The sequence below is a fragment of the Bidens hawaiensis genome, unplaced genomic scaffold (genome assembly GCF_021521415.1).
Source record: "Bidens hawaiensis isolate Kalapana, Puna unplaced genomic scaffold, B.hawaiensis_p1.1 tig00028290_1, whole genome shotgun sequence".
In the NCBI taxonomy this organism is placed as follows: Eukaryota; Viridiplantae; Streptophyta; class Magnoliopsida; order Asterales; family Asteraceae; genus Bidens; species Bidens hawaiensis.
The window spans coordinates 133,195-205,283 of NW_027505116.1; the positions used below are offsets into that span (position 1 = coordinate 133,195).

At 35.2% G+C, this 72,089-nt stretch overlaps 2 protein-coding genes across 2 annotated transcripts in view; one reads left to right on the forward strand and one right to left on the reverse strand.

The window, feature by feature from the left end:
* Window positions 1–41,493: 41,493 nt before the first annotated feature.
* LOC143610829 (uncharacterized protein At1g03900) lies at window positions 41,494–50,206 on the reverse strand. Its single transcript, XM_077085199.1, has 8 exons — window positions 50,084–50,206; window positions 47,714–47,745; window positions 45,032–45,132; window positions 44,730–44,802; window positions 44,520–44,551; window positions 43,357–43,447; window positions 43,160–43,271; window positions 41,494–41,883 (listed from the first exon to the last, which is right to left on the reverse strand). Exons 1-8 carry the CDS (start codon window positions 50,192–50,194, stop codon window positions 41,590–41,592), a joined length of 846 nt encoding a protein of 281 aa, XP_076941314.1. The 5' UTR covers window positions 50,195–50,206; the 3' UTR covers window positions 41,494–41,589.
* Window positions 50,207–65,924: 15,718 nt separating this feature from the next.
* The window catches only part of LOC143610828 (protein trichome birefringence-like 39), a 17,759-nt gene continuing 11,594 nt past the window's right edge, over window positions 65,925–72,089 (forward strand). Inside the window, exons 1-2 of the mRNA XM_077085198.1 lie at window positions 65,925–66,294; window positions 66,450–66,624. Coding sequence (XP_076941313.1) covers window positions 66,032–66,294; window positions 66,450–66,624 — 438 coding nt within the window. The 5' untranslated portion in view covers window positions 65,925–66,031. The remainder of the gene's footprint in view (window positions 66,295–66,449; window positions 66,625–72,089) is intronic.

The following is a 72,089-nucleotide window of genomic DNA, read 5'->3' on the forward strand; positions in this document are numbered from 1 at the left end:
TGTTTTGTCGATCATCTTTAAGTACTCGTCGTTGATGTCGGTCGTGTTTCTGCAGGCGAGCACGTGTATAGCCGAGGTAACCTTTTGGATTGCGGTGAATCCTAGCGTCCCTCGACAGTCCGGTTTTTGCTTAAAGTAATCAAACTCGCGCTCGAAATCTTTGATAATGCGCAAAAATAAACGTTTTGACATCCGAAATCGACGCCTAAAAGTCTTTAGGTTCTTGTATCTTGGCGACTAATCGAAGTAATATTCCATCAAATGAGAGTTCGCGGACAAACGCTCTCGTTCAATATATGTTCATTTCGCAACCGGGCGTGGAGGAGAACGAAGATAACTCAAATAATTTATCATGGGCAAAACCGCACTCGTAATCGTCTCTTCCTCCGCGTCGTTATCGGCTTGTTGGTTGGGGCAAAAAAATGGTTGTATATAGTAGTGGGAGAATCCATATGTTTGATTTTGTAGAGAGTTAGATATGTGTAGAGTTTGAGAAGTTTAGGTTTTCATTGGAGAGTGGATGAATTATATAGGAAAAAAATGTTTTTTTAAAGAGCCATTGGCTTTAACGATCAAAAGGGGAATGTTTCAAAATTCGTGCCATTGCAATGTTTCCTACAAAACGCCGATTCAAAAATTCCAACACAAAACGCCGGGGGGTGGGAGGGGGGTCTTCCCCTGCGTGTGAAGCCAAAACGCCCCATAACGTTGCAAGCACGGATAGTCTAACTTAGAGTTTTTTGATATGAGAAAATGAAATAGACAAGTGAATAGAATGGACGAAGTAACGGGACAAACGAATGAAATAGATCATTACTATTCCATTTTCTTGTTTGGTTACCATGTGAGAATGAAATGAATAATTATTTTATATATTTTGATAGGCAAAAAAAGACAATGGAATAAAATAAAATTGGTGGTGAGTGACCCTTATTGTTATGGGTGGAATATTGGCGGGTGGTGGTGGGAATTGGCCGCGGTGGTTGGCGGTGAAGGGTGACTGATGGGTGGCAATGGCCAATGATGGTGGTTGGCAGTGACAGGTGGTGTGGCCGATGGCAATGGTGGTGGTTGGAGTTAGTGGCGGTGGCGGGGACGGGGACGAGGTGAGGGCGTTGGTGGGTATTGGCTGTGGTGGTTGGGTGGCGGTGGTGGGGTGGAAGCGAAATGGTGTAGTCGTTGGTGGTGGTGGAGGTGATGTAAGGCGATAGTGAGGATATAATGAAAGGGGGGGTTGATGGGATGAATTTAGGTAGTGTTTGGTATGCATGAATGACAAGGGGAATGGAATGACTCGTTAAAAGGGAATGGAAAAAATGGGGTGTTTGGTTGGTTGATAGAATGAAATCAACGATTATGCAAGAAATCTCATTCAATCAACACCATTCCTACATATCGTGTTTTTTTTCCTATTCCATTTATCTTGCACCATACTCCCTCACCACCACATGACAACCACCACCACCACTTGACCAACAGTGCCACCATCTACCCGCCACATTGTCACACCCTCAAAATCCACTAACGGAGTTTTACCGTCAGAGGGTGTGAACTAACAGGATCGGAATCATTAGTTATAACCAAACCATAAAACAAAATTTCAAAACCATGAAAACGTTTACGAGTAACTAAATGCGGAAGCGTAAAAACCTTTAACCAAAAGTTGCGTCACGCAGGACAACTTAAAACCAATGATAACTGTTAAAAGTAAGTTTGCATAACAAAAGCGTTTTCAAGCAATGCATGTTCCTAAACCGCGCGCCCGCCTCGGCTACCTGAGAATAACATACTAAAAGTGTCAACACAAGGTTGGTGAGTTCACAAGTTTATATAAAAAAAAATGTTTAGCGTTTGCGTTCAGCGTTTTGCGTTAAGCGTTTTGCGTTACAGCGTTTTGCGTTACAGCGTTTTGCGTTACAGATAGTGTTATGTCAATTATATATCTGTAGGTAGCTAGCCTATAAAACAAGTATCACTAAGTGTTCTACACCGAAGCTGACTGTTTATCAATTTGCCTTGCCACCAGGTCGTCCAGACCATGGTATGTGTTTAGCCAAGATTACACCCGCTCGACATCCAGTCGAGTTTAGCGTTGGGTGGGGTTTGTCAAACCCAGTAGTACTACTCAACAGTGACTCGCTATTATCCAAATATTAACCGGTTCGATGTTATGAAGGACTTTAGTTTATGCGTTTGCCACTTAGTCTTTACAAGTGATATATAATCTATATTAACAAAATCTTAAATGCGTTCGGAGTATGTTATCTCCCCCAAGAGAAAAGCGTTTAAAAAGTTTAAAAGGGGAAAGTGAAACTCACTGTTTGCGAAGAAATTCCCAAATTAAATCACCAAGATGCGCGTCACAGAAAAACTCTCTCTAGCGTTCTAAAACAACAAAGAGATTTTTCTAAGTGTCGGAATATTATCGAGTCTCTAGGCCCGGCACATAATACCTATGCACATAACATGTGTCGTGTTTCGTTTGTGAATCGTGTGTGACTTTAACAAGTGTATTTGTGACATATTACATGTGTAAGCAATCATATACGTGTCATGTATTCATAAAGTACATCACTAGCTATTACTCCCCGTAAGGGCATTTTGGTCAAATCATGAAAATTAACTAGCCATTATTCCCCATAAGGGCAATTTGGTCAAATTATGACAATCAATTAGCAATTATTCCCCGCAAGGGTAATTTGGTCAAAACATAACAATTATATAGCAAGTATCATGTTTCATGCGTTTTCACAAAACTCAGCAGCTAGTTTCACCGAGACAGAAATTCTACTTGAAAGATTGTACTATTCCACCGATCATAGCATCTCAATTAATTTACCAAAAATCATCACAGAAGCGTATATGTCTTAGGTTTCCAGAACATATTTTATTATATTTTCATTCCACATAGTTTTCTCACAATCATCAAATCATTACAGCAAACTCATAACAGTCAAATTCATGCGCAACAGAATGTTATTTGCAATTCCCGTTAAACGAAAAATCCAATAAATGCAAGACCACTTGGGTTAGGTTCCTAACTCAATGAGTCAACTTCCAGAAGTGGAACCAACCCAATTGGTCTCGTAGTTCATGAGATATAACATTTACAAAACAACCTAACAGCAGGTCTAACAGCTCAGCTTTGCACAACGTTTTTGTAAAATCATAAAAGTTCACTTCTACACGTCAAAAAATTGCAAATTTATAATTCTTTAGAAACTAGACTCAACCTAGTTTACTGTAGTATCAATAATCTCAACCAATTTTCACATTTACACTTCGTTACACTCACTTAAACATCAAATACACATTCTGTCCAGAAACTGTTTGCATCCAAACTCAACATATTAACTATCTATGAACTATCATGCATTCATATAACACTCTAGACTCCATAAACACCATCCATGCACATCAATTACACCTTTACATACATGATTAGGGTTTTTGTTTGAACTCAAATCAAAGACACAACAATTAACGTGTAACAATATCAATACTAGTTATCATATCATTATCAAATCAACAACAATCATAGTAACACAACACCATATCAAAATCGGCAGCTAGGGTTTGTGATTAACCCAACAAACATCAAAATCAAGTATAAAGGATGCATAGGATAATCGATTATACCTTCCTAGCACCTAATTCTTCAATCAAAAGCTTGAAATCCTAGTTGTATGTGTGTGTATAGGTGACGGCAGCCAAGGGTGATGGAGGGTGGGTTTCCGATCGGGGTAGGAGGAAAAGAAAAGAAAAAGTGTGTTAGGGTTTGTTAATTGTTATTATTTATAGAATACTATGTTACACTTTGGGCCCTCCACTTCTAAGTATTACTTTTCCTAGCTTAAACTAACTTGTTTACATCTTGAGTTTACGTTTATAACCATGTTATCACATAACACATAAGTCTAACACATAGTTATCACATAATTACTGTTCTGACGTTTTTCGTTTATTCACCAATCATTTGCGTCAACTCGTTTGCGTTTCGGTGCAATTCCCGAAAGACTACACATGTAGTAAGTGTTAAGCGTCATTTAAACCCTAGTTTAAATGTAATGAGGTGTGCGTTATAGATTCAGTGATCTTTATGTTTGAATTGACGGGGTTGAGTTAACGGAGTTAACCTGAAATTGACGATTGTCACACACATCTACCACCACCACCTGATTCCCACCACTGCTGCGGCCCTCACCACCACTTTCTCCGGCACCATCTACTCCTCCATTTGATACATGACCTCCAATTGTTTCTCGATCTCTAACACCGGTTCCAATGCCAGTATCTTCGGTACCTCTGACTATGACGTTGATGACTACTGCTATGTCGGATCTGTATCTTGGAGATGTTTTACAGACGGTGTTAGCACGTATATCGAGTTCTTGACCTACTACTCCTTCTACACCAGTTAGTCCGACAGTGTTGCCAAGACCTGAGCAATCTTTCATAGCCTTTAATCATCCTCAGGGTCCTATGCAACCAATTCATCCGAAATTTTATGGTATGTCTCCTCAGGCTCAGATGTTTCATTTGCTGAATCTGCTACATCTACAGCAAACTTAAATGCAAGCAGATCGAGCTTCTCAAGAGCATGTGTAGCGGAATATGTTCAAACATATTCAATTTATTTAGAAAGAGAATAGGGAATTGAAGGCCCTGGTTGCTGCTCAGGGGGAGAGATTGGATTAGCAAGACGAGATTATTCTTCAACTTACGTGCAAAGAAGACGAACTGAAGAAGTTGAGGAATGATGATGAAGATCCGGATATGGGTGGTGTAGGTGACCAGCAACCGGGCAGTAGTAACATACTGTTGGCGGGTAATCAAGCTGGGTCGACTGTTAGTGGAAGTGGTGAGGGAAATAACATGCAGATCATTCCCTACAAGGACTACATGAGAGCAAAGCCAATTGATGTGATTCCGGCTAACATGATTTTGTTCGTGGGGTTGAACGGGATCATTTATAGTATGGTTAATGCGGATGAGATCGAAGAGGGTGAATTTGTTGATCATTTACTAACTAAAGAACAAATTTCCCTGCTTCTGGATCTAAACGAGGACGAGGTGGAGGAATTAGGAAAGACAGTGGATGTGGATATCCAGTTTTAGGAAAGTAATAATCCAGGCATTCCGCGTGGGAATGTTCCTGAGTATGAGGAAGTAGAGTTGGAAGATGTGACTACTGAGGAGTATCCCGATATGTACACGTCGACAAATTCAGATTCGGGTATTCCGTTTTTCACAACAGAACATTTTGAAGCAACAGAACAGCGTCTACGTGAAGAAAGGGATAGGTGGAATAAAGAGGCTGAGACGAGTCATCTGTCAGCAAAAGACAAGAAAAGAAAACGTGCTTTGGATGGTATGTTTGGACACAACGTCAAGCGCATGAACAAGATGATCGAGACCTTTCGATACAACGAATAGGAGGAAGTCTGACAATCGAAGGTTCAAGCATCAGCATACCAGATGAAGAAGTACAAGAGTTCGAAAGACACGAAAGGTGACTTGGTCGCGTGGCATTACGATTCAGATCTTAAGGTATATATCGTCAAGTGGGAGCACGGTATTTATTATTTTAAGCGTATTCACGACGTGCTGACGATGCCTCGATGGGATGTGAGAACCTTAGCCAACCGACCGTTTGTTAATCGGGGAAAGGATCAATGGGCTTCTTGGTTCTATGACCATCTCTTGCATGAAACCAGATTCGGTTTCAAGTTCTTCAACCCGCAGGTGCCGACACACAAGTATATCGACGAGATCGATACTCGCACTGGCTGAAGAAAGATGATCTTACAGGTCAAGCTGCCGAAGACAATGAAGAGGGCACCGATGAAGATCTTCCCTCAGAGTATTTTCACCATGTTCAACCGATGGTATTATGATAATCGAACGGGTGAAGCGGTTATCGTATTGGGTACCGGGTCAAACACGAGGTTCATACATGTTATTGATCCGATGTGGCTCGTTAACTTATCGGAGTCTGATAACGATGCATTATTTCACAATCAGATCTGATTCGCTAACGTAAGTGACTACGATCTTGCTATGCAATTTCAACGTGTTGTTCGCATGTGTTATGCATTCAAGATTCACAGTTGCAATGACTGGAAGACAAAGATGTTCTAGAAGTGAAGTATAAAGAGCTCGACATAAGGGGGAGTTTGTTGATACACGATTTGAGCGTCTCGGTCTTTTTTTATATTATTATTATTATTATTATTATTATATATTTTATTAATGTAAGGGTATTTTGGTAAATAACCCATTCGCTCCATTGTAAGACCATTCATTACCCCGCAATGAATGAGTCACATTCGTCATAATGTAAGCCACATTCGTTAACCAAGATTAACGAATGTGACACACGAATGTGGGGGCCTTTCGTTTAGTAAATGTATAACGAATGACTCTGTTCATTCGTTAAGGTTAATGTAACGAATGACACATTCATTGAGTATTAACTTAACGAATGTGGTCATCTTCTTATATATACCCTGTTATGTATTCATTAATGTAATGAAGTTTTCGAGATTTGTCTATGTACTGTTACTCTGCCAAATTTCTCTCAGATTACACACACAAATACACTCGTTCTAATCGTAATCATAACATGAACTTCACGTTGTCATCAACGATCTAGATCAGCAGCCCGTAGACCACCTAAAAAAGAATATTTATTATTTGAGCCATATCCTGACATAAGAAGGCCGACAGGAGCAATACTTGAAATAGCAATCCATAAAAAAACACCAATACTGAGATCGGCTAGAACAAGGTGATAACCAAAAGGAATTACTAAATAACTTAATAAAATTGATATGACTGCTATAGATACAGGCTTCCTTAGAATACATTTGTAAATTCTGATTAATATGCTTTTGTCTCGTTTGATATAGGCAAAGATAGAAGTCTTATTCCCACTAACTTCTAACCCCTGGGAAATATACCGGTTAGTGAACTAATAGATCCCTATGCTATAAAATTCGCTAACGGTAAACGTATAAGTGCTAACCAAATATTCCAAAACTGCCCGTTATCATAAAGGACCAACCGATTCTTATTGATCTTCTCCTCGTGGAGTTGAGAAGTTTTGATATAATTTTCAGTATGGACTGGTTAGTTAAATTCAAGGCGGAAATCGTTTGTAATAATAAGATAGTTAAAATTCCTCGTTCGGATAATGAAGTGATTATGGTACAAGGAGAGAAATTAATGCAAGAACACTCTTGCCTAATAGCCGTTCAAGCCCAACACTTTGGCCCAAGGCCCAACGACTTGGTCCAAGGCCCAACACTTGGCCCAAGGCCCAACAACTTGGCCCAAGGCCTAATTACTTTACCTCAGCCCCTAAAACCTTTCAACTAACCAAATCCACCGGTTAAGCCTAAAACGAACTTATCGATTAATAACGAGTAAAACGTGTAGATTTTAGCATGCGAAGATGCATTTAATTACATAGGATAACCTTTGAAATAAATTATTAAATTTTTACCAGACTTTAATAAATGTCTTAGGTTTATAAAAATATTTTTATTATATTTTTCTATCTGACACAAAAATTATAAAAATTCCTCCAACACTGCAAGGTACGTGCAGCTATTTCAGTGCGCAACACAGCAAGTGTTTACGCCAAGGATGTATGACCTTTCTGGCAAATGTAACTGTAAATAACTCTTAAAAAAACATATAGAAGAGATCCCCGTAGTGCGGGAAAACCCTGATGTCTTTCTGTAAGGCCCCGAACCCCGGGAGCCCCACAGTTGGTATTCATACAAAATACTTATTAAAATAATTAAAACTTGAAAACGGTTTCTTCCATTAAAATAAACATCTCAGAGTGTAAATTCAGCGGAAAACATAAATAGTGAAGTAAGCTCCCTAAAACCCGGGAATTTTGCCCAAAACCAATTTTTTTAAATATAATTCGTAAAACCATTTAAAATAAAATTATTCAGATTACATTCTTCCATCCACGTATGCCCGTCACCGTCCAAGTAGCTTCGTGTACGTGTAAGCGATAAGGCATCCTCTTCCTAACCTAAAACTCACACTAACATGCACACAAAGTCAGCTTGAGCTGAGTGAGTTCAAGTTTTAAGTAAGTAATACCAGTAGTAACAATTATGTTAGTCATACCAAAAGTTTAAAAATAAAAGAGTGCATCCATTAAATCATCATTACCGAAAACTAAACATTCTCGTACATACATATACAAAATGTATATATAAACATCCTTTCAAGTACATCCCTATATATATAACAATATATGTATATATTAACATCCACGTATAACATCAGGGTCGAGCAAACGTACAACCCAAACACGTAACATCAACGCATGCAAACACAAAGTAGGCATACGCAACATCAGTAGTCGAAACGACTACAACATCGCCAAATATAGGCCAAGCAATAATGTATACACACACACACATATATATATATATAACATCCCAAGGCCTAACATATACTAGAAAGCCAATATAAAATCGTTTAAAACATTTCATCTAGTAAGAAAACACTTAGGTGTGCATGCTAGCCCAAAATTTAAAAAAAGTTAAAAAGGGCATCATGAACTCACCTGAAATCAATCGAACACCTGCAACGAGCTAGGAAATCCCTAAGTGCACAATCACAAGCAAGGGCCTGTAAATTATACACAACGCGTTACTAAACTAGACCGTAAGAACACTCTTGCCTAATAGGACGTTCAAGCCCAACACTTTGGCCCAAGGCCCAACGACTTGGTCCAAGGCCCAACAAATAACCAAATCCACCGGTTAAGCCTAAAACGAACTTATCGATTAATAACGAGTAAAACGTGTAGATTTTAGCATGCGAAGATGCATTTAATTACATAGGATAACCTTTGAAATAAATTATTAAATTTTTACCAGACTTTAATAAATGTCTTAGGTTTATAAAAATATTTTTATTATATTTTTCTATCTGACACAAAAATTATAAAAATTCTTCCAACACAGCAAGGTATGTGCAGCTATTTCAGTGCGCAAAAAATGGTTTTATTTTTATAAAATTCATTACTGAACCAAATTAAACGATTCCAATTGGGTTTGGTTCCTAACTCAAAATAATAACTTCCAGAAGTGGAACCAACCAATTTGGATCTGTCGAAAAAAGGTTATGACGTCGGGAAGACAGACCAGAATCCGTCATCCCGCATCAGTTTTGACACTCGATTTTATAAATTCATAAAAACCATTCAAATCTCGTCCAAAAATTAAGTATTATACCTTTCTGGAAACTAGACTCAAAGTAGAACATCATGGAATTAAGAATCGATAAAAAACAATGTACTATCATCACGTTACAGACCCTACAATAAACGTATACGAATCTGTCAGCAAACTGTTATCATCAAAACTCAACCTTAACGACCAATAAGCGTGTTAATATGATCAATTAAGGTGTAAAAGACATGGGGAATCATAAAACCGACCTTGAATTGAAGTTTTCACGGCTGAAACTTGGCTGGGCAGAAGAAAAACGAGCAGGGGGGCTGTTCTTCGGCCGATCGCAGCTGGTAGGAGTTAGGGTTAGGGTTAGTTTTGTTTTATGATATAAAAACAAAAGTTACATCCAAGTCCCTCCAAATTGAAGTATAAGGCATTATGGAAGAAAAGTTAAATGGTTTAACGTACCGAGATGACGTAAAGGCTTCCGAGACACGTCGGATAAATCCCGAGAATTATACATACTTTACAAGCCTTAATCTCTTGAACCGAAATTAACGGGCGTTACACTTTCCTAATGAACTACCTAGATTACCACCGACCGGACGAGTTAAGTTCCATATTGACTTAATCCCATGATCAGCCTCCATTGCTAAGGCACCTTATCGACTGGCACCCTCTGAGATGCAAGAATTGTCCAGTCAATTACAAGAATTATTAGATAAAGGTTTCATACGACCTAGTTATTGTCCTTGGGAAGCACCGGTGTTATTTTTAAAGAAGAAAGATGGATGCTCTAAGATGTGTATTGATTTCCTGGGAACTAAACAAAATCACTATCAAAAACTAGTATACCCTCCCATGAATAGACGATTTGTTCGATCAACTCCAAGGAGCGAATTACTTCTCGAACATCAACCTTTGATATGGTTACCACCAAATTAAAATTCAAGAGTAAGATGTTCTAAAGCGGCGTTCTGAACTCGGTATAGCCACTATGAATGCTTAGTTATGCCTTTCGGGCTGACTAATGCACCCACAGTTTTCATGGATCTCACGAACCGAGTTTGTAAATCGTACCTCGACAAATTCATTATAACATTATTGATGACCACCTGATATATTCGAAAACCAAGAAAGAACACGAGCAACATTTACGAACAATCTTGGAGATGTTGAGGCAGGAGAAATTGTATACCAAGTTGTACAAGTGCGAATTTTGGCTACAAGGAGTATGATTCTTAGGGCACGTTATTAGTTGACACAGAATTTACCTATACCTGAGCAAAACTGGTAAACACCAGAGTCACCAAGAGAAATTCGCCAAATCTTGGGATTAACTGGGTATTACCGGCGCCTTATTGAAATTTTCTAGTATAGCCCAACCTTTAACCCTCTTAACCTAAAAAGAACCGAGTTATGATTTGGGAGTAGAACAAGAAATGGCTTTTCAATTGCTGAGACAGAAACTTTGTCAAACCCCTATGCTACGTCTCCCAGAAGGGACTGATGAACTTGTAATCTATTGTGATACATCCGAAAATATTTAGGATGTGTACTAATGAATAGAAACAAGGTTATAACATACGCTTCCCAACAATCAAAAGTGCACGAGAAAAAAAAATTATACTATCCTAGACCCGGAGTATGGAACGATTGCTTTTGTACCTAAGGCATGGGAATACTACTTATATGCCATCAAATGCATAAATTACATGAATCACAAAAGCCTATTACCTGAAATTGATCTGACAAAACTAAACATGGGGTAAGGAAGACGAGTAGAGCTGTGGAACAACTGTAATTGTAACACCCCGTAACCGCAGCGGAAACGTAAACGGGATGCAACAGACACCTCTGATATCAACCACATTGTTTATAAAGAAAACTGAATGCATTAATATACTTCAAATTACATTATCTTGTATTTCATTACCGTCTAGGTTATACACACATCATACAATACGATACACAATTCTATTTATTATAATGTATCCTAACATTCAGCACGCAAATCTTACACACATCAAGCACTTAGCACGTAAGCAATTACTTCATCTTAGTTGTACCTGAAAAGCATGTGAGAAAACGGGTCAACTACGAATAGTTGGTGAGTTTCACTAATTTAAGTAATCGATGACAAATCATTATAGTAATCATATATTAGCGATGTAATTATGCTGAGCCCACAAGTGAAACCTCTGTTAACCCAGAGACACATCCAATAACCTCTGGGGACACTGTTAACCCAGAAACACATTTAATAACCTCTGGGGACACTGTTAACCCAGAAACACATCCAATAACCTCTGGGGACACTGTTAACCCAGAAACACATCCAATAACCTCTGGGGACACTGTTAACCCAGAAACACATCTAATAACCTCTGGGGACACTGTTAACCCAAAAACACATTTAATACCCGCTGGGGACACTTTTAACCCAGAAACACATTTAATACCCTCTGGGGACACTGTTAACCCAGAAACCCATTTAATAACCTCTGGGGACACTGTTAACCCAGAACACTGTTTCGGGCCTTACAATGTTAGCAACTCTGACAATTACCATCTTAATACATTACAGTACGATTCCCGTACAATAAACATTATATAAATACATTCATTTCCATGCGATCAGCATGTACTTAACATTTTGATAGAAACATGCTTTCCGCCCCGGGAAATTATTTAAAACAGTTCAGTAAAAAGGGGCTCGTGAAACTCACCTTAGCACATTCAAGCAGGTAACAACAATCATTATCAGTTAACACGTCCAATCTGTAATATGATCCCTACGATCATTACTATACACTCATTATTAATATAACTTTAATCGTATCAACCGGTACATCTGGGGACACTGTTAACCCAGTCCTGTACTCATTCCGGGGGCAATGTTAACCCAGAAACACTTTTCCGGACTCAGATTGTGATATCGTTTAGAGTTCCATGGTCACAATTGCTATTAGTCGTTTTTTTTTTCTCGTTTTGCGTGCCTAGCACGATTATCTGTTTTTATGTTTCAAAAATGAGTTTGGTCACACACGACCCGAAAATAGTGGTTGTCTGATAATTTAATTTAAAATGTGAAATTATAGCTCGGTTTAGACGTCCCGATTGGCCGCGGGACCCGTTTCCGTCTTTGGTTTACCGGAAACTGTTAAAATAGGTTAAAATTACTCAGATCATCCGAATTATTTTCGGATAATTTATTTTTACTTGTTTAACTCATTTATATGAAAATAGTTCATTTTTAGGGTTTTTATACACCAGTCAGCTCGCTTAAGCGAACTTCACTGGTTTACGCGTTTTAACTTTAAAAGTTTGATAATTAGCACGATTAATTATCCGTTTACTCTCGGATCTTGAAATTTTGCACAAATCACTTTTTAACAGTGGGGAATTTTATAAAAATATTTCCAGAATTAATTCTTATATTTAAAATTTATTTATCTATTTTTAAACACCATTTAAACACTAAATATGTCGTAAATACCAAACGATCTTAGAAAAATCCCAAATTTTTCCTGGATGTCCCCTGCCATCCACATAGTCCCCTGTAATTTTTCCAGAACCAAAATCTTCTTTTACATGCCCTTTTTACCAAAACCGAGCTAGAAATCCCTAGAACTCGTTTAACCGAAAAGCCTACGTAGACTTCTCCAACGGTCCTAAACTTTTGTGTGTGACTTATATATGATATGAAAAGCTTATCTGCAATTTTCCAGAATTTTTCATGATATTTAACTATTTTTCACCCTTTTTGGCCAAAACCGAGCATTAAATTCACCAAATATTCATCCTTTATCCAAAAATTACCAAAAATTCACAGAACTCTTATTTTCATGTGTATAACATCTCTGTAAAATTTCATGACCTAACTCTACATGTATCACAATCTGTCCAAATATCCCAAAACCGAACATAACCGAATATACCTTTCGTTTTCCGCCACTACAAGCTACAAACTCGCCTTTCCGCCTTATCTACTACTACACACAGAGCCTACAGCCAACATACCACAATACCAAGCAAGTTACACTCACGATCAAGCCTCTTACACTATAGTTTCGGTTATGATATAAAAACAAAGATTTTAACCGTAAAAATTCGTTCTTGGCTCGTTTAACTCCTTTCTTGAACCAAGATCCCTTGTATAACTTGTATACATCACTTGATCATGCAAGAATCGGTTTTCATCTTTGAAACCTCATTTTCTTGCAAATAAACTCAAGAAACGAAGATGGAAACGTACATAACTCGACTTTTTACCTCGGTTCTCTTGCTAAAATCTCGGTTTTTGAATCATCTTGTGGAGAGGAAGGATGGATAATATGGAATACTTGTGAAAAAAAAATGAAAGAATGGAATGGGGATAGGGATTCCGATCGGGATTGTTAATGGGGTGGGGTGGGACCCACCCCTTCAATTCTAGCCACATGTTTGGATTCTCGTAATCCGGATAATGTTTTGGATAATCTGGTTCAGTTCGTTTTTCGGTTAAACGTTTAATTCGGCTTAAAACGAGGCTAAAACGGTCGTTTTTCGACTTAAAATAAAATTTATATAAAACCGATTTAAAAACTTTAAAAACTTAATCCATGACATTTATTAACTTGAAACATCATATTATTAGTTATTACGCATCTTTTTCGGCTTGATCGATCGTCTCTTGCTCGGTTTGGTATTAAAGGTTTTGTTTAACGTACCGACGTACTATTAAATCGAAATCCTTTTTCTGTGCTTTAATCCACTTATCCCGAAGCTTTAATACTTCGTAACATCACTAAATATCATATATCTCGTCTATAATTGAACCCTCGATTCATCCGGGTTTCAATAACTATCGATCGTTTGATCGCATATTCAATACGGGGAACTATATATTCAAGTACAATCAATACAATGAACCATGTATTCTCGTATGATTACCATGGTAACTCATGTACCCGACATTACATATGACGTAACTAACGTCTATCGGTTAGGGTATACCTGATTTCGTCGGAATCGTTACATTCTCCCCCCGTTAAGAAATTTCGTCCTCCAAATTTTACACGCCCACCATCTCCTTTCGAGAGAAAGGTGGGGGGGTTTTTTTTTTCCTTCAGAATTCACCCTCGCGTTACCAAGTATAATCTGGTCCTCGCTGTGAATTCCACTTAATCTTAATTAATAAAGCTTGGTATGTCCAAACTGTTTAGTTTTCCCGTCTACTATCTCTACGGAATTAGTTATGATATCAAGCATGTCTTCTATGAGTACCTCTATTACTAGTACTTTCGTTGCCTCATCGCTTAGGCACTTTTCAATCCGTATACATGGCAAAATATCATGTATAGTACTTAGCCCCTGGAGTACTTTAATCGATAAACTAAATGACCAACCATGGAGATAGTTCTCATGGGGTCCAATATATTAAGAAGCTATTTTCGGTTTTGCCAAACCTCATATCACCTCTCTCTAAAGTGATGCCTTAAAATGCCTTGTCACCTCTATTCAGTGACAATGGTTTCCTTTGAACATTGGCATAAACCCTTTGCCAATCACGCGCTGCTTTCAACTTGTCTTAAATATTATAAATCCGATTGGTTGTTTCTCGAATCAATTCAAATCTTATGGCTTGATCGACGCCCATTTTCAATTTAACAAATTGGTGATAACTACTTCACCCATAGAAAGCTTCAAGCTCTCGATGCTTCATTCCCCTCCTTCCAATAATGGAAGTGGGATGACTATTTCGATCTGAGATCATTGAAAATGGTACTCCACGACGAGTTACCGTTTCATCATCATGAATTTGGGCGAGAATTCATTGTGGTAATCGTCATAGATTGGGATGAAATGCGAGGACTGGTTAATCGATCCGCGATTACCTAACTTACCTCATGCCTTTGATATATCATGGGAATTTGCGTCCCGAAATCCATTGTAATTTATTCCCACTATCATTGGCGAATTTTTCTGTCGTTGCGGCGTTCCCTAGGGTTTTCGGTGTGCAGCCTTATCTCTTGCATAACTCAATATTCACCAATACACGTAACCATATCTTTCTCCAAACTCGACCATTAATAAAAATCCTTTCAGATATCCGTATCATCAATAGTCAAATCTGATCCCGAATGTATGGATTATTTCGATCTATGCGCTTCGTCAATGATTAATTCACGAAGGTCATGGAGGGTCGGGATCCAAACCCGATCTTTGAAATAGAGAATTTCGTCCACGCACTTGTTCGAAATTCTTCTCGTTGCCGTAAAGTTCCTCCTTTTCCAATTGTTCCTCTCTCAACGCCTCACGTTGAGCGACTCGAATCAGGTCCGGAAGGTTCGACTGAACTATCATCCCCAGCGCTCGCACTCGCAATGGCTTAACCCAATCCTTCCTACTCAAGGCATCGGCTACGACGTTAGCCTTGCCGGGGTGATAACGGATGTCACAGTCATAATCGCTTAACAACTCAACCTATCTTCGATGAATATGAGACTGCGGTCTCTTATCATCTATAAAATTTGTATAATTGCGTCGTACAAAGGATTATGGGTTGGGTAATGCTAAAATTTCTTTAATAACCCGCTGATAGTCTCCGGCTAGTCCTAAAAATTGGCGCATTCCCTTTGGCGCCTTGGGTGACTGCCAATTTTAATGGTTTCCATCTTATTTGGATCTATGTGAAATCCTTGTTGCTTTACAATATGACCAAGGAATTATGCCTTCTTTATTCAAAATCACATTTCGAAAACTTCGCGTACAACTCCTCTTGCTTTAACACTTCCACAATTTTCCTTATCCGTCGTTCGTGCTCTTCTTCACGTTGCGAATATATCAAGATATCATCAATGAATTTTTATGACAAATTTGTCAAAATAAAGTTTACAGACTCGGTTCATGAGTTCCATGAATGCTGCCGGCGCATTTGTTAGCCCGAAAGGCATAACTAAGAATTCATAATGGCCGTAACGAGTCCGAACGCTGTTGTTGCAACGTCCTCCTCTTGGATTTTTCATTTGGTGATAACTATATCTAAGATCAATTTTCTAAAAATAAATCGCCCCTTGCAATTGGTTAAATAGATCATTTACTTCGAAGAAGTGAATACCTATTCCTGATCGTCACTTTATTCAATTCTCCCTAATCAATACATATCCTAACACTTCCGTCCTTCATTTCCCAAATAACTCTGTGCACCCCATGGTGACTAACTAGGTCGTATAATACCTTATCCAACAATTCTTGTAACTGATAGAATAATTCTTGCATCTCGGACGGTGCAAGTCGGTAGGATGCTTTAGCAACAGGGCCAGCTTGAGGTATTAAATCGATTCTGAATTCGACCTATCGGGTTGGCGGTAATCCAGGAAGTTCTTCTGGGAAAACTTCTGGATATCTAAGTATCACCGAAACATCTTCTACATGTTTTCATTTAAATACTTTGGCAATCGCGTTTGTTAAATACACCACGTCTTCTTGTCGTAAATATTATAACATCTCAAGATGAGATTAGAGTGGTAACATAATACCGTACACTTTTCTCTGTATCTAATCGCTTGATCGACCGAAAGAGAGCTTCTAATCATCTTCTTGTCCTATTTGATCTCAGCTTCATGTTGAGTTAGCCAATCCACGTTAACTATTACGTCACAACTTCTTAACTTTACTGGTCGTAGGTTAATAAGGGAAGGTTAATCGTTCAGAATAATAGGACAATTCCGAACAATTTAATTAACCATTAGGGATTTACCGTTAGCGATTTTACCGTATGGGGTTCTATAGTTTCACTAATCGGTATCTTTCCAATTGATAGGTGGTTAGCAGGAACTAACTTCTATCAACGACCGTAAAAATATCACTGAAGCCTATTGATTTAAAATTACAACGTACTTAATACCACTTTTGGATCATGACGTGCTTTATTTGAATTACTCACAAAAGCACGGCTCCTTGCTTGATCAGAGGTTGATGCTTGTCATGAGGTTCATCTTCCAACAACACCTTGGTTCACTTTGGGCAATTTCTCTTGAAACGTTCTGTACTGCCACATTCATAGCAAGTACAACTGTTTGGCATAATTTGATTTCTTTGGATGGATTGTTATTGAAGTTGTTGGGTTCGGAGTGGTTGTACACGAATGGGTTGGGGTTGTCGGTTCACAGGGCTTCACTTGGTTCTACAATTGTGGCATTAGGTCCATCTTTACCACACCTGTGGCCTACTATCACTCGACATTCTTCTTCCTTTATCATTTCTCTTCTTTAACACTCGACGTTTCACCTAACGTCCTTCCATTCCGCTTCCCATAGAGTCAAATATATCAAGGTTGGCTTGTGACACAACCCTTCCAAAAGTTGTATATTTTACAGGGTTGACTATACTCCTTATCGATGGAGTTAGTCCCCAATATTGCGCTCACTTCGCTTAGTTTCAGGAGTAATTAGCCATGTTACCAGACATGACAATTCCTTCAAACGATTAGCGTTTTCTAAGTGATCAGCATACAACATTTCTACCTTCCATAGTTCAGTTTCCAACCTCTGAACTTAATTACTCGAATAAAAGTGCTCTAGCACAAGAATTTTAAATTTCGACCACATCATCTGAGCAAAAATTTTCTAACTATTGTTTTGTACCATCGTGTTCCATCACGATACAATATAATCTACCAACATATCTGTAGCATACATCACTACACAATGTTCTAGACTCTTACCAATATCCTTAACCATTTCGATCTTTTCTATCCACTCGCTAATCTATTCCTCCCTTTACCATCAGTAAACTATTAATAATCCCCTTAACACAACCGATAAACATATCCTTCATACCGGATCTAATTCATTACGACTACTATTCATGTTTAGTTTATAACTAATACTTGTAGTCATAATAGCATTCGGTGGGACATTATCACTCGTAGTAATACCACTAAGAATTGAAATATTCATAATCATGTGATTACTCGATCTATAATTCTACGATTACATTTGCATCAACACTAGCAGTGATCTGTGATACTACATTCGGTATCATCATCTGCTATCTTTGAGCAATCAACCGAATCATATCAATCTCCGTCATTGGAGTTACTCTTTTTATGTCATTCTGCCGTACTCATCCCGTACGCAGTAATCAATACTAATCTCACCGTATAACTCGTTACCAGTTCAATCATAACAGCAGGTACACATACACACCAAATATTATCATACATATTACACATACCAGTATCTAGTATATATGTCCCACAAGTATAATAACATATGGACTTAACCTGACGTCGGTTAACTTTTAAATACGCTTCATAACCCTTGTCACCAACTGACATAGAGATCTTTCTCAACAAAGATCAATGTTTAATATGCTTGATTTCAATATCCTTCTGCATGTCAGCATAACCGTTACATGCTCACCGTGAGCACCAAACGATTACATACCATGGAGTTATAATGTCCGTGTTTATTCGTATATCCGGCATACACAGTATACTTCCTACGAACGAACAACCAACTATACTATAATGATTCCAACACTTCTTTGTGTATAGGTAATCATTCTATTCGAGCATACATGGGTGTAGACATCTAACGGATGCAAGGATAACATAGGGAGTTGCAAGGTTCAAGGTAATTGCGCAACATGGGTTGCCTTCAAATATTATTAATTACTATTATGGGAAACTCTACACTTGCTCAGTCAATGTCCTCAGGCGTTCTAGGTTTGCTAAAATCGGTAATTCTCGATCTGAAGTTGGTCTGTCTCATATGTTTGTGAGTGAGCAATACATATATATATATTTCTATATATTATTTTATTTTATTTTATTTTATTTATTTATTTATTTATTTATTTACTCCTTTACCTTAATGGAATAAGAATAGGTTCAGGTACGGATCCGTCTGTACGTGAGGCTCGACGGTTCGGGTGAACATCTGGGGTTATTAGGATATACGGTACCGGTGTTGGTAGGGTAAGGGATTCATCAATTTTGGTTGGGAGTGACGGTTACTAGATATTTCTGGTTAATGTCAAACGGGAGATCTAACTTGGTACTATCATAATTATGACCCGATAAGTCAGACTCATCATCAACCGATGCTCTTAGAAATTTCGGCATCCTCGGTACTTTTATTATTTCATCCCCCGGTTCCTTATCCGGGTCCCATTTCTGAATACATGTACCCACAAGATATGCACGTATATATATATATATATACACATTAGCACACATAAATAATATTATATACTTTACACATATGTTGTCATTTTTACCTATTAATGTACCCCGTGACTTCCCCTGAATTCCCTCGTGCGGACAAGTCTGTTATTATGTTCCGGACCATAACAACTCACTTGTCCATCCAAGTTCATCCAGACCTTGTCACTATAAATTATTAGTTGATATTCAGATCCTATAATACTTGAGCTACTGGTTATATTTTAGGTATCTTTTTAAAGACATCCTAATTCTTTTATAACCAATGGCTCTGATACCAAGTTCTGTAACACCCCGTAACCGCAGCGGAAATGTAAACGGGATGCAACAGACACCTCTGATATCAACCACATTGTTTATAAAGAAAACTGAATGCATTAATATACTTCAAATTACATTATCTTGTATTTCATTGCCGTCTAGGTGATACACACATCATACAATACGATTCACAATTCTATTTATTATAATGTATCCTAACATTCAGCACGCAAATCTTACACACATCAAGCACTTAGCACGTAAGCAATTACTTCATCTTAGTTGTACCTGAAAAGCATGTGAGAAAACGGGGTCAACTACGAATAGTTGGTGAGTTTCACTAATTTAAGTAATCGATGACAAATCATTATAGTAATCATATCTTAGCGATGTAATTATGCTGAGCCCACAAGTGAAACCTCTGTTAACCCAGAGACACATCCAATAACCTCTGGGGACACTGTTAACCCAGAAACACATCCAATAACCTCTGGGGACACTGTTAACCCAGAAACACATTTAATAACCTCTGGGGACACTGTTAACCCAGAAACACATCTAATAACCTCTGGGGATACTGTTAACCCAGAAACACATTTAATACCCTCTGGGGACACTGTTAACCCAGAAACACATTTAATACCCTCTGGGGACACTGTTAACCCAGAAACCCATTTAATAACCTCTGGGGACACTGTTAACCCAGAAAACTGTTTCGGGCCTTACAATGTTAGCAACTCAGACAATTACCATCTTAATACATTACCGTACGATTCCCGTACAATAAACATTATATAAATACATTCATTTCCATGCGATCAGCATGTACTTAACATTTTGATAGAAACATGCTTTCCGCCCCGGGAAATTATTTAAAACAGTTCAGTAAAAAGGGGCTCGTGAAACTCACCTTAGCACATTCAAGCAGGTAACAACAATCATTATCAGTTAACACGTCCAATCTGTAATATGATCCCCACGATCATTACTATACACTCATTATTAATATAACTTTAATCGTATCAACCGGTACATCTGGGGACACTGTTAACCCAGTCCTGTACTCATTCCGGGGGCAATGTTAACCCAGAAACACTTTTCCGGACTCAGATTGTGATATCGTTTAGAGTTCCATGGTCACAATTGCTATTAGTCGTTTTTTTTCTCGTTTTGCGTGCCTAGCACGATTATCTGTTTTTATGTTTCAAAAATGAGTTTGGTCACACACGACCCGAAAATAGTGGTTGTCTGATAATTTAATTTAAAATGTGAAATTATAGCTCGGTTTAGACGTCCCGATTGGCCGCGGGACCCGTTTCCGTCTTTGGCGTACCGGAAACTGTTAAAATAGGTTAAAATTACTCAGATCATCCGAATTATTTTCGGATGATTTATTTTTACTTGTTTAACTCATTTATATGAAAATAGTTCATTTTTAGGGTTTTTATACACCAGTCAGCTCGCTTAAGCGAACTTCACTGGTTTACGTGTTTTAACTTTAAAAGTTTGATAATTAGCACGATTAATTATCCGTTTACTCTCGGATCTTGAAATTTTGCACAAATCACTTTTTAACAGTGGGGAATTTTATAAAAATATTTCCAGAATTAATTCTTATATTTAAAATTTATTTATCTATTTTTAAACACCATTTAAACACTAAATATGTCGTAAATACAAAACGATCTTAGAAAAATCCCAAATTTTTTCCTGGATGTCCCCTGCCATCCACATAGTCCCCTGTAATTTTTCCAGAACCAAAATCTTCTTTTACATGCCCTTTTTACCAAAACCGAGCTAGAAATCCCTAGAACTCGTTTAACCGAAAAGCCTACTTAGACTTCTCCAACGGTCCTAAAATTTTGTGTGTTACTTATACATGATAAGAAAAGCTTATCTGCAATTTTCCAGAATTTTTCATGATATTTAACTATTTTTCACCCTTTTTGGCCAAAACCAAGCATTAAATTCACCAAATATTCATCCTTTATCCAAAAATTACCAAAAATTCACAGAACTCTTATTTTCATGTGTATAACATCCCTGTAAAATTTCATGACCTAACTCTACACGTATCACAATCTGTCCAAATATCCCAAAACCGAACATAACCGAATATACCTTTCGTTTTCCGCCACTACAAGCTACAAACTCGCCTTTCCGCCTTATCTACCACTACACACAGAGCCTACAGCCAACATACCACAATACCAAGCAAGTTACACTCACGATCAAGCCTCTTACACTATAGTTTCGGTTATGATATAAAAACAAAGATTTTAACCGTAAAAATTCGTTCTTGGCTCGATTAACTCCTTTCTTGAACCAAGATCCCTTGTATAACTTGTATACATCACTTGATCATGCAAGAATCGGTTTTCATCTTTGAAACCTCATTTTCTTACAAATAAACTCAAGAAACGAAGATGGAAACGTACATAACTCGACTTTTTACCTCGGTTCTCTTGCTAAAATCTCGGTTTTTGAATCATCTTGTGGAGAGGAAGGATGGATAATATGGAATACTTGTGAAAAAAAAATGAAAGAATGGAATGGGGATAGGGATTCCGATCGGGATTGTTAATGGGGTGGGGTGGGACCCACCCCTTCAATTCTAGCCACATGTTTGGATTCTCGTAATCCGGATAATGTTTTGGATAATCTGGTTCAGTTCGTTTTTCGGTTAAACGTTTAATTCGGCTTAAAACGAGGCTAAAACGGTCGTTTTTCGACTTAAAATAAAATTTATATAAAACCGATTTAAAAACTTTAAAAACTTAATCCATGACATTTATTAACTTGAAACATCATATTATTAGTTATTACGCATCTTTTTCGGCTTGATCGATCGTCTCTTGCTCGGTTTGGTATTAAAGGTTTCGTTTAACGTACCGACGTACTATTAAATCGAAATCCTTTTTCTGTGCTTTAATCCACTTATCCCGAAGCTTTAATACTTCGTAACATCACTAAATATCATATATCTCGTCTATAATTGAACCCTCGATTCATCCGGGTTTTAATAACTATCGATCGTTTGATCGCATATTCAATACGGGGAACTATATATTCACGTACAATCAATACAATGAACCATGTATTCTCGTATGATTACCATGGTAACTCATGTACCCGACATTACATATGACGTAACTAACGTCTATCGGTTAGGGTATACCTGATTTCGTCGGAATCGTTACAGTAATTATGAAAACCGATGCCTTAAGATGAATGGATAAATTTAAACAATAGAAAGTACAAGCATTTGAAACGATTTTTTAGACAAACCTTATCAGGCAAATTCATATCGCCCAAAAGAGAGCCCTAAGAGACTAACATTTAGCAAACAAGACTTGTACGGGAATGAGCAGAACTTTAAAAAGAAAACCGATGAAATTCTATACTTCAAACAAACCGAGTCTGGATTCCAACTCTTGGTAACTTATGGGGCTTGATCATGGACGAAGCACATAAGTCCAGATATTTCAGTCATTCGGGAACTGATAAGAAGTACAAATATTTAAAGGAATGTTATTGGTAGCCTGGTATGAAGAAAGATATAGCTATATATATCGGTAAATGGCTGACTCGTGCTAGAATTAAGAAAGAGTGTCAAAACCCCTTGGTAAAGTTATAACAACCGGAAACACCCAGTGGAATTGGGAACAGATTACTATGAGCTTTGTAACAGACTTTCATAAATCGCCCCGAGAACACAGTGTAGTCTGGGTAATAATTAACCGGCTAACTTAATTTTCACACTTTCTCCCAATCCATAACAACTACACAACTGAAAGGCTCACCTACCATTATATTAATCAAATCATATCTCGGAATGGCGTGTCTAATCCAATCATTTCAAATTGACAGATTCATTTCACCTCTTATTTTTGGCAAACTTAGGAAACCGAATCGGTTTAAGCACGACCTGTCATTCCCAAACAAACGATTGATCTAGACGAACTACATAGACACTAGAGGAATTACCTTCTACCTATATATTAAACCTTAGAGAAATTAAGACCAACATTTTCCACTTGTCTAATCCTCGTATACTAATAGTTATCATAATATTATACGGGCGGCACTATAACTGGTATAATACAAGCAAGAACATGAATCGATACTTTATTAGACTAAAAGTTGGCAACACTCAAAATGAAAATCCGATTTGAATCCAAAAACCATAAATAAAGCTCGTAAAATTCAAAAAACAAACTGAAAGCCGCCTAAGACTCACAAAAGAACTATAACGATGTATGTAGTAAATTGTTGACTTTTTAAAGGTGCTATTTTAGTTGAGGAAAATGATACGTTTGTTGGACTCAGTATGCCCAAGACACATATTATTATGATGTGACTAGTACGTCATGATCCAAGTCGGGTCATACCCAAAAACAAGATAGACAAACACCAATAATATTTGTTTATATATGATATGATCATAACAAATAAAAATTAACACATGAGTTATTTGGAAAGGGGTTTTCTAAATACAATGTACTTGTGAAATAAATAAATCATATGGATGATTTATACTTTGAGAGATAGTCTTCCATAATGTTACTTAAGATGGTTAAATAACAATATCTGGAAAAAAAAACATTACCTTGCATGTTACATGTAATGTGTTATATTTATAATGATATAAGTTATAACATATATGTGTATAAATAGAAAGTTGCAAAAACTAATAATAATAATAATAATAATAATAATAATAATAATAATAATAAGAAGAAGAAGAAGAACAAGGAAGGAAGCCCCCCCCCCCCCTCTCCTCTCTTTGAATCTATTATTTTATTATTATTTTGAATGATAGTGGAGACATGCAATGGATGTGATTGGTTCCATGGGTGGTGCCACTTTGAAAGACTTATTTCTTTCTTTCTTTCTCTTTTTTCTCTCAACACAAAACATAACACAAGACACAAGAGGAAAAATCCTCTACTCTCTTCTTCTTCCTCCTCCATTTGGATTCGGCCAAGGGAAGGAACAAGCAAGAGGAGTGCTTTCAAGTGTAAAATCTTAGCTAATCAATGTGTATTGTCGGAGGCTTGGGGTATGCAAGCTTGAGGACCTTCCCATTGAAGTTCTTGCCTTCCTCCCATCCTCTCCTTCACCCGGATTTGATTCTCTTGAAAGGTAGCCTTACATGTATGAACTTATAGTGACATGCATGTGTTTGGTAGTATGTATTTCGTATTTGGATTCGGGCTTGGGTTTTGCATGTGTAAAATCGGTTTTATGCACTATAAACTAACAGGATTTAAAACTTTTATCTGCTGCGTTTTTCATAAAATTGGGATTTTATGACTTTGATAATCTTGTTAAAACCCAACAATGGCTTCAAGAGCCGCTTATACGGATGCATGCTTCATTAGACCCAAAAATTTTCGGGTTTATGGTGGGGTTTACCATATGGCCGAAAATTTTAGGGGTTTTGGTTACCCCATGGTTTTTCAAGATTATACTTTACATGCATGTGGTAATCTTGAAAAATTAAGTCATTTGGATGATTGTTTATTTTATTTGGACAAAAACCCGAAACTTTCGGTTTTGGTTTGTTTGGCTGAAAGTTTCAAGGGGTTAAGGGGAACCAATTTGGGTCTTGTGTTATTGCATATTCGGATATGTAATAGAAGTTCATAACCTAGCCATGGCCTTGTGTTTGGTTGAATGATTGTGTTGATGTGTTTGTTCATTCAAGTGGTTGTTTGTTCATTCGATATGGTTGTAATATTTATTTGGGTTTGTAATCTATTTATTTATTTCAATTGGTTTGTAATAATAAGTAGATTAGGTGCATTTCTTTTACTAGAAAAATGTATTAGATATATTTTGTAAAAGAAGATGCAAGGAAGGAAGCCCAAATAAAATGATGGAGACCACAACACAGGGGTGAACACTTGTAGCATTTGGATGCGGGATCAAGTGGGAGTTCACCGATACAAGTACATCTCCTTTTGAGTCCTTTATGAGAGACCTTTTGACACACTTGTCTTTGGTCAACAAGTGTAGTTAACATTAGGAGGCTATGGTTATGAACTTGTGGTTGTAGGTTTTATACTTGCATGGTTGATTTACTTTAGTTTGTGTTATTGCAATGTGGTTTGCTAATAACTTAAAATCAACAACTAGCATAAAATTAGTTCCTTAGAAATCGTTAGGTAATAAAATTGGTTTTATTAAAGGCTAATGATTTCACAAATAAAATGGGTTTTATTAATAGGAACTTTGAAAATGGGTTTTTCAACTAAGTACCATACATTTGAATGCATGTAAATGGAAGGTACATAAAAGGTTTTCTAATCTAGAATTTTGAATACTAAAATCCCTTTTATAAAATAAGTCGAACACCATCCTTTTATACCACACTAGAATCACTTGGGAACTCAATATAGGATTGAGAGAGCACAGACGGATCTAGATCTTGTGATTACATCGATGTTCATATTGATTCGTTATACAATTAGGCTAGATATACGTTAGTGTGTGTACTATGTGTGTTGAGAGGATAATCGGACAGAGTAACGAGAGGAATCACGGAAATAATAACTGTTTTTTTTTATAATAGTTTACAGGGGGTATATATAGATGATGACCCTATTCGTTAAGATAAGCTTAATGAATAGGTCATTCGTTACAATTACTTAACGAATAAACAAACTTATTCGTTAATACTTTAATGATAGCGAGTAGCCTACATTCGTTATGTTCCATTCATTATTCTTGGTTAACGAATGGGACTTACATTTAAGACGAATGTGCCTTACACTTAGGCATATTTACATTTATAACCCCTATACTATTAAACTATTACATTATCAACCAATAAAGACCGAGACGGACAAAATATGTATCAACAAACTCCCCCTCGTCTCGAGCTCTTTATCTTTCATCTCTGGAACATCTTGGTCTTCTAGTCAACACAACTATGAATCTTGTATGCGTAACAGACTCGAACAACCTTCTGAAACTGCATAGCGAGCTCGTAGTCGCATACGTTAGCAAACCTGATCTGACTTGTAAATAATGCATCGTTGTCAGCTTCAGATAAGTTAACCAGCCACATCGGATCAATCACACGTATTGTCTTCGTGTTTGAACCATGACCGAATACAATAACTGCTTCACCTGTATGATTGTCGTAGTACCAATAATTAAACGACGTGAATAGACTTTGAGGAAATATCTTCATTGGAACCTTCTTCATCGTCTTTGGCGGCTTCACTTGCAATATCATCTTCCTCCAGCCTGTGCGTTTATCAATCTCATTAATATACTTGTGAGTCGGCACCTGTGGCTGGAAGAACTTGAAACCAAAACAGGTTTCATGTAATAACTGCTTATAGAACAACCCAGCCCACTGATCGTTCCCTCGATTCACGAACGGTCTGTTTGCTAGTGTTCTCACATCCCATCTAGGCATAGATAAGATATCGTGTGGGCGTTTGAAGTAATAAATACCATGCTCCCATTTCACGATGTATACTTTAAGTTCCGAATCAAACTGCCACGCAATCAAATCACCCTTGACGTCTTTTGCCGGCTTGTACTTTTTCATCTGGTATGCCGATACTCGAGCCTTTGCCAATTTGACTTCCTCTCGTTCATGATAACGAAAGGTCTCGATCATCTTATTCATCTTTGTTGCATTATGCTCGAACATACAATCCAAAGCACGTTAACTCTTTTTCTCAGTTGCCGAGATGTGACTTGTCTCAGTCGACGCTCTGCTGCATCAAAATGCTCAGTAGTGAAAAATGGAATACCTGAGCCGTTGTTGTTGTTGTCGGTGTAGAACTCAGGGTACTCCTCAGCAGTTATGTCTTCAACTTCCACCTCATCAACATCAGGCACATTCCCGTGTGGAATGCCTGTATTAGTACTTTCCTCTATTTCAATATCCACATCCACAATCTTACCCAACACATCCACCTCATCTTCATTTAGATCCAGAAGTAAGGCAATTTGTTCTTTGTTAACGAATGATCAACAAATTCACCTTCTTCGATCTCATCCACGTTCACCATACTATACACTATTCTGTTCATCCCTACAAATAAAATCATATTTGCTGGAATGACATCAATCGGTTTTGCTCACGTGTAATCCTTGTACGGCACAATCTGCAACTGATTATCTCCAGATCCACCACCAGCACTTGCATCAGTCTTATTACCTGCCGACGGTGTAGAACTGCCGCCCAGTTGCTGATCTACCCCACCACCTGTACCATCTTGATCATCCGTTCTTTAATTTCTTCAACTCATCGTCTTTACAAGTCAACTGAAGAATGATTTCATCATGTTTATCCAATCTCTCCCTTTGAGCAGCAACAAGGGCTCTAAGTTCCCTGTTTTTCAAGTTGAGTGAACTGAATATGTCGCAATAAATTTCTTTGCGCTAGCTCATGGGCAGCTCTGTCAGCTTGCATTTGAGTCTATTGAAGGTGCAACAGATTCATCATATGAAACCATTGAGTTTGAAGATTCAGACCGAAGAAATTAGGATAAACTGGTTGCAACGGACCCTGAGGGCGAGTAAATGTCATATATGAGTGCTCAGGTCTTGGCAACTGTGTCGGTGTAGCAGGAATAGCTTGAGTAGTAGGATGCAGTGTAGGCATACAAGCCAAAACAGTCTGAAGAATGTCACCAAATACAGGATCTGGTCGTGCAGTAGTAATCAAGGTCATAGACGGAGGTACCGGCGACACTGGCATATGAACCGGAGTCGGTGACCTTGGAATTTGCTGAGGCGCAGGAGATGTGGGAATAGGATCTGAAATAGATACAGGAGGAGTAGAACGAACAAACGGTTGACTAGGAATCTCAATTCCTGATCCACGTCTAACCCGTTGCTTCTTTACTTTATCACTCTTCTCCACCATCGGTTCTTTCCCTTTACGTTTACATTTCTGCTCATAACTTAACTCAACTAGTGGTCCTGGACCACCATCACCATCATCACCATTTCCACCATCACCACCTTCACGTTCTGAGTATAGTGGACCTCTCTTATCATCTTGGTCTTGAGCAGCTTCTGCACTTCTTCTTGTATGATAATGTTTCTCTCAGGAGCAAACTTCCTTCGCTTTTAATTTACCGGCCTGAAAGATTTATCTATACCAAGTTTATGAGTAATTATGGATTTAGAGATACCTGTCATATCTTCATGTTTCCAGGCGAAGGTAGAAGCTCTTTTCTTTAAGAAGGATACCAATCCTTGTTCGATATCCTCAGACATACCCCCTATCAAAACTTTAATCTCGGTATCCTGAGGATCCAAGGATACTTCCTTCACATCCTGGTCCCTAGCTTGCAGAACCTCCCCTGGTTGCTTCTGTAATTGCTATGCTTGAGTAGGCTTTGTAGTCCACTTCATTGATGAAGCATAACATTCCTTGGCATCTTGCTGATCGCTTTCAATCTTGATGACTCCCCATGGGCTTGGAAGTGTCACACATTGATGATAAGTTAAGGGTACTGCCTTCATGCTGTGGATCCAGGGCCTGCCTAATATTACATTACAACAAGACAATGAGTCAATAACATAAAATTTTTGTAGGGAGTTAGTTCCCTCAATATATATTAGAAGCTTGATTTCTCCTAACGTATCCTTGGTCTTGCCACTGAACCCTACAAGGACTGAGAATTTTGGGATAATCTCAGTTTCAGGAATATTCATTTTCTTCAATGCATCCAGTTGGATGATGTTCACGAAGCTGCCTCCATCAACAAGTATCCCACGCACAAAACAGTTAGCTATACATAAAGTAATTACCAAACCATCATGGTTGGGATCTACAAGTTTACATCGATCCTCCTCATCAAAGGATATGATTCTTTGAGTTGTCAGCATGGAAATACGGAGAGGTCTTTCTCCATTGTCCATCTTTGTTTCTTTGGAACGCTTCTTGGCCGCTGAGTATGAGGTTCCACAAATGTCCGATCCTCCCGAGATAAGGGAAACGACCTTAGCTCCAGGTAGTGGAAAAGGTGCCCTTTCGGTATCTTGACAGGATCCTGACTCTTGTTCTTGTTTCTTCCAAACAGTTCCTTTAGGTATCCTTTGCTGAGAAGGTATCCTATCTCCTTCCGAAGTGCTATACAATCATCAGTGCGATGGCCAAAGTCTTCATGGAATGCACACCATTTGGACTTGTCTTTGCTGGATCCGGGCTTTTCATTTTTCTTGGGCCATCTGGCCTTGTCACCTAAATCCTGCATGGCACATATTACACCACCAATATCAATATTACAACAATATTCGGAGATTTTAGGATACTCCTCATCGCCTTCTTCTTCTTCCACGTCGTTTATCCTAGAGGTATCTTGTTTAGAATAAGGCTTGGGCCTAGAGAACTTCTGTGGAGAGTCTGACTTCCTGTTGGTAGACTCATATTTCAGGATAACCAAACTTCCATGAGCCTTCTTATCATCCTCCAACCGAATGTATCTTAACACCCTGTTTCTGACCTCATCAAGATTCCTGCATTGAGTCATGACAAGGTCGTCATAGAAAGGAGAATCCTTCTTCAATCCCATCTTGAGAGCTTCAACAGCAGCCGCTATATCAAGGTTGGGTATATCCAAAGCTTCCCTAAATCTAGTTATGTAATCCCTTAGGGATTCATTATTATGTTGCACAATTCTATATAAATCACCTGTCATTTTCTCAAAAGATCTACTAAAAGAAAATTGATTATTGAATAAGTTAATCAAATGAGCAAATGAAGTAATAGTGTTGGAAGGAATACTCAATAACCATTTGAGAGCCGGTTCCGTTAGTGTTGAACCGAATCCCTTGCATAGACAGGCTTCTTTGATGTCAATGGGGATAGGGTTGTTCTCTATCCTTTCTCTATACTGAGCTACATGTTCCTCAGGATCCGTAGAGCCATCGTACAGCTTCATGCTGTGAGTTTGGAACTTCTTGGGGTCTACGTCGCATATAGGCCAGGTGAACCTGGACAACCTGTGACTGCCTACTGGAACTTCCGCTATGAGACGTATTATCCCGGGGATATTGGAAATCATATCCTTCATTTTCTGCAATTCCCTGGCTATTTCAGGGGACAACCCCTTATCCTGCACAGATCCACGGTTAGTGTATAAATTTTCATTAAATAAATTGTTACCGAGATCGTGGTTAGGCCTCGGGTATCCTGAGCCTTGACGACTAGTTCCTCCATTGAGGGTATCCTCAAGATAAGGTGATGTCTTCATAGGGATATCATCCCCAACATACACTTCAAAGGACACCATGGGAGATCCTGATGAGAATATGCCAGCTGGCATGGTTGTACAAGGCTGCATGTTGATGCAGTCTTGCCTTGTTGTGTTTTTCCCGATGAGGATCGATTAACTCGATATTAATCTACGAAACCGAAGACGCACGGTGTTTGTTTCAGTGCGTTTCAGTACTAATCGATGAACGAAAAAGACCGAACACGTACACAAGATGTAAATAATCACTCTTAGAAGCTCGTTAGAAATTTCGGCAAAGTTACAGTGCAATTCGGTGTCTCGTAAACAAACTGTTGTAACTATATGTGTGTGTAACTAACTTTATAACAAACTAATCCTATTTATATACATGCACGCATTCGTTAATGCTAATTGACTCATTCGTAAAGTCCACATGCTACTCATTCGTTAAGCTGCTTCATTCATTCGTTAAACATACACCTCCATTCCTTCATTCGTTGTATATATCTTGCATGCCATTGCAAATTCATTACACTTGCATCCCTTAATTCTTGATCAACTCATTTGTTTGTTGATTGGTTCTCGTTCGTTATTTCATCTCCACTCATTCGTTAGCATAGCATGATTCTCATTTTTTACTTGATATTCTAATTACCAAACCAAGACTAAGCAACTCGTCGGTTTAACTCCCAGCACTTGTCACATTCCATGTACTAACAAACTCCCCCTTGACAATTGTTGGAGTTCATTTAACTTGTAGTCTCTGATACCACTTGTTTTTCCCGTTGATGATCGATGAACTCGATATTGATCTATGAAACCGAAAACGCACGGAGTTAGTTTCGGTGCGTTTCGGTACTAATCGATGAACAAAAACGACCGAACACGATGTGTAAATAATTACTCTTTGAAGCTCATTATCAATTTCGGTAGAGTTTCGTTACAATTCGGTGTCTCGTAAACAAACTGTTGTAATTATATGTGTGTGTAACTAACTTTCTAACAAACTAATCCTATTTATATACATGCACACATTCGTTAATGCTAACTGACTCATTCGTTAAGTTCACATGCTACTCATTCGTTAAGCTGCTTCATTCATTCGTTAAACATACACCTCCATTCTTTCATTCGTTGTATATATCTTGCATGCCATTGCACATTCGTTACACTTGCATCCCTTAATTCTTGATCAGCTAATTCGTTAGTTGATTGGTTCTCATTCGTTATTTCATCTCCACTCATTCGTTAGCATAGCATGATTCTCATTTGTTACTTGATATTCTAATTACCAAACCAAGACTAAGCGACTCGTTGGTTAACTCCCAGCACTTGTCACATTCCATGTACTAACAAAATCCCCCTTGACAATCGCTGGAGTTCATTTAACTTGTAGTCTTTGTCGCTTTTAGTTGGTCTTCACTTGTGTCTTTATACATATAATGCCATGAAGAAAATGCACAAACAAACTCCCCCTTGGCATTAGCTTTACGTCTCCAATCTTTATCAGCACCAATCTTGTACAAACGATCAACATCTTCACTCCCCCTTAACTCGAATACTCTGCCATACCTTAAATTCACCATCTTGAGAAGATTCAAGGATTGAATAATCATCACCCTTTCAAAACTGCAGTCAATCAACACATTCCATCAATAAATTGTAAAGTTTTATCTTGATTTAGAATTTAAGCACAAAATGTATGAACAAGAATGTGTAATGGTGAAAACATTTTTGTAATATGGCAAAAACATTTAAAAATGTATATCACTTGTTGGAAGATCAAAAATAAATTGGAAAGAAAATATTTTTTTGACTTTTACAAACTTTATGCTAAAACACACCCAAAATATTTTTGATTTTTCAAATTTTTTGTCAAAACACACCTAAAATCTTTTTGTAGTTTTCCCAAAATAACGAAAAGAAATTAAAAATGAAAACATAAGCAGTACATATTTTTGTGAGAAAGATCGCGACATGGGATCATATTGACTAGTAACGTCATAAACTACACTTCAATTTTGGCATTATTATGCCCATAACCCAATGATGATTACAGATATAATTGTCCACTTTAAACTTTATACAGACCCTTCAGTAACTTTATGATACGTATTAAGGTTCAATTAAGCACAAATCTTATTTGAATCCCACCTATCAGACACAATTTTTATATCTTTTGTACAGTGAATTTATGTACATATTTTTACTTTTTTTGAAATGATTAGCTGTGAGTCATGCAAAAATAAAAAATAAAAAAGAAAATAAAGCAGAAAGTTAAAATTTTCGCTTAAGATCGATATTACTACACGCAGATAAGGTTCCATTTTAACAAAATAAAAAGATAAAAATAAGTTGAAGTTGTATAAGGCCTTAGCAATCAAGTAGGATAATACCGTATTATCGCGCGGAGAAAGTCAAGGCTTTATATGAAACACCAATAAAATAAAGCAGAATATCCAAATGTTAACCCTTAGGTCGGATAATCTTATCGCGCAGGAAAGGATCCAAGATTTGAATAAAAATAAAGAAAAAAATGAAGTTGAATTTCTTTGAAAAATAAAAAGAAAAATAAGTTGAATTTCTTTGCAAAATGAACACATGCACACACAGCAATCTTAAACTTTTTGGTACTTAATACAGATATTAACTATGCATCAAAATGTGACACCACTAGATTTGGCAAACATTTAGGTTTATATCTTTTCAGCACTTATACGATCTGTTAAGCCTATCATACACATCATGCAATTGATCTTACGGCACTTTTTAGTCTAGTTTATTCATGTGTTAGGTGCGCTAAGTCAATGTACTATCATTTCCCATATATGTCGGATCACATTTCTCAAATTTTATATGTTTCAAAATTAACAACATATTTTTGTATTTTTATATTTTTCAGACATAAAACACACTATTTTTGGATTTTTATGATTTTCTCCCCCTAAAAATATAAACAATAACAAAAAAAATTATAGAAAATAACGAAAAATGAAAACGATTTTCCAACATGGATAAATCTTTTGAAAATCTTGTTCACCAAAAAGAAATCTTGCATTTAAAAAGTATGAATGGTGAACAAGTTTACCGATTGAAAATTTTATGAATTTTAAATCTTTGCAAGTATCAATCAAATCAAATTAACAAAAACGCCCATCATGCGCCGAGATAATCCACTATCAACAAATTTGATTTAGCAATAATCCATGTGACGTTGATAGATTGCACAAAAACTAGATAATTAATGAGAAACTGGAACCCAGACCATAGTCTTAGGTCGACCAGTACCCTCAACATGATCAGCACATGCTGATGGAATCTTTGGTTTCCAAGCTGGTAACGGTTTATCAGCTTATTGTCTCAAAAATTTAACATTATAAGAACTGTGAGACGTTTCAGGAGACTTTAACAATGAATTAAGATAAACTCTTTGTTGTTTAGCTTTTTGTTCAATTGTCTCAAATTACCCAAAAGTTAAAGAAACCTTGTTAAAAGCATCTGGCAATTTGAGTCTTCTCCTGTAAGGGCAATCAACAATCAAATGTCCTTTGACATTACAATAAAAACACTTTCTCAATTCAACTCGCGGCGAAGACGATTCAGTTACAAGATTAGATGCGGAGGATTGAATTTTCTCACTTTCCTTCTTTTGGAAAAATTCAAGATTTGAACACTGTGCAAAATTTTCCAATACATCAGAACCAGTAGATTTGAGAAATTTGTTTGTTGAAACAACACTGGTTTGGATTCCTTTTGGGGTTTTGATTTTTTGTTTTTCATTTCCCCAATAGGCATCACCGATGCATCACGATTAAGAGAAACCGAATGATCACAATCATAAACATATTCAACACACTCAGGTTTAACAAGAGCTATCGGAAAGAGCTCATCAGCAAACATCTTGTCAACACCTTTTAATTTATAAACTTTCCAGTTTTTACCCTTAACACTCGGTTTTGAAAATGATTTTAATATCTTTTCAGAAACAACCTTCTTCTCACATGTCCTTGGTGTAACAATCGATTTTGGTTTACCAGTTTTTGATTTCTCAGAAGTTTGTGGTTCACAAAGAATATGATTTTCAACAGCTATATTTTCTTTTTTGTGAATCACCACTGGTTCAACCACATCTTCAATAAGAATATCATCATTAGTCTGACAGAAAACCAGATTGCTTTGAATATGAGATTTTGGAGTTAAACACTTTGTTTCTTTCTTAACAGCCGTTTTTGGATCAACTGGTTTAACTTTCTCCTCATTGATTATTTTAACCTTACTAACAGTTACAGGAGGATCTACTGTCAGTGGATAGTTAATGTCCACTTCTTTTAGATCTATCATGTCTGGTCGTATGGTGTAATCATGTTTAAAAGGATGAGGAATTTCAACAAACCCTAAACTAGTTTTACCACCCTTTTGGTGATTGCTGTTAACTTCAATGATTTCATTGAGTAAAAAAGATGAATTTCTAAATTTATCCAATTTATTCTTTAACTCCAGCACCTCATTTTCAAGCTCAGTTATTTTGGTTCTCAATTCCAAAATTTTTTGAAACTGCTTTTCGATGATTGTTAATTTACACTCAACATTTGCTTTCAAGTCATGATTACTAATAAGACATCAATCTTATCTTTAGATTTTTTATTATGTCAACCACTTGTCGATAGTTATCACGAATACATGTTAAATCAAAAACTAATTGCTCATTATGGTGACGAATTGATTCAAGTTTAGACTTGTATTCACCACATTGAGAACAATCAATTTTCTGAGGTTCATCAACAATAAATGAATTTACATTATTCGCACAAGTTTCACAAACAAATGATTCAGATTGTTTAGAAGATACCTCAGGTGATGTGGCATGGAATCATAAGATTCATAAAGATTATCAGGAAGAATCATCTAGGTAGGCATGATAATTTCCATCGCATTTGGATCTTTATCAACATTCATTGATGAGGTGGTCTTGGATATCTCACCTGCAAGCATAGACCAACCATCATCAACATGAGCTTTCTTCAAATCCATTAACCAATCTTCATCCGCTTCAAAATCAAAAGATTCCACTGATGAAATCTCATCAGTCACCGCTGACGTCTGCGAAGATTCAGATGATGATGTTGAAACAATCTTTCCAAGAATAACACCTGAATCTTGACCATAAAGAATGTCAAACAATTTCTCTTTAATCTTTTTCATCTGATACGCGAGCTATGTTTTCATCCAATTCCTTCAACAGATCCAAAAATCTCTCAATCAACACTGTTAGACTTTCATCAGGCAAGTGCTTGAATGCATCAAACGCGGGCTTAAGACGTTTATAAACAAGATCATATTGTCGATCAAGAGAAATCCATATCCCATATGAATTCCTGCATTTTGTGAATTCTCCTTTGGATTCAATGATTGCATATAATACATTAAATGATATTGCCGATCTAAGTATAGCAAATGCCTTCTGTGCACGCTCATACTCAGCTTGTTCACAAGAATAAGGTTCTGAAGCTCGTTTTGGCAAACCCCAAGGGAGTAGTTTAATCAACTTCGGAACATAATAGGCCCTTTCTTTTATCGATATCAACAAAACTGATATATTCTTCAAAACGAACTTTCCAATTCATGAGATCAGCAATGTTTGTAAGCTTTGGAACTTCGATCCCATTAGGAGGTAAACTGAACTGCACGACCGATGCTGTTATCTGAATAATAATAATAAGTCGTCATCTCTGAAATTTCACGAATACGCGAGCTGAGCACCGACACGAATCAAACTTTATGCCTTTGAAAAGTTTGATTAAAAGACGTTCGTTAAGCTTCTAAACAATTCCGAACTCAAAAAATAACACGTTAACAGCAAACTGCATCTCGTTAACAGTAGTTCAGCAAATTTCAGCGCGGAAACGGTGCGTTTCAGCACAGTTTAGTAAGTTTCATCAATTTTCAGCAAGTACAGGTTCGTTTCAGCTCGTTTCAGCAAACTTTAACGCAAAAACAGCAACTTTCAACTCGTTTTCAGCAAGTTTTAACAGCAAATCAGCAACTTAGATAGCACATTTTAGCAATTTCAGCACGTTTCAGCATTAAAACAGCTCGTTTCAGCAAAATTTCAGCTAGTTTCAGCGTTCTTTCGGCCCATTTCAGCATGTATCAGCAGCAAATCGGTTCGTTTCAGCAATAAAACAAAATATTTCAGCACGTATTATACTTTGTTTCAGCAGCTTTTAACGCAAAAACAGTAAATTCAGTGCGCAAACAGCGCATTTCAGCCCGCAATTCAGCAACTTTCAGCAATAAAAAATCAGTATATATCAGCTCGAAACCGCAGTTTGAGCGCGTCTTTGGCCCGTTTCAAATGCAATATTTCTTTTGATTTGGCCCATTTGGCAAATAAACTCAAAACCAAATGCCAAACAACTTCAATAATTCGTCACACGAGATCAAATCCAAATCTGACCCGAACTTAAATTGACTCGTCTAGAAATTTTTTTTTTTTTTTTAACGTAAATGTCCAATATGCCCCTTGATGATAAAACTTCCAAAAATGCCCCTAGCACATATTATTTGTATCCACACACAAACTTTTGCATATGAACCAGAATCTCAACCAAATAGGTGTGTGAGCATGAACTCAAATCAACACAAACAGAAATCGACTCGTGAGATTTCTTAGTTACCGAAAGTTTGATGGACTAGAAATTTGTTGTGATCTGAACTGAAACAAACACAGATGCGAGTGATTATTTTTCACCTAACACAACTCAGGACCAAACCTCGAATATGGAGACTACAAACAAATTAGAATTATTTGAAATCGAAACGAGAACGGAATCCAAATGACACACTAACTGTTATATGATTGAAGCAATCACAAACGAACTTTGAATACTTGAAGAATCAACATCGAACACATGGAACAACAACCACAACTGACTCGAAACATAAATACGAGCACACAGACTCGAATCGGATTGACGCGGAATCAAAATGAACACCGAATCAAGGATAAGACTGAGAATTGGAAATGAATCTGAAAATGAGTGCAACAGCAACAAATCAATCACACATTGTCAATGGTGTCCGTGATGTCAATATTATAAATGTTTTTCCGATCAATTCGTATGCAAGAACACACTGTTTTGATTAAGCTAATTGATTAACACATCATCTTTTATGGTAACATATGCTCGCCGGAAAAATTATTGCAGGAGAATTCAGTTAGGACTGTATGACATCAAAAACTCGCCGGAAAATTCTGTTCTCCACCGGGAAAACGGTTACACCACCGGAAACACGCCGGAAAAAGGCAAAATCACTATAAACTGCAAATCGAACACATATTCAGCCTTAAAATCAATCATATAGCACTTCTAAACCATCCTATACATCAAAGATCAATCGATTATCATCCGAATCAAATGAAAATCAAACCGATGAACACGAACGCTTTGGAATCAAAATCGAACACAATCGGTTAACGTTTTAACACGATATTCAGCAATTAGACGTAGAATCGAGCACCGAAAGCTCTGATACCACTTGTTTTTCCCGATGAGGATCGATGAACTCGACATTCATCTACGAAACCGAAAACGCACGGTGTTTATTTCGGTGCGTTTCGGTACTAATCGATGAACGAAGATGACCGAACACAAGATGTTAATCACTCGTTGAAGCTCGTTAGAAATTTCGGCAGAGTTTAATTCGGTGTCTCGTAAACAAACTGTTGTAACTATATGTGTGTGACTAACTTTCTAACAAACTAATCCTATTTATATACATGCACGCATTCGTTAATGCTACCTGACTCATTCGTTAACTCCACATGCCACTCATTCGTTAAGCTGCTTCATTCATTCGTTAAGCATACACCTCCATTCCTTCATTCGTTGTATATATCTTGCATGCCATTGCACATTCGTTACACTTGCATCCCTTAATTCTTGATCAGCTCATTCGTTAGTTGATTGGTTCTCATTCGTTATTTCATCTCCACACATTCGTTAGCATAGCATGATTCTCATTTGTTACTTGATATTCTAATTACCAAACCAAGACTAAGCAACTCGTCGGTTTAACTCCCAGCACTTGTCACATTCCATGTACTAACACGTTGGTCTGGGTAACTCCGAGGATACCCAGTATCCTGACTGCTGCTGAGACGGAATCCTTGTTGATTGTGTCCCCAAGGATCCGGGATTCTGAAGGATAAATGATCCTGGAGAACCAAAATCAAGAGCCCTGGGCATATTGGAGTAGCCTCCCACCCTTGTTTTTTCTTGATCCCTTCAATCTCCTTAAATAGCCTTGAGTTGGTCTTCTCTTGCTGCTCCATGTGAGTTTTGACCTGTTTCATCAAAGCAAAAATACTACTGTTAGAGATAACCGGATTTACCCGTGTAGAGGTTCCCGGGTACGGTGGAAGTTCTCCTCTGGGTTGAGTGTTCTTCATCGGGACTGGTGGAGGACCAGGGTTAACACTTAAAGCAGTGGTGACCAACGGAGCAAAAACAGAACTGGTTTTTGGTTGTGATGCCATAATGAAGGGATGAAAATAATTGAGAATGAAACAAACGGTTTTGATGGATTAAAGTACCGATAGCCCCACGGTGGAAGGCAAATTGTTTTGGTCAAAAATTAACAAAGGTGATTTTACAACCAAATTAGTGAATGGAACTTGGTGCTTGTTTGAAATGAATGTAAAACTGCTAGAACACAGAGATTTGTTGCGAGGAAAAAACCCATTATCCTGAGGATAACAAGAAAAAAACCCTGGTGGTGAAAACTATCACCACCGGTTTATTAATAACAAAATCGGTTACAAGTGGTAGAGCTAGTTGGATCGTGATTACAATATGCGATTATCTGCTAAGTATCAAGTGCTAAATGTGTGTGTGTTATGATCCAAATTAGCTCTATTTATACAAATAGTTAGCTAACAATAATCCCTATAATTCCGGAGATAATTAACCCCTTCCAATTAGCCGTTTGATTTCCACGTTTCCTTTTTGAACACGTTCTATTTGGAGTAATTCAGCTGCAAGTCCAAGACTTTAGGGAATCGTGGTAACGTCCCTTGACCTGTTAAACAAGGAAAGATAGCGAACAATTTATTAATTATACAATAGATCTAGGATAGGATACCATATCCTGGAATTATCTCGAAACATATTGCTTGCCCAGGATACTAAAAATCCGAGCCCTAAAAATACGTACCTTGAACCAGATCTGGTTTGATGGTAAATCTTAACACGGGTTGGTCGTGGTTGTATTCTTGATTCTTGATGTCAAGGAATATACTAGCTAGACTTGAATTAAATTCCTTCCTTGTATCCGAATGCAAGAAAATGATAGTGTAGGTGTGTGTTTTGAGTGTGTTTGGCGAATTGAAAAGTGTGAAATATGAGATCTGGAGGTTTAAGGTGTATTTATACTTTAACCATGGACCTTAGGTTCGTAACCATCCCTGGTCCATATTTTATTTCTAAGTCCAACACTCAATCTATTATTATTTAAAATAATAAAATAATAATACACAACATAATTAAAATTTCCTTTATTTATTATTAATGTGAATCGACATATTTAAAAATAATGATCTTTAAACAAGTCGTCATAGAAACGAAGTACATAAACATAAAACAATATATAATTAATTATGAAACAAAAATATGATAAATAATCTTTGGGGTGACAGAACCCGTTGTTGTACCTATTCTTGAATAGGCTACCATGCCAATATGACAATGTCTTTTTGTTTTTAAAATGCTGGCATGTATTTCCTATCAGATAACATTAACTTTAATTATTAAAACAATAAAAAAAATTATGTTTTCATTAAAATACCATCGGGCATTATGTTACTAGCCTACGGGATACTCGGATGACCTCTTTATAACGGTGCCCGTGAAAGTATCGGTGCCTTCTACTCGGGATATGTTTAAAATCGGGAACTTTTTTGTAAACATTTAATGACTTATAATTAACCCTTAAAATTCTAATATTATTAGAGAGGAAATGCACGTTAGCATTTAAAAAGAAAAAAATCATGCATAGACATGACAACTTGTTGAATAGGTAAAAAAAACCTGATATTAAAAGGCCATTTGGAACTTAGGTAACCTAATTATGAAAAGAAAAGAAAACAAAAGAATGGTTGACTTAATTAAAACAAAACTTTAAAAGTTTGTTACTATTTACTAAAGTTCTCCATGTTTTTAATATATAGACCTTGGATTTTCATAATAATAACACACACACCAAAATTCAAACAAATTGAAAAAAACCTAACTTATTCCACGTAACTAAAGTTCTCCATGTTTTTAATATATAGACCTTGGATTTTCATAATAATAACACACACACCAAAATTCAAACAAATTGAAAAAAACCTAACTTATTCCATGTAACTGTCACATCACATCATCGAATATTAACCAACTTCACGATCTCTTGGCCCAGGATTACTGTTGGCATGTAAAATATTTGGCATTGCCACTAACTAAATTGTTTCTAGAGATTACTATAAGTCAATAGTTATAAGTTCAGATTATTATAACCTTATAACCCAATTCTTCTATATAAAAAAGAAAAGAACATATTTACCAAGCCTTAATAACAATAACAATAATAAAAACATGAAGATCTTTGACATCATCTTTTGAGTTCAAACCAAACATTCATAACAACACTATGCTGCTTGAAAATCCCCAAAATCATCATCTGGTAGGTCTTGAGCAGTCAGTTTTTCATCTTGCTGGTCAACAGAAGCCAACGACTTGTCTTTTGGACTTTCATCAAGGGCCAACTTTGAGGGTGATTCCAGAGGGGTATTTATGGCATTAACTGGCGGCGAAAGTGGCGATGGCGGCGGTGGTGGGAGTATACTAGTAATTGCAACCTCCTTTTTACCCTTTTCCTTTAGATCTGTTGGACTATAAAACCCCTGCTCGAAGAATTTCGATCTCGGGCTTTTACCACTTTTCTAGAATATCATAAAGCACGTCAAACATCATTAGAAATTACCATAAGTGAACCAAATTCAACCAACTTATTCGGGTTGGTTATCCGATAAAACCGGTTATTATTCAGTTTTTTCAATTGAATTCGGTTAAATTATTCGAATAAGCAAGATTTGTGATACCAATAACCGAATGGAAAACCGAATTTCACATCTCGGATACGGTTTAGAAACTGAACTGATAACTGAATTTGATTCAGGTGACTTCCGACCCACTCGACCCAATTTCATTTCAAGTGACTGTTTGAATATAAAATGAAATCCAAATTGAAAAATTGAAAAGGTAATTGGATTGAATATAGTTAACCATGCTCGCTTAGAAAAGTATTACAATCAAACAAAATTCATAAAACAATTAATCAGAAAGAGTAACTATGCACATAGTTACACTTTTTGATTAATTGCAGAATATGTGAGCATATTCTAGGCACACCTTTAATAATCAAAAAGAGTAACTATTTAACTATTTGCAAACTTTCTAGGTACACCTTTAATAATTACAGAATATGTGAAGTGAATAATAATTTACTTGTGAGCATTAAATCAATATTATCAACCGCTTATTAAGGGGTTACTTTCGGATGTATGTCAAAACGGGTCAAACAGGGTCGTTTTGGGCTAAAATTTGGTTTTTGAGCTTTTGAAAACCGTTCGCTTTCGGTCGGTTTTACCATTTCGACTTGAAATTTTAGGGAGGAAAAATAGTTTCAACCTTCGGGCCTAAATCTTTTTGTTAATTGATAATTCAGGTAACACTATTTACTAAATTCTTATAAATTACATAAAACTTAAAATAAAAAATGAAAATCCACATATTCGGTTCGGGTCGTTTTTCATGCAAAACCGGAACCGACCAAAAGTTCAGTTTTCACAAAAACAAAAAACCAAAGTGTCAGTTCTTGATTGGGTCGGTTATTTTGGTTTCATGCACACCCCCACATACAACCTTCTAAATCATTTTTATTTTAATAATTTAAGATCACTTTTGTCATAATATTGTTATTGTACAAGTAATTTTCTAGAGGTTTTTTTATAAAAAATGACAAAAGATTGTCTTCTGGTCAACCCAAACCAACCTGTCCCGTTCCACCCAGACCAGTTTTGACCTGTTAGTAAACCCCACCAATCTTTCCATGTCTACTTTTATGTACATTTTGAACTGGTAAATAAGTAGATTTTGTACTCTCAAACTAAAAATGAAACTAAATTCCAAGATGAGTTCAAACAGTTACAAGCTTACATTTTTTAGTTGAAGCACCAGAGTTTCTCCATCTTTTAAACTGTAATCAACTGAAGAAGTCTGTTGGAACTGCTGTTCCATCTCCTCCGCGGTTTTCTTCTTATTAAGGTACCTTCACACGATATATTAAATTATTTTTAATAATCAATCAAATGTGACACATGTTCTATTTACATAAAAAAAATTATGAGTACTACTTCATATGATCATGAAGAGCAGCTTGGAAATCATAAGCTTGAGGTCTTTCTCTAAATCCTATACCAATAAAAGCATGACGAAGGCGCCCACCTGCATAATTTATAAAATCGTAATTTAAGAGAAAAGGCATCTTATTCGTTCTTTTAATCTTAATAAACAATTTGTGTTTAATGAGATTAAAATATTATATTATTACAATAGTAATGTATCTATTTTAATTTAGTGTTGTAGAACTCGCTAGGTGCTAGTCGTGTGGTGAGGTAGGTACCAGCAATTAATCGGATTGGATTTTATATGCAACTTTTCAAATATACATATATAAACCAAATTTAATATATAAATTTTTCAATTTTGACCAAATAGCAATTGATCAGCGACTATCAAAACAGGTCTCATCGTGTTTAACAGGTTAAAGACGATGCACTTAACACAAGTATCAAACATGAATACAACTTGCTTGACTACTTTATATCTCATGGCTGTAAGATAATTTTAACTTTTGTGTACCAATAAGGAGAAATGATGGAGCCTAGCCTTACTAATTTCAATTATTTAAAAATATAAAAAAAATCACATAGCGCACATTTTTTATTAACCGGTTTTATCGTGTCCTAAACAGATGCCCAATCTGACACCCCATGCGCGTTGACCCGTTTTCCTTCCAAAGCTAAGATTTTTTAAGTTTAACTCATTTGACTCATTAAAAGCCTTACATTACCCTATACAACCCATTCTAGGTAGACGTGTAAACGAGCCGAACCGGGGCTCGTCTAGGCTCGAACTCGACTCATTTGACTTACGAGAGCTTGAGCTCAAGCTCGGCTTGCGGGTAGTTTTCCAAGCTCGATCTAGGCTTAGGCTTGGCTTGTAAATTATTATTTCGTTATATTAATCATAAATCTTTTAACATTAATTATTAAGCAAGCTCGAGCTCGGTAAGTGAAGCTCAGGGTCGGGCTCATTTATTAAGCGAACTTATTTGTAGGCTCGAGCTCGTTTAACCTTGGCTCAGCACAACTCATTCTTTTACCGAGCCGATTTCGATTAACTCACAAGAGGCTAGGCTTGCTTATACCCCTATTTGAAAGTAAACTGGTTTAACATCCTACAAAATTGTTATAAATAGTAAAAAGAAAATAAATCGATTAAGCAAAAAGATTACCAATGTTCTCTTCCACGCGTAAAACAAAATATCTGGAAACAATAAAAATATTTGTTAGGAACAATAGTGATGTGGCATTGAAATATGACAAAACACAAAATTCTGAACATTATGCATCTAAAACAATTTCACATCATAACTCATGGACAGTAAATAAGTAAATGGCTTCATTTATTATTAAACACATTTTGTGAGCCGAAAAAAATTTACCGGCTGCTATCAATGACAGGCTCCACAGGATGAGGCTCTCCGTCTCTTAAAAATGCCCGAGCATAGAGTTCACCTACATATCAATTTATGTAATTATATATTCCATAAATGTAATAAATATTAATTATAATTTATACCCCAATAATTACAACCCATTTCTACATTCAAACAAGATAAAATGATACAGCCTAAATTGGTGTATTTCTAGAAAACTATACAAGTACTTTAATATTATGGTTTGATTATCATATTGGACACATTAATTATCTGCAAAATTAAAAGAAAAGGACCAAAAGTGTCACCTGTTGTCTTATCTTCAAGTTTGATAACGCACTCTTCTCCCTTGCTTACCACTTTCAATGTTCCTTCCCAGGCCCATTTGTTTATATCCCATTCATCAGCCCTACAAAGTAAAACCATAAACATGTCAATTGACTAACATACCCTAATGCTTGGGGATCAAGTTATGAAAAGTAACAAGTTGTGTTGTATATGACTTTTACACTCTCCACGCCGTATAGATAAAATCAGACGATTCGGGTTATCTTTACACGGGTAATATAAAAATTCAAGACAAAACGGAAACCAGTCAAATGAATAAAGCATATTTAGAAATATGTAGGCCAAGAAAAAGAAACAAATTAAATGGGTCAAAACTTATCCAAAGTGTGTATTGAATGCATCATAGTTATCAAATGCGATAAGCGCTCGAAAGCGTTGAGGTGGGACCCTAGCGCCCAGGCAATAAGTGCAAATAAAGCGCGGATTTTTAAAAAAAACGCACATCAAAAGAACAAAACTTTAACTAAAGTAGAACATCTTAATAAGAAAACAAGCATTCATTCTTGAAACAGTTCATAGAACATCAAAGTGAGATTGAGAAGCCATTTGCTGAATGAAACATTAAAGTTAGATAAGAAATAAAGAACATAAAATGCAGAATAAATAAGGAAAAGAGAAAGAAATCCAAAAATAAGAACAGTTTTATTACAAAACTAACCTGTAAATTCAGAGATTGTTGACGATTTTGGTGCTATAAGATAGGATATTGAAGCCCTTAAATAGTCGAGTTTTAGGTTTTACTTGAAAATAGGAACAGGTGGGATAAATGACTTTTAATACGCACGGGAACCAATTCATTCGGCGCTTTAAATATCTGATGCATTAAAATCAGAATTAATTCGCTTCGCCCATTAATCGCTTAAGCGCCAAGAGCGGCCACTTTTAGCAGCTATGGAATGCATACAACTATTTTAATTGCTTTATTATTAAGAACATTTTTATTAATATCAAAGATCAACATGATGAGCTAGCAATCAGCATTATTTAACAACTTACATTCTATTTGGTACTGACTTCAAAACAAGTTCTGTTCTTGTTCGTCCAATATTGCAAAAAAATAGCCACTTATTCTGTATTGCATGCCCTATTTTCAGTGCTAAATACGACATTTCATAATCACTAACAATTTGTTGTAAAGCATGTATTGTACAAGATTTGTGCAACTTAAAAGATAATAGGGCTTTGAGAACTGCTAACTTAAAACCCTAGTTTCTTTCATCGTTTTTCCCAAATTCTTGTTGTAGGATCCAAAATTCCAAAGATTCGAGTGTGTGAGTATTCATATAGGGAGAGGAGCTAAGGCTTGAGTGGCATCAAATGCATTCTGGTTGGGAACCGCACGTACATTCAAAGACAATGTTTGAGAAAAACATTGATGCATGGATGATAGCAAAGAAAGACCCTAAATATGCAAGCAAAACTTGCTAACACTATGTAGGCAAGATATTAATTTTAGAAAGAACAAGACACATCTGGTTTCTATTAGAGTATAACTTTCAGTAACTTACTTTTCTGTAAAAGCTCTTTAGATTCATTTTTCAAGTTGGTTTTCTGTTTAACGATAAAACTTTATATGAGTTGGAAATAGAGGTGACAAACCAGTTCTTGGGCCAGAACTGGACCCGGGTAGGAACCGGATATGGCCCAATTGGGTACACCCAGAACCTGGTTTTTCCAATCCCAGGAACTGTGTAGGAACCAGACCCGGGTACGAGGGGTAGAATTTGATACCCACTGGAACCGGTCTGGTAGGGTACGGCCCGAACCGGGTTTTTTTTAACAAAATAAATTTGACCGTTGGCAATATGTTATTGTGCATTAGTCAAAACCAATTCAAACCGACATATAATGTTTTTCTTAACCAGAGTACTTTCTGATGTATTTCAAATTATATTGTTATATACGATTGTGGATTGGCTCTATTAGATATTTACAAAACTAATTTAATTTTCCAAAAGTAGTTTATACGATTTATTCAGCATATAAACAATGTCACGTAGGTTCTTGTCTTTGTCATATTGGTTTAGTTATATCAAATTTAAAGCTTTTTAGCATATGCTTTTTGCTAATTATATCAAGTCAATGCAAACTTGTAATACTAGAGAAACATACGGGAATTTTAGGACAATATATAGATACATGTGTTGCAGTTAGCACGTTGTGTTGTCCCAAGTCCCAACACTTTTTTGTTCAAAAGTTTAATCTTTTGTCGGAATAGGCAAATATACATATACATTGTACCCTCTTTTTTATGCATTCAATAGACAAATACATATTCTACCTACAAAAGATATTAGAACATTAGAAACAACTATCTAAATGTTGAGATAAAAACTCAACTTACATGAATATTCACACCTTAAGAAATGACAACATACTAGTCATCCCAATGATTTACAAGTCAATCTTTGTGCCATATAACTCCAAAGTAGAATATTGTCACCAAAAAGTAAAGTATCATCTAGTTAATACTACTCACATCTTACTCTTGCATACTAATCTTCACTAAATTTGGATTTATTATTGTTCATGTTGCATGCTATCTTATTAATCAAATGGCAACCACATTATAGGAGACATACGAAAAGGTTTCATATTCAATATGAAGAAAATAACAGAAGCTCAGAAATTCTGAAAAGAACCTGTAAGAAGCTGCAGTCTTCCTCGGAGGAATCTGCACAAAACAATTATATGTGAATAATAATTTACCAATGTAAGTTCCAAATCAAAGATGACACTAAATTTGAAAGAGTATGGAATATTATTAATAATATAAATGTTTAATGTATTTTTTCTACACTTCAAAACATCTATGAGAGTCCAAGAGACTTTAAGCCTCAAATATTCAATAGCATAAATATCTATTCTGCCATGGATTTATTATTAAAAGAATTTGGATAAAGAAAAATGGATAAAAGAATTTTAAAAATGTTTAGTAAATGAACCGAACGTTCAACAAACTGTTTGTGAACTACTCAGCGGGAAGTTCGTTTATTTGATAAACGGATGAAAACAAGCAAAAACTTTGTTCATGTGATTAAACAAACGAAGATGAACGCATGTCTCATTCGTTCATTTACGTTTGTGAAAGTTCATTCATATACGTTCATTTACGTCAGTTCGTTTATGCTCGTTTAACTCATTAACTATGTGATTTTCTAAAATTTTAAAATAACTGAACAAATAATATGTTAACCCATTTTTGTTCGCTTACCTTTGTCAGACATGTTTGTTCATTTATGTTTGTTACGTTCGTGAACTGCTTGTTTAGATTTTTAACGAACCAACATAAACAAACACGAACATTTTCGTTTTTTTAACAAACGAACATGAACTAAATATTTGTTTGGTTAATTGTTTGTGCTCGGTTAAAGTTAAATGAACAAACTCGAACATCCCCTAAATCTAACTATGCGTAGTTAATCCGTCTATTCATACCAATTGATACAGCATTCATTTTACAAAAAGTGTTAGTAATATAATCAGTTCAAAACTAGATTCCTAACACCCCTTAATGTTATTCTACAATATTAAACAAGCCAAATCTTATAAAAGTTAAACCTAATCTTCACTACTTGCAGTTCAAAATGAAGTCAAAATTAAGCATTTTAACACAGTGGATTAATGGAGGTTTAATGGGAAAACGTTTGTTCATATGCGTTCCCTTATGTCCGTTCGTTTAACTCATTATGTAATTTTATAAAATTTTAAAATAACTAACGATGTAATATGTTAACCCACTAAGGCATGTACTTTAAACAACTAATTTAGATGTGTTTTTTTGGATTTTTGGATGAATCATGTCCTTCGTATTTTATTTTTGTTTGCTTGTGTTCATTTCCTGGTCCAACAAGCGAAACCGGTGGTTTCTTGGTCACCACCACCTAAGGCTAAAGTTTCATTAAAGAGCATTTCAACGGGTAGAACCGGCTAAGGGAATATAAGGTTTTCATGAGGCTGATCTTGGGCCGCCATCCAAGTATGTTCAATTATGTTTATTTACTTTTGTTTGTGTTCGTTTATGTCCGTTCATTTATGTTTACGTTCGTGAGCTGTTTGTTTAGATTTTTAACGAACCAACATAAACGAGCGCGAACATGTTCATTTTTCAAACGAACGAACATGAACAAAATATTTGTTCGGTTAACTATTTGTGTTCGGTAAAGTTAAATGAACAAATATTAGCATCCCCTTGTTCGTGTTATTTCAGTTCGTTTACAGACCTAAATCTGACTATACATAGTTGATCCGTCTATTCGTACCAACTGATACAGCATTCATTTCACAAAATATGTTAGTAATCTGACTATTGCATATTTGGCTATTTGCAATTTCAAATATCATATAATCAGTTCAAAACTAGATTCCAAACACCCTAGATATTATTCTACATTATTTAACAAAACTTTTTTTGTCGGACTAATAATATATTTGAAAACATCCAAATGATTACAATGAAGTGGTAGACGAGAAACAAGCTGCGTCGCTGTCGCAGCCCCCTTTTTGATAGCAAACCCAATTCTACTAAAAACAAAGTTTTGGTTATTAGGGGTCAAAAATTGCTATGCATGACCCGTTGAACCCTGTTCAGAAAGTCCATGGCCTCCGGGCCTAAGAAACCAAATGTGTCAAAAGACAAAAGGGATAAACATGTGTTGATTCTCTAAACAAGTTTTCTAATGTTTAGCAGCCTTGCCCTATGCCGCCTTCATCGCAGCCTAAAACCCAAAAAACCGGACCGAAACATTGATTTTTGGTTCAGTTTTAGCCTAAAACCGGACCGAACCGGCCAGTGACATGTCAATGCCTAAAACCTTACCCTTCAACAAAGCCTGAACCGCTACAAACCTAATCTTAATCTTATATAAGTGAAACCTTAATTTTCACTACTTACGGTTCCAATCAAGTCAATATTAAACATCAAAAATAACAAATTTAACAAACCCAGAATCTAAGTTTCCAGATTATTCAATGTAAAAAGAAAGAATTGAAATAGATCAAGATATTATTACCAAATAAACGTAACATTCAGAGACTTGAAAGAGAACGAGCTCAGCGGGTTCAATGTCTTCTATAACTGGAGGATTATGATTCTTGTTGTTACTATCCGATTGAATCTCCATGATCTAGACCAGGTTTAAACGGAAAACAACGATCTGTGTGTCTGTAAATCGGAGAGAGATGGTGGGATTGTTCAATCTGCTTCTATTAGATCCGACGGCTCATTCGTTTAATTCTAAGTGTATGATTGGTAAGGGCTAATGGAACAGGCTGGTGAATGGAATAAATATGGTAATGAAACGGAAAAAAGTAATGATTATTGTCTAATTTTCAAGTTTGGTTATCACGTAAGAATAGTAGGAATAGAATGATTAATTACTTTATCATTATTAATATTTGTATTAGTAATAATAATAAAAAATAAATAAATAATATTAATAATAAATGAATATTCATAATAAGTATTTTTAGGACCTCGTACTGCAACGAGATCGTTAAACTGTATATGCGTTGTGAAATGTTAACTCATCTAATTTAAAATAAAATATATTGATAATGTAGTAATAGTTCTAATATAGTAATAGTTATTATATTATAATATACAAACGATAATGATAATATAATAACTATAATTAGATTATAATATAATTATAATTTTATAACAGTAATAATGATGTTGACTTTTTGACTTTTTATTCCTTGAATAAATGGAAAAAAAACACTCATATCCAAAGGAATGAAAATCCTAAAAATGGAAGGAGTTTCATTCCACTTGGAATGATCCATTCCATTTATGCATGGTAACCAAACATGTTTTTTTCCAATCCTTTGGAATGACTTATTACATTCCACATTCCATTCCTCTATAACAAACAGTACCTAATTCTTTTCTCTTTAAACATTTTTGAATTTTATTTAATTATCTATTATCCAATCTAAAATAATCTAACTATTTTAATAAAGTAAAATAAATAGGACACTTGTTATGTTTTAGTTAATTCTCACAAATTTTTTCCCTTCAAAACTAATATACCTGTAATAAATCAATAATTATTCACTTTTCTTTTACACTATATTTATATAGTATCTATATATTTTTATAAATATAAATATTAACATATTATTTTACATTATATTTCAAAATACTTGGTGAATTCCAAAAATCAACATCAAATCATGTTTCTCAAATGAAAATTTTTTCAGTTTTTTTGTGGAAGTTAAATTTGATTTTATGAGTTAAAAGTTAGTAAATACATTGTTTGGTGCAAGTTAACTAAATTTAGGTCAAAATTTGTTACGGGTCAAAAATGAAAATTTTGAGTATTTTTAAAAGTTTGAGAATGCAAAATAGATTTATCGTTAAATTTGTTATGAGTTCAAAGTGTTAACTTTAAAATGTTAAAAATATGAAAGGTAGAATTTTAAACATGATTCGGGTTTCAAGTTTATTTTTAAGAGCATTTTTTGAAATAATCAAAAGGTTCAGGATTTGGCAAATTGACTATTTTTCCATCAACTATTAAAATTTAAGAAAAGATTGCAAACACTTTTGACATGTCACCCCCATACCTATCAATGCTTCTAACTTTATCAAATTTAAAATATTTATGTTAAAATTAATTTTTACTTCAATGGTGATCAAAATTTTGTATGGGAAGCATGTCATGCAAAACTATGCTCGAATAAAACAAAATATTCACAAAATTGAATTGGTTAACATGCTATTTTTTATGTTGTCAAGAAGCCCTCTAAAACTTATCAAAATCATTTTTATTGTGTGCTCAGAAAAACATAGTTCTTGAAGAACATCCATTGCTACAATTTAATATCCTACTTTACTTTGATGGGTGACAAATTGATAAATATATCAATAAAGGTAACGCCTCTTTTGTATTTAGGCTGAGTAGCTGGAGCTACAACTGTATGAGAAGTCTTATTTTCGAAATTGGTTCATAAACAAAATTTTTTCAATTATACATATATGACACCGAGAATGAATTTTTCAATAGAAATAAGCATTCTTGGGTACGATTTTGCTACGGACAGTTCTTTTATTAAGTTCATTTAAAAAAATCATTTTGTGATATAAATAAAATCAATTTTTGTACAGATTGTATAGATATAAGCATAGATGTAATACATTTTTTTCATATACGTTATGTAATTATTTGTTTTACTTATAATTTTATAATTTGAATTATCCCGTGTGTGACACGGGCTCTAAAACTAGTAATATATATAAAAGTAAACCCAAAAATCCTATGTGTCGCGATGTGGTAGCTCCCCCTTTTATGGAAGCCACCAGATTTCTTGATTTTTAAATGGAGGCCCCTCATTGATTTAATCCAAATTCATAGGTATGGGTTTTACCAAAACTAGATAGCTTTTAAACGGGTTATACCATCTCATTAAATTAAAAATTAATCTTACCAATTATTTGATATGAAAATCCTACAAAATAGGAATATACTAAAATTTAATATCCAATTTAAAAAGAAAAAGATATTATTTATAATTAATAAACAATTTTATAGTAAAAAACATAAACGGGTCATGGGTCACCAAATCCAGATAGCTTTTAAATGGGTTATAACATATCATTTATTTATGAAACCCTTTCATCATCAAACCCTAAGTATATTATTAACTTTCTTACAATAAAGAAAATTAAAATCCAAAAAATAAATATTAAAAAAACAAAAAATGTAAAACAATCATTCTCAAGCCATCAGATTGCTTTATTTGTAAATGAAGGTTTCTCACGCCTTTGACCCGAATTCACGGGTAAAGGTCTCACCAAACCCAGATAGCTCTTAAACGGGTTATAACATCTCATTATATTAAAAATTAACTCATAAAATATTTGATATGAAAATCCTATAAAATAGGGATATACTAAAAATTAATTTCCTATTTTATTTAAAAAAAGATATTATTTATAATTAAGAAACAATTTTATAACAAATAAAATAAACGGGTAATGGGTATCACCAAACCCAAATAGCTTTTAAACCGGATTATAACATGTCATTTATTTGTGAAACCATTTTATCATCAAACCTCAAGTATATTAATTATTAACTTTCTTACAATAAATAAAATTAAAATCCAAATATATATATACATACATACATACATACATACATATATATATATATATATATGTATGTATGTATATATACTCTTTCATCATAAAACCCTAAGTATATTATTAAGTTTCTTACAATAAAGAAAATTAAAATCCAAAAAATAAATATTAAAAAACGAAAAACGTAAAACAACCATTCTCTCAAGCCATCAGATTGCTTTATTTGTAAATGAAGGTTTTCACGCATTTGACCCGAATTCACGGGTAAAGGTCTCACCAAACCCAGATAGCTCTTAAACGGGTTATAACATCTCATTATATTATAAATTAATCTCATAAAATATTTGATATGAAAATCCTATAAAATAGAGATATACTAAAAATTAATATCCTATTTTATTTAAAAAAAATATTACTTATAATCAAGAAACAATTTTATAATAAACAAAATAATCGGGTAATTGGTATCACCAAACTCAGATAGCTTTTAAACCGGATTATAATATATCATTTATTTGTGAAGCCATTTTATCATCAAACCTCAAGCATATTAATTATTAACTTTATTACAATAAATAAAATTAAAATCCAAATATACATATATAAATATTAAAAACGAATAATGTAAAACAACCCCTGTAATACGGGGGATAAAATCTAGTCTATATTTATACTATATAATAAATAAAAGTTTTCTCATGCCACATGTCATTCCCTTATGCATTTTCTTACTATTTTTTCCCTCCTCTCTCTTCTACTAATTATACATTAATTATACATTTTTAAAGTTATTTTTATATATTTTTTGTTTAATGATTTCTCTAATTGCTTTTACAAAACATATTTTATTTCTTAAAAACGTTAGGTTTGCTTATAAAACATTTTTATAAACTGAACATTTTTATTATTTAATTTGTCTTATATAAATTATATCATTTTTATATGTAAGAAAACATTTACATGTATATGAAAAATCTTCGCTCCTAAAACTTACTTAGCGGGTTCATCTATATTACGTATAAAACATATTGAATGGACAAAAATAGTAATTTACCTGATTAAGGAGAGACGCCGTAAATATTTATTATGGTTCACCGTCGGCGACTCAAGGCTAACGTTTCCGGCTTGCAATCAATGACCTACCTTACCTTCAATTGCAATATTTATGATGCAATCAATCATATATGATGATAACAACCGTTACCCTCTCTCTCACCCTATCGATTGAACATTTGAAACGCTCATTCAGACAGTTACTTCAAATCAATCTCTAATAAATTGAAAGGAATCAACCAACTGATTGAATCAATCCCATTTGTTAACCCTAGATTTGAATACACCACTTATTTCGTGTTCTAATTAATCGAAGCAGCAGCCCCTTCTGATTTGCTCTCTTTGCTTTGTAGTGGAATCATCGCCGGCACCTTCAACCTCTTCAGGTATTATTATTATTATTATTATTTTTGATAAATTCCCAAAAAGATTCAGAGAAAGTGTTGATGGATCAACTCAATAATTGATGTTGAATCAAATGCGTATTTGGAAAATTGATTTTACATTTTTTTCATGAAGGAGAAAGGCAAGAATAGTTTCATATCTTCATCCCACTAATCGGTTTCATCCGCTTTGACCCAGACCCGACTATCACAGGTACTTTTAATTTTAACGTATTTGGGTAAATTTGTTGAATCCCCACATGTGATTTAACTTGCTTCAGTAAACATTTGGCTATATGATGCGTTTCTTTAGACATGCTATGAGATTAAACATGGTACAGAGGTTTAGTTTGGCTAAACTGATTTCAAAGTTGATGTGATAAAGTTGTCGTGCTGTGTCAACAAGAGCCGATGTCTCTGAGTGTAAGTTGACCATGTTAACCAATTATTTTATCACATTCTATTGATTCATTAATGTAATAGAGTTTTTGTTTTTCTTGACACACCAACAGCTTGCATGTCAACTTCATGAAGTTGTTGACAGATTAATGGAGCAGCTTAATTTTCCACAGGCTGAGTCTAAATTCAGCCCCAGTAACGTCCGAGTATTTGGTAGTCATCATCCTCAATCATCTGTCAGGTTTCACAAACTAAATAGGTTTAGGGTGATCTGTCGCAGCTCCAGTGATCAGCAAAGCAACAATCAACCAGAACAAACTGGAATGCAGCTTTACAGAGACCTTGAGAGGTAAGGAAGTGCTTGCAGATTGTTAATGAATTTGTATTCAGCCAACTCCATTTCATATTTTCTTTACATTATCATATTTTCAGCTTGCAAGTTAGTTACAAATACTACAAATATTACTTCATACTTGGATGAGTATCTATGTTTACTTTTAGTATAATACTATAATCATTTTTATATTTTTTTCCTTTAGATTTATATATGTTTCATACTTGGATGAGTCTCTATATTTTATATGTTTAGTTTCCATGTTTCTATGTTCCTTTAATATTAATTCATTGCAGCTGATCCGTTACGAGCCTTCAATTCGGCCCATTCAGTTTTGTTCTTTAATTTTAACAGCAACGTTTCACTCCTTCAGTTTTCCATATACTTTCAATGTTTGTCTAATCGTCTATATATTACTTAGAATTTGCAGTAGATAGTGGATTTCAATGTTCGTATATATTACTTGAATTTTATATGAACTGCGATTTATCCGTTGTCAATTGAGTCGCTGACATCCTTTATCCCTTCTATTATGCAGTGTACCAATTTTGCCCTGCTCATCGTTACTCCTTCAACTTCTGGTTTTCCAAAAGGTATGGAACATGTAAGTCCTCTATATATTCTTCTTGCAGCTGTCGAGTTCTATTGGATTCTGTTAACTGTTTGTAGTTCGTAATTAACTTTCATAGTGATTGTTTACATCCACTGATACATAAATGGAATTTCATATATTGTAGGGTTATAATGGTAGGCATTTATTTTTGTTTCTTTCTAATTCATTTTTTTTTTGGATCTAGAGGTGTTAGATAACTACTATGGTGATCTTGATTATTGGTGCCGTCACATTTCAAAAGGCACTTGGCCATTTTCAACCGCATACCATGGTTGCCCCATTTAAGTTTGTAGTGCATAAGTGGTAGAGGTAAATATTTCATTATCATATTCAACTTCTCAATTTTCCAACTACTAACACACTTTATTTTCTTTCTATTAGGCCGTGCTTTTACTATCAAATTTACCATCACTACTTGTTGATAAGACATTGGACGCGAACCGATTCTATGATGCAGTCAAGGTTACTCTATCTTTACAGGTAATTCTCAATAATTTTGTTGCGTGTTTGCATCTTAACTAATTTTTAATTAATGTAGTATTAAAAACACTGTTTTAGGTATAAATACCATGTGTTTTGGGTCAATGCCTGTCGGCAGCGCTCTCGAATTGATATATTACCGAATATGGATGTGCAGGAAACCAAAAACCCCGAAAAACTTAACTGAAAAAACAAACTGAAAAACTGGCTTTATGTTTTTGTAACAACCGAACTAATGGTTCGGTTTTGGTTTTGCATGTATTAAAACCCGAAAAACCCGAACTGAATTTCTAGATTTTATTTATTCAATTTTTATTTTAAGTAATATATTAAGAATTTAATAAATATGTCACTCAAATACTTTTGGCAAAATGTATAATAGTCTATTAGTTAACAATTAAAAAGATTATTTATACCTAAATTAATTACTTTCGGCCAAATATTTTCAACCCCAAATGGCAAAAACCGAAAAAAGAGAACTAAACCGAACCGAAACAAAAACAAAAACAAAAAAACCGAAACCGAAAAAACTGAAACCGAACGGTTCCAAAATCTAAAAGCCAAAAATTTTTTGTCTTCGGTTTGGTTTTAGCCCAAGACCGCACATGTATGAACAAGACATGCATTTATGTTCTTTCGTTTAAGAAAATGAACATTTTTTGGGTTCATGTTAGTTTGTTTACTACATAAACGAATGTAAACGAACTTCATGCCAATTGGTTCACTAGATGTTCGGTACGTCTATAGCCTTATTTATTAAACCCCACAACACATAGTCTAAGCTTGATGAATATTAACATTTTGTTTTGGTTTCTTTAATATGTAACATTCTGACATATTAGGTTGTTGCTTGTTATGCATGTCATAAAAGATCAATTCCAGGAATCACTTTAACCTTGTTGGCCATTTTAATAGTGTTTTGAATCTTTTGATCTAAATTGACATGCAAGTGTGCTAGTAAGAAGTTAGATCGATGTAAAATATTACACACTAATTTATCATTCCCCTATTTTACTCAATTTTCTAAACGTTTTGGGGACGTATGCGTACGTAGCCGTATATCATACTATATATATATATATATTGAGTGATTTAATCAAACATACGTGCTACTTGCTTACTTGTGTTACCATTCAATCAATCGTATATTGGGATTACTATTCAATCAATCATATAGCGGGTGTTCTTGCTGGTGATCAATGCCCGATTCGCTTGGCAACGATACACATACTTGTTTACGGTTTGATTTCATTTATCGCATTTATCACGTTATGCTTATTTTATTGTTGTGTCAAATTGGTAATATTCTCACTCAACTTTATGTTGACAAAACTCCATTTTATACGCATATGCAGGTTACTTGTATGGAAGATTGAAGGTTGGACACGTAGACAAGATTTTAGGATATAATCAAGTTAAACTTTATTTGAACTCATATTCGTGTATTTTAAATTGTTTGTTGTATTTGTGTAATGTGTGCATAATTTGAATAAAATAATTAATTAGATATTGTCACTTATATTCAATGATAGTATCTTCGATCCGTGAGCAATCGGATCACGCCCCCAGCATTTCCGCTTTATGTTGGGGTGTGACAGATTGGTATCAGAGCCGAAGGTTATAAAATAGGTCATTAGAAATGGTCCTAGACATATGTTAGGAACCCGATACGTGCTTATCTGAACTGCCTTATGTTCTATTTAATAAATTGTTTATAGCTTGCTGATATTAATTATTTTGTTATACTTGTCTTGTTTTTTTATTGCGCACACACAAATTCTGAGGCTAAGCCTCACATTCAAAATATTTTTCTAAACCTTTTCTTTCAGTAGATAGTCTTTCACTGTGGGAAATTCCTTAAAAATTCTCGTGTTCTGTTTTGTTCCTTCACCTTAAAGCGTGGGGGTATGACAAATGTCGTACAACCATAACTTCAAGTGGTACCCGTAATCGGCTAAACAGTTGCGTGGTAAGCATAACCGGGTAAACGGTTATACTTCCAAATTGTGTTTTTGGTTATTTTAAGTTTATTTAATTCATTGATTCGATATTTAGTTGAGTCGGTTAAATGCCATGTAACGCTCATGGTCCGAACAACTCCCTTGATTTGAAAATTCGTTAATTAGTTGGGTCAGTTAAATGCCATGTACACGCTCATGGGCTGGACAACTCAATTGTTTATTCCTCGTTATTTGAATTGGGCCAGCAAATTGCCATTGAACGCTCATGGGAGGCCAATTCACAAACTTTATGTTGATTTACTTAGTTGGGCCATTCAAATTGTCATAGAATGCTCATGGGAGGTCAACTAGTTTAATGTGCTTGATTATTCTATTCTTGGAAAAATCTTATAAACATTGTTTATTTATTTAAATACTTCAACCCATACATATTATTTTAAATCCCGACTCGTCCTTGAGTCTTCACGAGCACTAATTCATATACATACATACACATATACATACGCATCCCCCTTATTTCATATTAACTCATTCCTACAACTCACCTGTCATCTTATACGTTTTTATTGTTGATCCTCGTAGAATGTCTTCTCGCTCTCACCGTCGTTCGTCGACCCCTCATGATCGCCGTCTGGCTGCTAGAATCACTAAGGAGTTCACTACTGCTTTACCCGAGATCGTGGCTCAATTGCAAAATATCAACTCTAGTGGATCCGCTACTTCGGCTACACCAAACAATCTCCACTACAAGAACTTTACAAGTGCTAAACCTCCTTCTTATGTTGGCGAAGAGAATGCTACTAAGCTCCTCCGCTGGTTTGAACAAATAGAGAACAAGTTTATCCACTGCGAATGTCCGGAAGATAAGCGTATTAGGTTCGCAACGAGTGTCTTTGAAAAACGAGCTCTCACTTGGTGGAACTCTTATAAAGCCCTACATGGTGTTGATGAAGTGTTTGCTATGTCTTGGGAGGAACTCAAGGATGCAATGAAGAGAGAGTTTTCTCCCGAGCATGAACTGCAAAGGCTCGAGACGGAGTTTTGGGAGCTTAAACAAATTGGTGGTGACACTTCAACTTACTCGAATCGTTTTAAGGAACTTATTCTGATAGTGCCTCACCTTGTGACTCCTTTGGCTCGTGGTATTCGAATATACATTCGTGGATTGCCGACGATCTTCCGTGATGCTGTGGTTAGTCGAGACCCTCTCTCCATCGAGGAAGCTATTACTCTTGCTACTTCACTGTCTGATGACCATGTTAGAGATAGAACCCTGCCTAGTAAAGATGCTAAACCAACCCTTGCCAACTCTAAGACCGATTCCTCTATCGATGCTAAGGCCGAACCCAAACCCATTGGTTATTCTTCTCACCACAAACGTAAGGCCAACCACCGCAACTATGCTGTTAACAAAACCAACCCACCACCCTCCAACCAAGATGCTCCTAACAAGAAGAACTATACTGGACCTTTTCCGTTATGCTCTGTTTGCAACTACCATCACCTGCCTCAATCTCCATGTCGCTTGTGCACCAATTGCAACCGTTATAGTCACCTTACTAACACTTGCCGTGCATCGTCCGATACTCAAACTACCCCCTGCTCAACCCAGTGTTCCTAAAACCCGTACTTGCTATAATTGTGGAGATCCTAGTCATCTTCGCAATGCGTGCCCTCGACTTATCCATGCGCATCAAGCTCAAGCTATGCCTGTCCCCTACTACATCCTTACTGCTTCTCAAGTCCTGACCCGTCAACCATATCCATTGCATGCTCCAATCACCAACATGACTCACCCTTACCCAACTCCATACCCGCCAGCTTAAGTTTACCCAACTCATTTCAACCCAACCCCACTTATGCATGCTGTTCAAGTCCAACCTATCCAAGCTATTCCAAATCCATCTACTGCTGCTGCTCAAGTCATCATGGATCCAAGTACCTCAAGTTCTCCAAGTCAAGGGAATCAAGTCGATCGTAACTAAAGATCTATGAAGAGTTTGAAGATTCTATTGCTTTCTTTACTTCAATTTTAACACTATCTTATCTTTCCGTTTATCCATTGTGTTGACTTTTTGGTTATTTGTGACGTTTGGTGATTTTTCTGGTTGAACTATGTTGCACGTTTCATCTTATGAATGACGTTTCTTTTATACTTTGCTAGGCTTTTGAACTCTTATCTTATTATCTTATTCATATCCATCATATTTCGTTATAGCGTTTGTCTCAAGAAACCTATTTTCTTTTGATTTCTAAATCTTACTCTTAATAATCAAAAGATATAACAAGAATTACATGGTTTTATTAATCAAACTCGAACCTTTATCACCTTTTGAATTTTTAAATTTATCAAAATGTTTGTTTCTTTCAAAATGAGGATTTTAAATGTTTATAACCCACATGATGAAACGAGTTATGCGGACCATTCGACGGCAAGAGTAATTATGGTCCGCAACATAATTATTCGAGTCCTCGCATGGAAATCATAATACGTAAAATTGTGTGTCATGATTTAGAACCTAAGGTAGCTAGGGTAACGGTACGAATAATGAGATGATAAGGACATGGTGGATACGCCGCTGGTATATCCTATATATAAGTGCCCTTATCGGATTGTCATTTGAAGCGCTGCTTCGGTTATTATAAGTTCTATGTTATGATATTTTCGTTAAAAGTATAATTGTTTTCAAAACGATTATGTTGTGGTTTTTTTTAATTTCGGGACGAAATTCCCTAAAGTAGGGGAGACTGTAACATCTCGGATTTTCCAAACCTGTATTTGGTACTCATGACCCGACCCGTTCGGGAAATTTATCACTAAAAATGATGCGTTTATCGAGGAAGTTCTATACAAATTATATTTGTTTAATATATTTACTTAATATATATTTAACTATGAAGAATATACATATTTACCCTAAACTTATGTTTTAATCTCTATTTGTATCCACATCAAATCCTCAAGGGTTAAATTGAAAGTTCTATCTATTATCTTTATAACCCATTTACCAAATACGTTAACCCATGGCCCGTTTGACAATACCCGTGAACCGATTAGCTAGCTTGAGCCACAATTTTTGTCTTAAACTAAGAATTGATTGATATTTGTGATTTCTCTCATCATTAGCGGCCTAACCGTCTTTATTAATTAAGAAAGCAGATCAAATCAAATCTATATTGAGATATTAATCAAACGGTCTTTAACCTAGAATCAAATATATAATCTAGAGATGATAATAATTCAATTCATCGCATCCACACCCCTTTAATCCTAGCTCAAACCAAACCCCTATGGGTAATTAAGTTATATAAGTCTGGAGATACTCCGTTCATCATCGTCTTCGCCAACTATGTTTACTCGTGATTGGCCGTGTATAATCAGCGATTAAGGTAATCAAATATATGTCTGAATTCGCCTCTGAATGCTTTACAAAAACCCTAAGACAATTTAAATAAACGTTAAACGTATTGAACGATTACAGATTAGGGTTCATAATCAATTTGGGTTTTATCAGTTTCTGTATTTATAAATTTGTTTTCATTCTATAACCAGCTGACACCCTAGCCCGGTTGGCTAGGGTGTGTGTGCTCAAGACTAGTCCGGCCATTAGGTCGCGGGTTCGAGTCCGGCCAGCAGCAAATTTTTTATTTTTGTTTCTTTAATGTTTTAAATTGTTTTTAATGATATATAATATATTATAATTAATATTAATTATTAAATAAACAATATATTGTTAAACCTACATCATAAAATAAGCGTTTTGTGTTAAATGGTTTCGTTACAAATTTTTGTATGTGTATATATATATGTGTGTGTGTGTATCATATTAATACTAAACCGTTATTATTTTTATTATAACCCGACACTTATATTGAAATTTTCAAACGTTTTTATCAAGTTGCCCATAAATTTATATATATATATATTACTAAAACAAAACTATAATAAACATATTTAGACGTATTAATAGTGTTAACTATATTTTTACCATCAAATTTCGTTAAGGATTCTAAAATATAAATTTTATATTTGAACATGTATTAATATAGTATATCTCAACCCAGATTTATTTAAATTAATTATTTGTAGATTCGATTATATAATAAACAATGATCATTATAATTAAGTAACAACTAATAATAATGTTTTTACGATAACAATAATTCGTAGTAATCAGTCGTTCAATCCATAACATACCAATCATAAATGTAACTCGAATCACATCGAAATCCTAAATTCATCATACGCGTTACATCTTTTATAATTCATTCAAAATATTATTTAATTAGGATTCTTGTCGGTAATTCTCGAAGATCGTGATTATCGCTTTCTTGTCGTATTCATTCCCGTTTGGCTTATTCGATCATGTGAGTTTATCATTTCCCTATTTTACTCAATTTTCTAAATGTTTTGGGGACATATGCGTACGTAGCCGTATTTCATACTATATATATCTATATATTCAAACAAATGCATACGTGTTATTGTGAGTGATTTAATCAAACATACGTGCTACTTGCTTACTTGTGTTACCATTCAATCTATCGTATATTGGGATTACTATTCAATCAAATCATATTGTGGGTGTTCCTACTGGTGATCCTTGCCCAATTCGCTTGGCAACGGTCCACATACTTGTTTACGGTTTGATTTCATTTGTCGCATTTATCACGTTATGCTTATTTTATTGTTGTGTCAAATTGGTGATATTCTCACTCAACTTTATGTTGACAAAACTCCATTTTATACGCATATGCAGGTTACTTGTATGGAAGATTGAAGCTTGGACACGTAGATAAGACTTTAGGATATAATCAAGTTAAACTTTATTTGAACTCATATTCGTGTATTTTAAATTGTTTGTTGTATTTGAGTAATGTGTGCATACTTTGAATAAAATAATTAATTAGATATTGTCACTTATATTCAATGATAGTATCTTTGTGCTGTGAGCAATCGTATCACGCCCCGACATTTTCGCTTTAGATTGGGGTGTGACATGACACACGGGTTGGTCAAAAATATAATAAAACAAAATAAAAAAAAGCATTTATATACTTAATAAGATAGCAATGAGTTCATATTATATAAATAATTATACTACTTTAAGTAAGCTTATAAATTAAAAATCTCTAAACATATACTTGACTTTGGTTTACAGTCATCGAAACATATGTATCGGGAAATTTTAATGTATATCGTTTAAATTTCAATAAAACCACTTGCAATTATTTTGAACTAAACATGAATCCAAGCCGGTCATTTAAAATTACTTACAATAAAGTTGCATTATGATGTGCTGATTGGTAAGATATTTGGGAGTGGTTCTTCTTTTTGTTATCACAAACCATTTTTCTTATCCTTCGGTTTTCCTTTAAGATAGCTTAACTTTAAAAAAATATAGATATTATAATATGATATGATAGTGATAGTAACATGGCCAGTTAAAAAGTTGAAACTTACAATTTGTGGTCAATCTTTGTTGTGTTATTTGTTGTGTTCGTAGAGACTAAATTCTCATTGGCTATACCTATATAGCAAAAAATAAAAAATTAAAGATGATAATTTTTATGAATAAATAACTATATGTAATCAAGAATAAGAGTTTAGAGAAATATACCATCAGTAATATTAGATAGAGATATTCACAAGGTAGTATTGCTAAATGTAGAACACATCATCTCTTTAAAAACAATAAAAAGTCCAGAGTTCTTCGAAAACAATCCACTAAGAATAAAAGTAACTCAAGCATAGCATATTCGAAGACATTAACTCAATAATCTATTAAACATTGAATCTTGTATTATATCAACTTGTTTTTTTTTTGGATATTTTAATGTGTGTTTTTAAAGATAATATGTCTTTATTTAAATAATACTTACGGATAACTGATGACATACTTTAATTTGTTTGTAGTATATCTCTAAGTAAAAAAAATGGCGTTACATAATAATCATAAAATTAGAGTTTCAATTGAAAGACAACGGATTACATATAAATCAACTACGAGAATCAGATTACATGATTCGGATTAAATGACTCACATTAAAAAGATTGAGCTATTGAAATTGATTGAACAAGTGAATTGATTAAATCCGATTGAATATATGTAGGTGAATCGATTGACTCCGATTAAAGATGTGAATCTGATTGAATCTGTGTAGGTGAATGATTAAAAAATTGTTTTGTAAAATGAAAGTATATTCAAGTTTAGGTTTCTTTACAATCTTCAACAATATACATATATATATATAGGGAGGGAGGATCAAGAGAAAACTCATTTTTAGAGAGAAAACTTAAAAACTCTTAAAAGAATTATTTTTTATTAAAAATAAAAAAATATTTTTAAAATTCTGTTTTTGCCATTATTCTTATATTTTCTTACCCTTCGCTCGAAAAAAAAAACCCGCTGTAATGCACATACGTATTACTGTGCGATACCGTTGTATTACACATGTGTATTACTACGTATTTTTAAGTTCAATAGTGTTTAATTGCATATATTCAATATTTGTGTATTGTATATGTGTAGTAGTGTTGTATTATACTAATGTGTATTCGATGCACGTATTAGTCTTATATTGCATATATACAATAGTATGTATCAAATATGTGAAATAGTGTATTTTATGCAATACAACACTTTTGTATATATGCAATGCACACTATTACACATGTGCACTACACCTACGAGGTTACCGACAAGGTTTTTTTTTTTTTTTTTGGAACCAGTAACAACATATAAGAATAATGGAAAAAAAAAAGAAACTTCAAAAATTTTTTTTTTAAAAAGTTAAAAATAGTTTTTTTGGAGTTTTTAAGTTTTATCTTTAAGAGGAGTTTTTACTTGATCCCACCCCTATATATATAGTACAATATGTTAATGTAACGTTCGAAATTATACTTTCCAATCTTTAACAAACATGGTTTGTTGTTGATTTTTTGATTTCACAAAGTATTTTGTAATATATAGTAAAATAATGTGTTAATATTTAGTTTTGTAAAAGTATATTGATATAATATAAATATAGTGAAAAAACAAAGTGAATAAATATTGATCCATAACAGATATTATGGTCTATTAAGATCTTAGTTTTTTAGGGAAAAGAGTTGTGAGGTTTAACCACAAAGCGACATACATCATAGTTATTTTCTTTTATTAGAATATACGTAGATTTAAAGTATCTTTAATATATTAATTATACATAAAAATTATATAACCTTCTAACTTCTCAAATCAAACTCATAGTACAATCGTAACATATGATAAATGAAGTATCAAAGGAGGAACAACTATATGTAAATACATGTAATACCATGAAATGATAGAAGATTAGTTAGACAAAAAGTGCAAGAATATATTACATTATTATATATATGAAACTCAAAAATGAAAATGACATATTTGAGAGGTTATAACAACCCGTTTGAATCGAAATCATTTCAGATTATTACTCAATATGTTTGACTTATTTATTTAAAAATAATAATTATAAAATAAAATTTGTATTTTAGTTATGATGATATTTTACAAAATAAAAATGATAGGCTTGATCTCCTTCCTCTTCACTTTCTCCCCTTGTTTTCCCACTATATATACATAAACCCCCTAGTACAACACCACCAATTTGGATCAGAAACCAAGAAATGGGAAATCTGGCTACCTCATTATTATACTTGTCATTGTTTTTGTTTTTTTATCAAATAAATGCCACTTCTTTTCTAAATTCTTCAAAGGCTACCTCCTGCAATGTTTTCAGAGGCAAATGGGTTTATGATCCATCCTACCCTCTTTACAACCCTTCTACTTGTCCTTTCATGGATCCCGAATTCGATTGTGTCAAATACGGACGACCGGATAGATCGTATCTCAAGTACAAGTGGCAGCCTTTCGGCTGCAATCTTCCCAGGTTCGGCCTTTTCTTTTTCCTTTTTACATTGTAAATAGGACATTCTTAAAACATGTAGACTGTCCTGATTACCGGTAAAAGGACATTTTAAAATATGTTACAATGTAAAATATTGATTTGATAATTTTGAAGTGTAAGTGAATTGGTGGTTGCAGGTTTAATGGGGTAGAGCTGTTGAATAAATGGAGGGGAAAGAGGATAATGTTTGTGGGTGACTCACTGAGTTACAATATGTGGATTTCACTGAGTTGCATGATTCATTCAGGGGTGCCTAATGCTAAGTACACACTTGTTAAGACAGGAAGTGTTCTTACTGATCTTATGTTTCAGGTTAGTTTTTATTGTCTTTTTTTTATTTGTATTTATTTTTATTTTTAAATTATTATTTTTACCTTATGGTCAATTTTATCAATCTAGCTACCTCCGTGTTTCTCTTTCTTATCGTCACGCTTTTCTTCTTTACTTTAATTAGTGGGACTATCCCACGCTTTGTTGTGGTTATTTAATTGGTATAAGCTTCGTTCAAAACATAGAATAAAAAACATGTCAAGAATATATTCAGAAATCACGTAAAGTTTACTTACGTTATTGTATTGTAACATTTTAGAATCTAATTTGTTAGATATTATAATTAACAAACATATTAAGTTTAGTGAGTAAATATAATATTAAATTCACCATTCTAAAAATTGTTTTGTCAAATAATACAAATATATTAATATATATAATGTTAAATTCCGATATCTTAATGTCTTCGTTATGGCTTATACCGTAAATATTTGTATCCAAAACTAAAGGAACTAAAATGAAAACTTGATCAAAAGAAACCAAAAAATGTAGTATCCAAATCTATAGGGACCAAATATGCCAACGGTAAACTTGTACTATAAAATGCAAGCATTATCAAAGGAAAAAAAAAGTATAGCAGCTAAAACCATAAGGAGTATATAAGAAGTAAATATGTAGTATAATTTCTGCTAATAATAATATCAAAGTAAAAATTACTAAAAATAAAATTTGAATAATAATTGTTTAATATATTTTAGGTTTAATTATAACATAAGATAGCAAATGTGTTTTTAAAATTATATAATTTATTTTGAATAATGATAGCCGGAAATTGGTGCGTGACTTTAATGTACCTTTGTCTACGTAATTGCAAAAGCCAAAAGCGAATGTCTCTTTCTGCATTCATGATCTTCAGCAACGCTACTTGTAATTTGTGCATTAGTTGTAGTACTCCATAATTACTTTTATACATATTTACTACCTTTTTGGAAATATTTCAACCATTATATTAATTTATTCACAAAATTCCGGATTTAATATTATATATATATATATATTATACATATATTTTTATGTATGTATATCTTAATTTATTTTTTTAATTTAAAATATACGTGCATGCACAATTGTTTAATTTTAGATTGAAAATTTAATAGTCTAATGGGTAAACTTTATTTTCCAACACTTACAGCGCCTTTATTGTTAAAGTTTATTTTGCCAGCTGGTTAAGCTTTAACACTCATTCCTTTTGGAGCCACAAAACTTCTAAAAGTTTTTTGTTAAGAGTGAAGTGTCATTTTATTTCTCAGAAAAATAATATGAATTTAGTCTAAAAAGTTTATTTTTAGTATATGAACCATCTATGTTTTTTTAATTCTTGCTAATCACGTCTAAATCAATTACCGTGTTAAATTGAATCGTTAAGTTAGATGTAGACATGTCTTTTCACTTTTTTTAATTATATGAGTATCGTGTCAAAATCGTCCCAGAAATTTGGTTACATTTGCGAATTTCGTCCAAACATATTTTTTTCGCAATTATACCCTTGATGTTTCCCAACAGTTGCTAATTTCGTCTAAATTGTTAACTCGGCCTAAATTCAACGTTAACTCAAGGGTGTTACTGTACTTTTGCATGTTTGTTTACAACATTATTATTATTATTATTATTATTACTACTACTACTACTACTACTACTACTACTACTACTACACTGAGCTAAACCCTTTATATGTCTAAAAATAAAGAAGAATAAATAAACGGATACTATATTGGATTCAAACATAGGAATCGTGAGATGTTATATATATCTCATCGAACAAACAGATACTAAATAATAATAATAATAATAATAATAAGTTAATAATAATAATAATAATGTAAACAAACATGTAAAAGGACAATAACACTTCTGAGTTAACGTTGAATTTAGACCAAGTTAACAATTTGGACGAAATTGGCAACGGTTGGGAAACATCGAAGGTCTAATTGCGAAAAAAATATGTTTGGACGAAATTCACAAATGTGATCAAACCTCAAGGACGATTTTGGAACTTTACTCATATAATTAAGAAAGAGTAAAAAGACATGTCTATTCCTGACTTAACGATTCAATTTAACGTGGTTAGTGATTTGGATATAGTTGACAAGAATTAGGAAATGTGGATGATCCATATGCAAAAAATAAACTTTTTGGATTAAATTCGAATTATTTGCCAAACCATAACGACGAAATGACACTTTGCGCTTTTTTCTAAAATAAAGCATGAATAAAACATTCAATTTTAATTTTGATATTATTTTTATTTTTATTAACTGAAATCAAATATTCGTAAGATCATTTTGTAATAAATGTTAAAAAAAAAACAGGCAAAATTGTTTTTTTTAAGTATATTTTATTTGACATACTTTTTGAGGTATTTAGAGTTGTCTTCCAATAATATACCCAATAAAGGTACCACTACTTAAGCGTGTAGTATTATTTTATTCAAGTTAAAAGCCCATCATGGCGGTTGTTCACTTGTTCATCATTTGCTCCTTGATTTGTTGCTTAATTTTCCAATCATATTTATGTTTTCTTTTCAGATTTTCTAGGGACACCGCCCAATTGCTAAAACACCGGCCTATACGCCGTGTATAGGTCTATACGCGGCGTATAGGCCGGTGTTCTTAGAAAATCCAATTTCTTTTATTATGTTTTTTTTAATTTTTTTTCTTTGTTATCTTGTTATTATTATTATTATTATTATCATTATATATTAATTAATTAATTATTTATTATTTAATATCCTTTCGGTGAAAAACAGTTAAAACATATATATACCAAAAATCATTGTTAAATCTGTACAAATAAAAGAAAATACGACAACTAAAACATAAAATCTACGTGAAGTCCCCCATGTCCATGCCCATGTCGTCATGGTGGCCCACGAGCCCCCCGAACGCGTCGCCAACGTCGGCGTCGTCCTCTCCCCTGCGCCTCGGCCCCGAACCGTCCGGGGCATCCACGTCGTCGCCCTGTCCGCGTCTCACGCCAGACGTGCTCGCCTCGTGGTCAAAACTAGGGGGTAGTGGCGGTGGCACGGTGTACTGCTGTCCAGACAGCTCCGCTACCCGACTGGCAACAATTCAGTCGATCTGGCGCGAAATCTGGCTCATCCGCCAGTCCGTCTGGCGCGACATCCGCCTCATCTCCAATTCTAGGGCCTCCAACCTAGCGTCGGTGGCGGGACCCAGACGTACCGCGCGATATGTGCGTGGAACGTGCTGCGTCGGCCCCTAACAACAAAACAACATAAATACGTTTAATACGAAGTCGAATTAAAAGAAACGATAAAACGATAATATATTAAAACGTACCTGAGATGCGCCCGGATCCTCACGTCCGGCACCACCGTCGTCAGGATCCCTGCCGGCCCCCTCCCCTGCGTCGACAGGCTTATGTACAAGCTCCACCTCCGGTGCCGCGATCGGGGGAGGCTCGACTAAAGGTACCGGGACGTAAGGCGCACGTGCCCCCGCCCTCGCCACCAGTCGGTCCCGCGGGCCGTGGGGCCCGGGGAACGAACGCACAATGTGCATGCCGCCGCAACGCTGGCGGTCCAGCGGGCAGGGACGGGTCGGAGTGATACGCAGGCCGTCCACCAGGTCTCTATGGCCCAGAGATATCGCAAGCTGGGTGACGTACCCGCCACCCATCAAAGACCCTTGTCCCTGCCTGAACTGGTAGGTGACAAAATAGTCTGCAAAACTCCATCAAAGACCCATCAAAGAATCTTGTCCCTAGCGAGGTTGCAGTGCCTGTGAGTCAGCAGACACCTAAAAAAAAAGGTCGCGTAGGCTGCAGTGATCCGCGCCCTGATTGCGACCCGCAATGGACATCGCAATTAGCCTGTGAAGGTACCTGTGTAATATAAGATAATATAATTTATTAACAATAATAATAATACAATGTTATATTATATTATATTATATTATATTATTGCATATTATATTATATTATAATATAATATTATATTATTAATATATATTACGTTATACTAAACAATAGAATACATTTTAAGAACGTACATGTGCAGCGGGTCCATAATAGACGAGAGTTTGGAACTGGTGCCCAAGGTTCTATTCCCGAAGTCGTGATCGCTGATGGCCTGCCACTATACCCGCAGCTCGTCCTCCGGCATCTGGTGGATGCTCTCCGTGTATATCGGGCTGCGTACCTCCTGCGCGATGTATAAGCCCAGAGCAACCGCGAACTCCTCCATCGAGAGATGGACGTCATGCCCGAACATGCGGAAGTAAACCTCCGACTGTGTCGTACCGGCGCCTGGCACCCTCATTTGAATCTCTGGCGTAGCAGGCGCGCGGGGCCTGCAATAATATAATATAATATAATATAATATAATATAATATAATATAATATAATATAATATAATATAATATAATATAATATAATATAATATATTAAAAACATAACAATGTGGAGTAAACTTACGTAACGCGTATCGTGGAGTAAACCTCCAGTTTCAGCTCCCGGTGAGCTGATAGCGGCATACTGAAGCATCGGCTCCAGGGCATATCATGTCCAATGTACTCAGCCGTCTGCTGGTGCGCGTCACAGGACTCCAAAAACGACCAGGAATAATCGTGCTGGGAAACGGGTGCATCTGGCGTAGGCGAATGTATCGTGTGTGGGCGTCCGAACCCTCATCGAACTGCACATGAGGGTAGGTGAGCAACACGTTGTTGCCCTCGGGGGGTCCGCGGCCCTGCCCGAGCTGCTCGAGCTCGTGCTCAATCTCGTCGTCCACAAACTATAATAACAAAAAATAATAATAATAATTAAAACAATAACAATTACAATAATAACAATAAATAGTAATAATAATATTTAAAATAATATTTACAACAAATAATAATAATTATAATAATAATTATTATAATAAAAATATTAATAATAACAATAAATACTAATAATAAATAGGCCTATTGGTTTTTATTGGTCCCAAGTATGTCTTTTTTGCCGGCGCTGGTCCCAACTATCACTTTAACTGCCAACGGTCCCAACTTTCACACATGTGTCTGCCACCAGTCCATGACTAACCGAGTACTAACTCCGTTATGTTTTAGCTGACGTGTCCATCCTACGTGTTAAAAAACGTTGACGTGACTGCCTGCGTGTATATTAATAACAAAAACCCTTCTCCTCCTGTATATTAATAACAAAAAACCCTAAACCCAAATCGATATCTCACCAAATAAACTCGGCTCGGCTCTTCTTATATTCTAGAGAAACTCTCTGCGTGCAGCCGAACTAAACTCGGCTCTTCTTATATTCTGCTGGCGTTTCTTATACAACACTCCACCAAATCCAACCACACACGCCGCCGCAATCACTCCGAAAGCAATTCCGGCCTTCTTCTCGCCGCTCATTCCACCGGACTTCGAACCGTCGTGTTCCTCACTCTTCACATTTGACACGTCAGCAGCGTCCGCAGCCTCCGGTGC

Excerpts from the sequence above, each read along its gene's own strand:
- LOC143610829 (XM_077085199.1), bottom strand. The coding sequence starts at position 50,194 with ATGGAGATTCAATCGGATAGTAACAACAAGAATCATAATCCTCCAGTT. Across the intron at positions 44,803-45,031 it reads ACTTGAAGATAAGACAACAG|GTGAACTCTATGCTCGGGCA; the intron begins GTGACACTTTTG and ends ATTGATATGTAG. Across the intron at positions 43,448-44,519 it reads ACGCGTGGAAGAGAACATTG|GTGGGCGCCTTCGTCATGCT; the intron begins GTAATCTTTTTG and ends TAAATTATGCAG.